General features: G+C 46.9%; 5 protein-coding genes, 1 long non-coding RNA gene and 1 pseudogene across 12 annotated transcripts in view; 3 read left to right on the top strand and 4 right to left on the bottom strand.

Annotated features, from left to right (window-relative positions):
* The window catches only part of setd3 (SET domain containing 3, actin histidine methyltransferase), a 6,582-nt gene extending 5,499 nt beyond the window's left edge, over positions 1-1,083 (bottom strand). Inside the window, exons 1-3 of one of the 2 annotated variants that reach the window (XM_011618591.2) lie at positions 946-1,083; positions 292-408; positions 22-114 (exon numbers count right to left, since the gene is read on the bottom strand). In XM_011618591.2, coding sequence (XP_011616893.1) covers positions 22-114; positions 292-394 — 196 coding nt within the window. In that variant the 5' untranslated portion in view covers positions 395-408; positions 946-1,083. The remainder of the gene's footprint in view (positions 1-21; positions 115-291; positions 409-945) is intronic. The other variant, XM_003977431.3, reaches the window with a different exon arrangement.
* A 7,795-nt stretch (positions 1,084-8,878) lies between these two features.
* On the bottom strand, positions 8,879-20,418 carry LOC115248829 (disheveled-associated activator of morphogenesis 1-like). Its single transcript, XM_029832700.1, is given in 26 exon segments — positions 8,879-9,441; positions 9,534-9,704; positions 9,960-10,094; positions 10,177-10,237; positions 10,335-10,442; positions 10,641-10,809; positions 10,950-11,038; positions 11,168-11,274; positions 11,965-12,049; positions 12,150-12,247; positions 12,446-12,553; positions 13,614-13,853; positions 13,923-14,104; positions 14,502-14,560; positions 14,944-15,082; positions 15,165-15,282; positions 15,378-15,444; positions 15,564-15,667; positions 16,830-16,940; positions 17,568-17,681; positions 17,816-17,866; positions 17,868-17,969; positions 17,971-18,040; positions 19,649-19,740; positions 19,861-19,932; positions 20,329-20,418. Coding segments are annotated over 26 exon segments (2,937 nt in total). The 3' UTR covers positions 8,879-9,246.
* An 8,901-nt stretch (positions 20,419-29,319) lies between these two features.
* On the bottom strand, positions 29,320-33,364 carry gpr135 (G protein-coupled receptor 135). 2 transcript variants are annotated; one of them, XM_011618589.2, is made up of 3 exons: positions 32,778-33,364; positions 31,849-32,047; positions 29,320-31,564 (listed from the first exon to the last, which is right to left on the bottom strand). In XM_011618589.2, exons 2-3 carry the CDS (start codon positions 31,974-31,976, stop codon positions 30,214-30,216), a joined length of 1,479 nt encoding a protein of 492 aa, XP_011616891.2. In that variant the 5' UTR covers positions 31,977-32,047; positions 32,778-33,364; the 3' UTR covers positions 29,320-30,213.
* An 8,683-nt stretch (positions 33,365-42,047) lies between these two features.
* Positions 42,048-44,688, top strand: LOC115247170 (JNK1/MAPK8-associated membrane protein-like; annotated as a pseudogene). Its single transcript, XR_003886221.1, has 7 exons — positions 42,048-42,153; positions 42,528-42,607; positions 43,047-43,201; positions 43,279-43,485; positions 43,623-43,804; positions 43,881-43,957; positions 44,167-44,688. The product of XR_003886221.1 is annotated as a JNK1/MAPK8-associated membrane protein-like (transcript).
* Positions 44,689-44,923: 235 nt separating this feature from the next.
* Positions 44,924-46,608, bottom strand: LOC115247172 (uncharacterized). 2 transcript variants are annotated; one of them, XR_003886223.1, is made up of 2 exons: positions 46,389-46,608; positions 44,924-45,171 (listed from the first exon to the last, which is right to left on the bottom strand). It is a non-coding gene; the product is annotated as an uncharacterized lncRNA (long non-coding RNA). The 2 variants fall into 2 exon arrangements; XR_003886222.1 differs by lacking the exon at positions 46,389-46,608 and adding an exon at positions 46,154-46,241.
* Positions 46,609-48,294: 1,686 nt separating this feature from the next.
* LOC115247169 (leucine-rich repeat, immunoglobulin-like domain and transmembrane domain-containing protein 3) lies at positions 48,295-51,724 on the top strand. Its single transcript, XM_029827848.1, has 6 exons — positions 48,295-48,392; positions 48,682-49,056; positions 49,359-49,438; positions 50,736-51,029; positions 51,114-51,173; positions 51,245-51,724. The coding sequence occupies exons 2-6, from the start codon at positions 48,707-48,709 to the stop codon at positions 51,559-51,561; spliced, it is 1,101 nt and encodes a 366-aa protein (XP_029683708.1). The 5' UTR covers positions 48,295-48,392; positions 48,682-48,706; the 3' UTR covers positions 51,562-51,724.
* Positions 51,725-52,294: 570 nt separating this feature from the next.
* Positions 52,295-56,041, top strand: LOC115247165 (ras-related GTP-binding protein D-like). 3 transcript variants are annotated; one of them, XM_029827831.1, is made up of 6 exons: positions 52,487-52,946; positions 53,421-53,716; positions 53,807-54,006; positions 54,087-54,201; positions 54,727-54,869; positions 55,082-56,041. In XM_029827831.1, the coding sequence occupies exons 1-6, from the start codon at positions 52,712-52,714 to the stop codon at positions 55,119-55,121; spliced, it is 1,029 nt and encodes a 342-aa protein (XP_029683691.1). In that variant the 5' UTR covers positions 52,487-52,711; the 3' UTR covers positions 55,122-56,041. The 3 variants fall into 3 exon arrangements, with proteins under 3 accessions (XP_029683701.1, XP_029683691.1, XP_029683695.1); XM_029827835.1 differs by having other exon boundaries at positions 52,511-52,832; positions 55,082-56,033; XM_029827841.1 differs by lacking the exon at positions 55,082-56,041 and having other exon boundaries at positions 52,295-52,946; positions 54,127-54,201; positions 54,727-54,787.
* Positions 56,042-69,090: the final 13,049 nt, after the last annotated feature.

Here is a 69,090-nt window from a genome sequence, read left to right as displayed (position 1 = left end):
TGCGAAAACAATGGCTCTTACCTCTCTGTTTCTTCCGGATCTTCTCCACCAAGCCTCTGATCTGAAGGTACTCCTCCCACTCTTTTCCAGCAGTCGGCCCGCCACTGCTGCACTCTAGAGTGATATATTTAGGACAGCCCCAGTCATTTTTAGACATAAATTAAATTGAGTCTGCTGATGTTTTCATTCTTGCTTTAACTTTTGCAGCTATTCCCCTCTATGTTCACCAGACAGCAGCACGGCAGGGTGTCAACAGACAGACAGACACACAAGGAAGGACCTATATCGTACTCTGCAGGAGTTCAGAGACCAGGATCATCATTTCCTTTGAGGACACTGAAGTGGTGGCTGCGGAACCCGACTTCTGAATCTTCACTCGACTTTTCTTTCCCATGGTGGACACCTTTCCTGACAAGAGACCCGGTTTCACTGTTAGCACATGCTGCCACCGACTCATCACATTTCCTCTAAGTCCAACAAAGACATATCTGGTCCCATGTGTCCCACTGCCTGGACGGACGGCTCGGTTTAGTCACGCGTTTGTTAAGGAGCCTTTCAGAACATTTGGTTCCTGACAGGACGAGGCCAACAACCGCATGTCAGGGGGCAACACCAAACTCCAGACGGACTCTTAAATACTCGGGGTTATTTGCAGCCTGTCCCACGAGGCCACTAGCTAGCTCACTACCGGAGAGGAATCCACACCCACGCTGCCATTTAAGCTTCTGGAGCAGGACAGGGTGCCATTCATTCATGTGCTAAGGCAAAAGTAATTAAAATTTAACCGACACGCTGTTTGCATCCATGTAGCCAACGAATAACAGCGTTTAACAAGAACGTTAACTGCTAACTCAACTTAATCTGTGTGGTTACCGAGCCATAAGGACAAGATATAGCAACATCTTAGTCCCAAGCACAGTCAGCACGAACACAGCTCCAATTTACCTTATCAACGATATCACAAGTGGTGACGATAACAGCTAGTTTTAAACGAGAGGGTGGAAACAGCGGTCGATGTTGTAGATCAGATAGTAGCAATCTTCTTCTTCTGCTCCTCCTCCTTCTTTGAATCAATGGCGCGTCGCAGCCGGGCTGTTAGAGTGCATATCGCCCCCTGTCGCACAGGAGGATGGACTTCATGACGTGCTCCGGGTTGTTATCCAAAAGAGCGCAGAGCCGCAGATCATTGTCTTATTTGGTTATTTTTTTCTCCCTGCCAGACTCCACAGTTCCTGCAGTTCATATACTTTACCTTTTAATTTGTATTCCTCTCTGTTTCATATTTACTACATTCCATAATTACATTTTCTACACTTTTAGTAAGCAACACTGATCACGTGCGTCCATCACTCTTGCTGAGTCCTCAACCGTCTTTCCAATCAATGACGTGGTATCACCTTTTCAAATTTTGTAATATATCGTGATTGTGTTATTGAGCTGTTGTTTTATCTCATGTGTTTTCTCATTTTCTACGGGCCCTTGTATGAGCTGGTATGCTACAAAACTCTACATCAGTTTCTAGTTGTTGTATCCTCATCTGGATCATTAATATATTTCAATCAGCAGTAGTTTTCCCTCCTAGAATCCATGTAATTCTATGCCTGGATTGATTTTCTGCTGCCCCTCTTAGATCCAAATGGAATTTGAGAGATTCCGCATTTTGTTACCTTTTGTCTCAACCTGGTTGTGGTGGTGCCACATCGCCATGTGATAATGCTACCTACCTGAATTTCATCCATTTTTCTTTAAAAAGTGACATTTTAAAGCCCCGCCTGTGCCCGACTCTCAATTTTGGACAGTCTCTTGCATCCCGAGTGATATTTTCTCCTCTTTTCCATAGAGCTATCTTGTGGAAGACCATGAACAACACCATTACCAATGTTACGGGTTTCTGACAACAGCATGTCAAACTGTAACACAAAAGTCCTGGGAAAATAAAATGGTGCTGTCCCAGGTGGCAGCCAGTAGTAGCCAAATTGTTTTTTTTTTAAATTTTCGTAGTGTTTGCTATACTTGTTTACATTCTTTGCTATTTGGTATTTACTTTCTTTCTTTCCTTTTACAAATGGAGTATTCAAACACCATGTTCTGGAGGCTGGAATACTTTTTTCTCTGTTTTGCGGTGCTTGGGTTATTCGCGGCCCCCATCAGCTGTGCCGAGAAGCGGACCGGTATTGTTTACACACGAGACCAGCCGATGAGACTCTCCTCCAGCTTCTTCCTATAGGCGTCCTTGCTCTCCTTCAGACTGTGTTTCAGTTCCTTCTGTACTCTTCTGTATGAACACGGCAATTCCCCCTCCTTTCTTCTTACCGGCCGCGGTGGTGTCTCGGTCCGCTCATACAGTGCTGAAACCAGCGATCGTCACATTAGGAGAGTACAGAAGGAACTGAAACGCAGTCTGGAGGAGAGCAAGGACGCCTATAGGAAGAAGCTGGAGGAGAGACTGGAGAGGAACCAGACCAGGGATGTTTGGAGTGGGATGAGGACAACCACTGGCTTCCAGAAGAAAGGAATACACTCAGCCGATGGGAACATGGACCAAGCTAATGGGTTGAACCAGTTTTTCAACAGGTTTGATTCTAGCTCCCCCTCCCCAAGCGGTCCCAATATTCCTCTGGAAAACAATGGGTCCCCTTCACACCTCCCAGAGCCCCTAACACCTCTGCCAACTTCTTTCCCCTCGCCCCTGCTGACACCCCACATCGATTCCAACATGTCACCCATACCCCCGACAGGACTATCCTTCATGTCTAGCCAGGTGAGGAGAGAGCTGGAGAGGCTCAACCAGAGAAAGGTTGCCGGACCGGACGGCATCAGCCCATGAGTGCTGAAGAACTTCTCCAGGCAGCTGTGTGGAATACTGCAGCACCTGTTCAACCAGAGCCTTCATCTTCAGAGGATCCCAGTGCTTTGGAAGACATCCTGCCTGGTCCCGGTGCCGAAGAAGACCCATCCTGTGGCACTGAGTGATTACAAGCCAATAGCACTGACCTCCCACATTATGAAGGTCATGGAGCGGCTGGTGCTAACACACCTCAGACCTCTGGTGAGCCCCTTTCAAGACCCTCTGCAGTTTGCCTATCAACCCAAGGTGGGGGTTGATGACGCAGTGATATACTTGCTACAGAGGGCTTACTCCTCCTTGGACAGACTAAACACCACAGTGCGGGTCATGTTCTTTGACTTCTCTTCTGCCTTAAACACCATCCAGCCAAGACTGCTGAGGACTAAGTTGGAGAACATGCAGATGAATGCTCCCCTTGTTTCTTGGATCGAGGACTACCTGACAGGTCGACCACAGTTTGTGAGACTGCGGAGCTGTGTGTCTGACCCCCCGATGAGCAACACAGGGGCTCCCCAAAGAAATGTGCTGTCCCCCTTTCTGTTCACTACCTACACAGCTGACTTCCAGTACCACTCTGAGACATGTCACCTCCAGAAGTACTCGGATGACACAGTCATAGTCGGATGTGTGGAGAATGGACAAGAGGGTGAATACAGGGACCTTGTGGAGAGTTTTGTTAGGTGGAGCAGGGAGAAACTTCTGCAGCTCAACATGACCAAGACGAAGGAGATGGTGGTGGATTTCAGTAAAAGCAAGCCCCCACCTTCCCCAGTCTGCATTAGTGGGAAAGATGTGGAAATAGTCCCATCTTACAGGTTCCTGGGTGTTCAGCTTGACAATAAACTGGAGTGGTCCACAAACACCGATGCTGTCTACAAGAAGGCCATGAGCAGACTCTATTTCCTCAGGAGAATCAGGTCCTTCAGTGTTTGCAGCAGGATGCTCCACATGTTCTAACAGTCTGTCATGGCTAGCACCACCTTCTTTGCTGTGGTGTGCTGGGGTGCAGGCATTAAAGCAAAGGATGCCAACAGACTTAACAAACTCATTAAAAAGGCAGGATCTGTTGTTGGCTCTAAACTTGCAAACTTGGACAAGGTGATGAAGGACAGGATGGTGTTGAAATTGCGGACAATCATGGACAATCCCTCCCACCCCCTCCCACCCCCTCCATAACACAGTGGACAAACTGAGAAGCAGTTTCAGAAACAGACTCCTGCAGCCTCGCTGCCTGGATGGATTCCATCCTTCATGGATTGGACTTGCCCATCAGAGGAGGTCAAATCCATTCCTCGAGGGTTGAATTCAAGCCGGGATTTACATCCTACCAGGCAGAAGATGCTTTCACCAAGGTAAATGAAACCCCAGGTGAAAGTGTTTACCTGTAGTACAGAAAGTCTGGCTTGGATACGGCCCTCGATGCCCACCCCTGCTCTAGATGGTATCTCATTAACATCTAGTCTCTCTGTAAGGAATCTAGGAGTAATTTTTGATCAAAATCTCTCCTTCATCTCACACATTAAAATAGTCTCTAGATGTGCCTTTTTTCACCTGAGAAACATCACAAAGATCAGGAAGCTACTAACGCAGCATGATGCTGAAAAGTTAGTCCATGCATTTGTTACTTCCTATTATAATTATTATAATTCTATTGTAATTCATTATGATCAGGGTGTCCAAACACCTCTTTAAGAAGCCACCAGGTGATCCAAAATGCTGCAGCCAAAGTTCTGACAGGTATTGTCAAAAGAGATCACATTACTCCTGTAATGGCGTCTCTTCATTGGCTGCCTGTCAAATTTAGAATCACTTTTAAAATCCTTCTTCTGACCTATAAGGTTCTCAGAGACCTACAGTAGCTCAGAGACCGAGCTAGTGACACCTTATCATCCAAATAGACCGCTTCGCTCTCAGAATGCTGGTCTACTTGTGGTCCCCAGAGTCTCTAGGAGTAGAATGGGGGGCCGAGCATTTAGCTACCAGGCCCCCCTGCTATGGAACCAGCTCCCTGTCCAGGTACGGGAGGCTGACTCCATCGCTACTTTTAAGATCAAACTTAAAACCTACCTCTTTGAAAAAGCTTATTGTTGTTAATTCTGTAGTTCCAGTTACTATCATAGATAGACAAATTATCATACTTAGGGGGTCATCTAATCGTTAAGTCACATTTTAGCTATGCTGTTATAGGCCAAGGCTGCCGGGGTCCAGAAACATGATCACCTGACAGGCCTCTGTCACCCCACTGGGAAATGGTCTCCTCTCCTCTCCTCTCCTCTCCTCTCCTCTCCTCTCCTCTCCTCTCCTCTCCTCTCCTCTCCTCTCCTCCTCCTCATGAAGTAGAGTAGTAGTTCTTGTGTAGTTTTTCTGCTTCCCCCTCTCCCCTTCTGTATTCATCTACACTTATCGCCACCTTCAGTATGCAACTCTGAAGGTGGCGATACCTGTAGATGAATACAGAAGGGGGGGCAGAAAAACTACACAAGTAGACTACTGATGCTATTTCTTGTGAAGTTTTTCTGCTTCTCCCCCCGCCCTTCTGTATTTACCTACAGGTATCGCCGCCTTCAGAGCTGCATACTGACCTCCGACCCCGCTGACCCACTCAACCTGACCCTACTGGCAGCCTACTTTACTAAATATAATGTATTTCTGTATGTACTCTGTGGACTATGTGTGCCTATTCTCTCCTCTACCTCTGCTCTCGTCTCGTCTCGTCTCGTCTCGTCTCGTCTCGTCTCGTCTCGTCTCGTCTCGTCTCGTCTCGTCTCGTCTCCTCTCCTCTACTCTACTCTACTCTACTCTCCTACCAATTCTCTCCTCTACCTGTCCTCCCCCCTTCTCCCCTCTCTCTGTCTAGCCAACCATCAGCAGGAGCATCCCCCTACATGAGCCTGGTCCTGCTCAAGGTTTCTTCCTGTTAAAGGGGAGTTTTTCCTTGCCACTGTTGCTTGTTTGGGGTTAGGCCCTGGTATTCTGTAAAGCTCCTAGAAACAATTGTGATTGTAAAAGACGCTATATAAATAAAGATTGATTGATTGATTGATTGATTGATTGAAGATGGACAGATCAAGAATGAGTCCATCATTGTGACAGTATGTGTAAAATGTGTCTGAGACTAAGATAGTTTAGACTTTCCAGAGGAAGGACAGTGGATTTATTGCTAGAAGGATGCAGTGGGTAGAGCTATCAAGCAGGAGGTCTAGACCAGGGTGCCCAACACGTTGATCGTAATCTACCAGTCGATCTCAGCCTATCATCCATTTAGTCACTTGACTGATCTACAGGGCAGCCAGTCAGATGACATGTGAATTTTCTTTAACACTTGGGTCACTGTGCATGTGCAAACAACGGCTCTAGGTGCAGCAAAGCTAACAAGCTATTCAGCTATTCAGCTTGTTAGCGTTAATTCGTTTTTTTCATCTCTTAAACTTAAAAAAGGGTATTAAAATGAGTGGGGAAGAATAAATCTTTGATACAGAATGGGAGCAGGACTTTTTTTTTCCCACAATGATGTTTTCAAAGTGCGTTTGCCTCATCTGCCAATCTCCTGTGGAAAACGAGCTGAGAAAGAGAAAAGGGAAGGAACTAAAGTCCCAGTTGTTGGGACATTCCAGACTACATGTTGTGATCCAGGATTCCCAGTTGTGTTTGCAGGGGGCGTGGTGGAGCCATGCTCCGGCCACCTGTTGGCGCACCTGCAGGACATCAGTGATCAGCCGCCTATTTAAGGCCTAAGACTCCGGCCTATCAGTGTCGGAGGATTTCGTGTGACTGGTTGGATCCGGTAACTTTGTTGGTGGTTTTGAGATTTTTGTGGCTGCCCTTTTGGTGTTTGTATAATAAAACCATTTTTGGATTATTCATCACTGCGTCTTGCCTGCGTTCGGGTCCTAAACCACCACGAACCCTAACAGAATCCTCCGACCAGGATGGACCTGGCAGATCAAGACGCAGTGCGGCGCACACTGGAGGCTCAAGGGAGGTTGCTGGGACAGCACGACCAGCTCCTCACAGATATTTGGGCTTCGCTCCAGTCGCTCAACACGAGCGTAACGGATCTGCTCTCTTCGGGACCGGCTGAGCAGGTACCGTCTTCACCAGCCCCGGAGGCGCTGGAAGTCGTTAGGCAGCGAGTGGCTGCTTCACCACGGGAGCCCCACGTACCAATCCCGGAGCGATATTCTGGTGAGGCTGGCGTGTGTGCCAGTTTTTTGCTTCAGTGCTCCCTGGTTTTCGACCTCCAGCCTCTCACCTATCCTGGCGACAGGGCGAAGATCGCCTTCGTCGTGAATCTTCTCTCCGGGAGAGCGGTGCAATGGGCCACGGCAGTCCTGGAGAACCAGACACCCGCTTCTTCCAGTTTCCCGGAGTTCACTGCGGAATTAAAGCGGGTATTTGATCATCCGGTCCAGAGTGGAGAAGCGGCATCTCAGATCCTGTCCCTGCGCCAAGGTTCCAGCTCCGTCGCAGATTATTCCATCCGGTTCCGCATTCTCGCAGCCAGAAGCGGCTGGAACAACGCGGCCCTCCGGGGGGTGTTCACCCAAGGACTTGCGGAGGCACTCAAGGATGAGTTGGCCGCCCGGGAGGAGTCCGGGGACCTGGAGACGCTCATCAGCCTGGCGATCCGGCTGGACAATCGTCTGCGGGAGAGACACCGGCAGAGTAACAGGGGCTGGCCAGAGAGGAGTTTGGAGAGCGTGTCCGGGCGAAGTGGAGCTCCGGTTGAATCGTCAACTCTAGCCCGGTGGTTTGGACTCCGCCAGGAGAGCTAAGAGGGTGGGACGTTGCCCTCCTGCGGTGTGTCCAGGGGGCGCAATCCAGACGTCCACGGTTGGTGGTCCGCTCTGCCGCGGGAGTAGAGCCGCTGCAGTTTTCCTGGGGGCCACATCCTGGCAAGTGAAGAAGACGGTCCCAGCGGCCCAGCAATCGGTTCTGGATCAAGGTGGGATTCCGTCGAACCGGCTGTTTGTCCCAGAGGGCAAGGTGGCGGTGCCCTCGGTGCCGGCAGACGTACGCCGGTGGAGGAAAGAGCAGAGACGTGGTCGTGCTGAGGCCAATCGGCACCGGACTCCGGCCCTGTCCCATCAGCATGACCAGAGGGTCTGCCTTCCTACGAAGCACCTCCCGTTCCAGGGGGGGCCGGTCGTTGAATCAGACCTGGTCCCTCCGTCCGAGCCCCCGCCTCCCCCCCAGGTCGGGGATAGGTGGGCTGCCTACAGAGTCCGGCGCATTCTGGACGTCCGTCGACGGGGACGAGAGTTCCAGTTCCTCGTCGAATGGGAGGGTTACGGCCCGACGAGGCGATCGTGGGCCCCTCGCCTTTTCATCCTGGACAGCGACCTCTCCCGTGACTTCTACCGCCCCCACCCGGAGAGACCTGGTAGGGCGCCAGGAGGCGCCCGTTGAGGGGGAGGTAATGTTGTGATCCAGGATTCCCAGTTGTGTTTGTCCTGCAGGGGGCGTGGTGGAGCCATGCTCCGGCCACCTGTTGGCGCACCTGCAGGACATCAGTGATCAGCCGCCTATTTAAGGCCTAAGACTCCGGCCTATCAGTGTCGGAGGATTTCGTGTGACTGGTTGGATCCGGTAACTTTGTTGGTGGTTTTGAGATTTTTGTGGCTGCCCTTTTGGTGTTTGTATAATAAAACCATTTTTGGATTATTCATCACTGCGTCTTGCCTGCGTTCGGGTCCTAAACCACCACGAACCCTAACACTACACATCCCTGGCTGACTCGATTCAGTGCAAGTCATCAGAGTGAACTCAGTAATGCTAAAAAAAATATGCATAGTTGCCAAAGGGGCAAGTTAGAGGATGGATTGATGAGGAGGCCAGAGGTGGAGCTCCTGGTGGGGTTGGTGCAGAGAAAACCACCTTCTTCACTGTGAAGGAGGCCAGCAATCATCCACATCAACATTTGATTTTTGCAGTCAGTATTTATAGCTACATTGTTTAGCATTGTGTCGTTGCCTATATATTTGGTGGTAGCGTAATTTGCCATGTCTTTTGGTTCCATCACAGTTGAGATGTTTGTGCATTCATGCTTTTATTTTGAAGTGAGGGATTATTTTATGCAGTTCCACTTTTCCTCCATGTTTATGCATGCATCACTCATACAGTAAAGTAGTAGATGTCGTCATGGCTACAGTTTGCCTCAGGTCACAATCCACCATTTCCTGCTTTGCTACGTGTCACAACAGTTTATTTTCTCCAATAGAACAGATGTTATTTTATCACAAATAGTTTAAAATGGTACAAGAGTGGCGGCGCAGTGAAATGCCAACGTTTGCATTGCAGTCGTGCACGTTTCCACACAACTAACATCAATCCAGCACGAACCCTTTTCTCGTGCAAATGCTAATAAATGCCGCGCTAGCGCCACGCCAGGATCCTTTTCACTGGTTCAGCTTCGACGCCGGTCTCTCCCGGCTGCTGTCAACCTCATGCCACCTCTGTTTTCGGCGGTTTATCTTGGACAGGTCCTTGTCAAACACTTCCCCAGAGCGGAGCGCCGACACCAAGTCATCAAAGTCGCCACCCTCCTCTTCTTCATTTGGCCTTCTCATCTTCTGTTCCCGCTCTCTCTTCATCTGCAGAGGAAGATGGAGACTATGGAAGAAGAGCTCCTCTGACACGGTCTGATCTTTAACATGCGAGGCATGTGGAAAACATTGCTCTAAACCTGTGCCTCCATCAGTGCTCGCTTCTCCTCTTCCTCCTTACGCCTCAGCATGTCATCATTGTCTTGTTTGGCATCTGCAAACGCTGTCAGGAAAGTGTCGAAGATCCCGAAGAACACGTCGGGCTGCAGGTTGGACTGGTCCTCTCCAAAGTGTCCCAGGGCTTTTCTGAACTTCAACACAACACACACCAGTTGCTTGAGTCCATCACATTCTTCCCAATGTAATTCTCATTCATCAGTAAAAGACTTCCAACCCTGCTGTTATAATGTCATGATACAAAAAGGTGGTTTAGGTGCACGAGTGAATGTTAAAGTAAGCATGATGCAAGTGTTTCTGTGTTTCTGTGGCACCCAGCAGAGAGCAGCAGCAGGACGACTGAGGAGTGCTGGGGTTGTGGGGAGCTGAGGGGCGGCTACGGTCATTACCACATCTTTGGCCTCGCTGAGGGATTCCTCGACATCTGAGAAGCTGAAGGAGGCCACCGTCAAGAACTGACTGGCCACTGAGACAAACTTGTCCTCGGGACCCTGAGGGGCCTGAGCCCTCTGGTAGAGCAGCTCCTGCCAAGACCAAGCACAGTCCACTCAATCACCTGAGGCTGTAGGTGCTTCAGAATCGTGGACAGGTGCTGAATTCGCTTACCGCCTCAACACACTTCAGGCCAGATTTCAGAGAGCCAATGTCTTTCTCCAACTCCGTCATGCTGGAAGCAACAAAAGGAAGGCAGAGTGTCAGCGGCGCCGTGCTCGCCACACCCAGGACCTGAACCCAGAAATGCACAAACACTTTCAGCCACTTACTTGACTTTTGCAGCTTCTGGGATGTTCTGCAGCTCCTGGCTGAAGGCCAGCACCGAGGGGAACTTCTCCTCCAGGACGGTGATGATGTAATGGAGCAGGGTGACGTTTCTGCAACCCAAAATAAGAGCATTTAAAACCCCAACACTGTTACGTGCGCATTACACAGGAAGTGAGACTGCCAGCAAAGCGTGCGTCCAGCCTAGCATTGTATCTAGCATGTGGAGGGTCTAAATGAGGCTAAAAGGGATTGCTGAGTCATTGCTTATGTGTGCTGGTGCTGTGCCAGAGGCTCTGGATGTTCTGTACTTGTCGATGCTGGACTTGGTGTCGGCGAGCTTGTTCAGACTGGACACTTTAAATCCAGAAGCATTTCCTCGTTGGCCTTTGTTCATGTAGTTGCCAAAGGCCAAGATGACCTCCAGGAGCTGCCTCAGGGCCCTGCTTTGGACCACCTCCTGGGATGCAAGACTCAGAGCTGAAAGCACATTTTTAAGCAGGACATGCACATTTGTTGCAACTCAAGATTTGAGGAGGGGAAATGAAGCAAGAAAGAAAATGGGATTCTTCTGCTCAACGTGAAAGTGAAACAGCCGTTTACGATGTCCAGAAATGTACCTTTAATTTTGGGCTTGGCCTCCGTCACTCTTTCAGCAAACTTCTTCTTGAAGTAGAGGGACTGTAATCTTTGTTGATAATGGTTGATGCTGCACACACACACGCACACGCACACGCGCACACACACACACACACACACACACACGTAGTTCAAAGCTAGGACGTGAAGATATTCCCTCTACATTAACGGATTCTTACACGGTTAGGGCTGCGTTTACCTGCTCATGTCATAAAGGAAGCGATCAGCTTTTGCCATACGATCCAGTTCATGTTTGTGTTCTTCTAATAGTTCAATATCACTTTTCTCTGGAACAAACTTTAGGAGCTACACAGACACACAGAGGACAACAAATTTGGAGTAATGCTTCTATGACTATATGTCCTCACATTAAATACTGGCCACCAGGACCTACAGCACAATCATTGGTATGAGGTCTGGTTCCTAAACCAGGTCAGCTGGCTCGCTCTGATATGACGGAGCAGCACCCAGACTCTGAGGTCCCTCAGGAGGTCAGCAATGACCCATGAAGGTCACGCTCACAACAGTGCTCTTAAGTCACCAAACTCACTTCCTGTCTATGGCTTTGAAAATGTGACAGGCCTTTTGAAAGAAGCTGAGCATCCTAGTTTTGTTCTGATGTTCTGCACTACTGTGGCAGGTGGACTGTGACAGCCTGCTGGAACCTCATGGACAGAGGAGAGAGTGCCACCTCCTGATATATCCTTGTGCTTATCGTCTTTTTGGAATAATGGTGTAAATGCTGCGGCTTCAAATGAAGGACGGAGAAGAGGCATCTAAAGAGAATCAACTGAAACAAAGTGTCAACCATGACTCGGCAAAAAAAAACAACTGATATTTTGCCATAAACTAAATCATAACGAGGGAAAAAAAAGCACAACAGTTGGCTTATATAGTACTGCTGCTTTTTTTTTTTTTACTGTGTGTGTGTGTGTGTGTGTGTGTGTGTGTGTGTGTGTGTGTGTGTGTGTGTGTGTGTGTGTGTGTGTGCGCTACCTGCTCTAGCATGTCTTTAGGGAGGTCTTCCTGTTCATCCATGGACAAGATGGCATGACGGATGTCCTCATTTGTCATTTTAAGTCTAAAAAATACAATAATATAATAATTACATTTCTAATAGAATTAATACAATTTCAATAATAAGATAAATAAGCCACACACACCCCTACACACACACTAACCGTGAGAGTAGAATATTACAGTTCTGTGCTCGCCGGCCATCAATTACTGAAAGTTCTTTGACCTTCTTGGAAAAAGTGAAGTCATCTTCAGCGCTCCTCTGTAAAACCGTGTAAAATTTGTCAGGATTGCATCACAATTTTGTTATATCACTGTTGCTCATATTGTATCATGAGGAAAATACAAGGTTGAAAACCAGATTTTAATCCAGTTTCTATTTGAAAACTAGAGGAGCTCTTCTGAAAACTCTAGTTCTGCTAGAAACTGGAGGATAACTGCTGTGATTGAGTGATGTTACCTGAGGTTTCTGGTAGGCTGAGAAGGTCTTCTGAAAATCTTCCAGATCCAAGACTTTGAATACCTTCAGATCATCCACCTCTCTCCATATTGTGGCTGCGATCTGGTTCTGACACCAACAGAAAGGTCCCCAATTAAAACCCGTGATGACAGAATCGATGGCCAGAAGAGGGACGGCAGGAGCTTTAGTGAGTTCCCTGTCCAGGTACGGGAGGCTGACTCCATCGCTACTTTTAAGATTAGGCTTATAACCTACCTCTTTGAAAAAGCTTATTGTTACTAATTCTGTAGTTCCAGTTACTATTATAAACAGACAAATTATCATAAGTAGGGGGTCGTCTAATCATTAGGTTAACATTTTAGCTATGCTGTTATAGGCCAAGGCTGTCGGAGTCCAGAAACATGATCACCTGACAGGCCTCTGTCACCCCCCCACTGGGTCATGGTTTCCTCTCCTCTCCTCTCCTCTCCTCTCCTCTCTTCTCCTCTCCTCTCCTCTCCTCTCCTCTCCTCTCCTCTCCTCTCCTCTCCTCCTCCTCATCAAGCAGACTAGTTATGCTGATTCTTGTGTAGTTTTTCTGCTTCCCCCGCCCTTCTGTATTCATTTACAGGTATCGTCACCTTCGGAGCTGCATGAAAGTTGACCTCCGGCCCCGCTGACCCGCTGTATAAATAGTGTATTTTTGTATGTGTTTCTGTGCTCTGTGCCCATCCTCTCCTCTCCTCTCCTCTCCTCTCCCTCTACCCAGCCGGCCATCAGCAGGAGGGTCCCCCTACATGAGCCTGGTCCTGCTTCTTGTTAAAGGGGAGTTTTTCCTTGCCACTGTTGCTTGTCTGGGGTCAGGCCCTGAGATTCTGGAAAGTGCCTTGAAACATATTTTGATTGTAAAAGACGCTATATAAATAAAGATTGATTTGATTTTGATTTGAGTTGGGGGGGGGGGCTAAATGAGAGGTTGCCATGACAGCAGTAGAGGGATGTGGGGAATGGACAATATAAAACAGCTCAACCCAACAGCCACACTTAAAATTGTGTAGGAAATGAGTAGAAGGAGTAAAAGTGCACTATAATCAACCTTCTAGTGTGTGGGACTGTCTGTGATTATGTAAATCACAGATTTAACTTCATTCAGAGATGAAAGGTCACAACATCAGTAATTAGACTTTACTTCTGGAAGTTTGCTCCAGTTGAAGGACTTCAATGGGTTTGATGGTCGGGGAATATTCTTCCTCTTTGCTACTCCTACTGGAGCTCCTGGAGGTGGTGGTGGTGGTGGAGCAAAGGGGCACCTGGCAACTGGCGGGCCCCCTGGAGGTGGAGGCGGTGCAGGAGGAGCAGGAGGAGGAGGAGGAACAGTTGGGACTAATGCAGCGGATGTCAGAGGAGGTCCTCCTGGAACAGAGGACGTCTAATAAAAAAAGCATAGTCATTCAGATGATGCGGACTGATAAGAGAAGACAGTTGAGGAAAAACTCACAATTTGCTGGAGTTGAGCCGCCAGTTGTGCCAGATGTATTTTCGCCTGTTTGTGGTCATTACACTCTCTCTCCAGTCGCTCTTTCATCTTGTTCAACATGACCATCATGTCCTCCTTTTCCGTGTTCTTGGCCTCACATTCCCGCTCTCTCTTTTCATAGCGTTGCTGCAAGTTCTGATGTTCTGGAAGGAACAGAAGATTTCCAGGGTTACCCTGCTCAACTAGCCTCGAATCACTCACATCCGACAATGTCGTTGGAAAGTTTTTATTGGCTTTCAGACACTAGCAGAACAAAATGGTTCTGTTCAGTGAGAAACTAGCAAAACAGTAAATTCTCAAGTCTTTTTTGGAGATAAATGTTTTTTTTTTCAAATATTTTCTAAAAAAGCGGTCTCTCCGCACATTAGAGGTGAAATTTTATTTTATATTTTTTGAAGGTAGTCGGTAGTGATCTGCTGGATGTAACCCACCCGGGTCAAAACACTAGGTCGCCACTAGGGGGCGTTCCAGCACTGAATTTTAACGTTCGGGTCAGTGGCCTTGCCGGGCCTATTTCCGGGGCTCGAAGAGAGAAATTACCTTTCCTCATTTTATCGGCGTGTTCTTTCCACTTCTTGACCTCCTCCTCCTTTATGAGCCTACAGGAAGATGAAAACAGCTCAAAGCTTTGTTTGCACACCCCATTTCCCCCATAATTCTGAGATTAAAAGAATCTTCCAGAGTTTCATCATGTCCGTTGAGCCAGAGCGTGTGAATAAAATTAATAGCCAGCTGTACAGGAACATTTGTGATTTGAACAAATAAGACAATCAACCAAATGAAATGTGTACAGAAAGAGGGTTTCTGGCTCCTGGGTCCTCTGCTGAAATGCTCTTTTTGTGGTCTAATGTCCAAAAGATGCTGCAACAAAAGAACTCTCTTCAAGTTATTGTTAATCCGGAGATATCCTCAAACCGCTCAAGCATGGCTGGTGTTTTTTGGTGAGTCAAATGTGTCAAAGCAAATGATTTTTCAAACTCACATGGAGATGATATTCTTAACATTAAAGTCTTCCAGCGGGGCCACATCAGGGTTTTCACCTCTGTCTGTCTGCAGAACCAGCTGCTGAATGATCCGGTCCAACAGCAGCCAGTAGTGCAGCACAGCACCGCTCTGTTTATCTGTACAGGTACACACATCTGCGTCAGCTACAGCATGAAGGCCAAGTACAGGCGGGTAGGGGACCAGTAAAGATGTGCTTACAGGGCATCAAGAGGCAGTGCTGCAGGGTCGACAGCAGGTGAGGGTATGCTTCAGTGTGGATCAGGTTCTTCTTGATCTGCTCAAACATTAGGCTGGCACTCTTGGTCTCGACATGGACCTGAAGGAACACAATTGAAGGGAGTCCACATCGGCTCTGAAACGTGTTACCCTGAATACCGGATGAAGGAGGATGAAGCCATTAATGAGACTCACAACATCAAAGCGTTTGGACATGAGAAGCTCATCTTCATTCCTCAACATCTCAAAGAAGTTCAGATGCCTGCAAACACATCCAACAAGCGCCGATTAGTCACTGCTGCAGACAGGTCTGACCCTCCTGCAGCACCAATGGGCGAAGCTCCATTTCTGCAGCACATTAATAGCAGTTTCTATATTTACCTGTCCAGGGTGGCGTTTTCATGTGCATGCAGTTTGTCAATAATCGGCTGGATGCCCAACATCAGAAACTCATAACGTAAATGGATCCGGAATTCCAGACTGGTCTGAAAACACATGGAATCCATCATCATGGGTTATTTACGGTGTCCCAATCAAAGACGTAAATCCCGTCACACATGTATTTTCCTGTGTAAAAACGCTGTTGCTGACCGGAAAAAGTCCAAAACAGGATTCTGGTCAACTCTAGAGCCACACCCACCACACCAATGGAGTCCTTTGTACCTTTGTTTGATTAAAATTACATTTATCCCAACAAAAAAAGTTATGAATGCGGGATTTTGAGCCCGAGTCATTGTGAGCAATTGGTTGCGATTACATAGGAAAACTAGCTGATCTGGTGACAAAGACCTGGACCAGAACTCTAAGGTCAGGTCGTTACTTTTTGGACGCTCTGGACAATAGTGGGAAAAGTGTTTGGACATGTCCCAAAAGCTAGAATATTAATAAACTGGTGTATCAACATAAAGGGAGAGAAATATCAACAGACTAGAACACAGCAAACATGCTTGACCCAACCAATCAACCAACCAACCAACCAAAACTCAGAGTAGTCACTCACATTAAGGACAATGAAAGGTGAACTCCACTTTGCAAACACAAGACGGGTTGAAACAATTAGCTGATTTTCTGCTGCGTCATCGTTTGATAAATGACGATGGGTGATGACAGCAGTTAACTCAAATTCCTGGTATCTCCGTTAGTTAACGAGCGTCTCTGTTTGCTTGTCATTTACCTGGATGCCACCTTGTTTCTCTGCTCTGGTCAAACATGGAGGAGGGGGCGGGGCTTGTAATTAAAGCCCAGTAGATCAAACTGGAGAGCCATTCCTTTACTCTGACTTGATTACTCAACTGTCATTGGTCACCGCTAACACCACACTTGGTAAACTTTCAGTGTGTATTTGTGTGTGTGGTTGTGTGAATAGAGCTCTTTTCCCAGAGAAGGTGTAAAAGCTAGCAACCTGGTTTACAGCCCAATCTGATTATATGACCAGAGGCAAAGCTCTTTTCACAGGTGAGACTATGGTCCAACCCTCACCTCAGAGGTGACTGGAATAAAAGTGAGGAGCTGAACTCACTAACAAATGAAAAGATCAAGTTCAATTCAAGCAAAACATTTTTGACATTCTGATGAGAATCTGACTGCCAGCAAAGACGGACGTGACATTTGTTCTCAAGCAGACTGGATGTGGAGCTAGGTCTTTACCTCCCCTGCTCCTTTACTGAGCACAGCATTGATGAAGGACATTATGGCTGTCTTTAAGCTGACTTCATTTCTGTAGTGTCCCGTCAATCGATCCAGGTCCGTCAGGAGGCTCTGAAACAGATGAGATGGTACTGCACGCTTTCAGACATTTGTTTTTCACTATCTTCTGTAGGTTCTATAAGAGCTTTAGGCAGAACCTTGAGGATGTCCTTCCACATCTTCTTCTTTCTTTCTTTCTTCTTCTTTCTTCTTCTTCTTTCTTTCTTTCTTTCTTTCTTTCTTTCTTTCTTTCTTTCTTTCTTTTTGGACTCCTGAAGCATGAGTTTTTTAATTTAATTTCAGAATCACGGTGTTTTTGTCTCTGTTGAGAGGGACTTTTATTTTGATAGTTTTGTAGATTTCCTCCCCTCGGTCAGGAGGAATCTTCCTTGAAGCATCTGCAGCCTGTTTATGTCCTCACTTTGTCCAGAGGTGAACACAGTTGGCTGCAGTCTGTCAAACACACCTCTGGGCTACGTTTGGTGGACAGGCTGTCATAGACACCCTCATCATGTCCCCAACACAAGAAAAGAACCAACATGTCAGTTCATCTCATCCTCAAACGTCAGCATTAGATTATGGGCGACGATAATACCCCCAATATAATTGTTCTTCTGAAATGCTCAGTACAATTTTAGGCGCTCCAGAAAGGGAACTGATCTGTGTATGTTCCAGGACTGTAAGTGTGTGTCCACATACCTGAAAACGGGTTCTCTCTGCAGCAAACCTCTGGTAGTGCAGCAGGGCCTCCAGCACCTTCCTGTGTCCTCCGGGCACCAAGCACACTGCCCCCAGGATCTCCAGCACAGCGATCTGGCAGGAGAAAGTCCTCATCTCTCATAAACCTCAACTAAACACGCAAAAGGAATGATCCAAACCAGAACCAGAAATGGTCATTTCCATTGTATTTTATTTTGAAAAGACCATTGTTTGCCCTCCGGGTGTACCTTGGTTTTAATGTTCTCTGTGCCAAGACTCTGAGCGATAATGTTGATTGCCCTCACAGTGACCCAGGACATGGGCCCGGCCCTGAGAGTTGTTCATCAGCGCTTTGATGCAAGCCGAGTCAACGAGGTGTGAAGCTGAGGACTCTGTGGCTGACGTAGTCCATTGAGTTCAGAAAATTCAGGATGCAAGAGAGACCATCCAAGTCGATGAATCGTGTCACAAACCTGGAAAATGAGTGAGGTAAACAAGTGAGCTTCCATTTTCAGAAAAATTTATCTTTTGCAGGTACGTGTGTCGATGTTTAAGGCAGAAGTGAACTGAGGAAATAGTTTTATCAATGGACAAAACCGCAACAGACAAGGAATTGACATCCAAGTCAACCTGCGCACACTTTTATGGGGACTGGGTTGGTCGATGATTAGAAGCTAAACTAACCGCAGAGCATTTGTGGCTTTGAGTTTACTCAAATCCTTCTGACTCTCCCTGTAATCCAGAACAAACAGAGCAGCAGATTTCTTCTTCTTTGTTTCTCACTATGGTGGAAACGGTCCTGAAGAGCGTTGGCTGCAGGTTTGGGGGGTCCTTGTTGTGTCTCCGGGGTGATGATGACTAGCGTTACTCCGGGCTCCCACCGCTTTCTGTTCCCAGGCTGATGGGGCTGTGGGCTGGTGTGCAGTTTCTAACTAAAATATGGCGGCTGATGGCGGATGCATGATAGTTCTGAATAGCATTTTAGTTTGTATATAGTTCTGGCAAGCGCGTGGAGGTCTGTGCCTCCCTCCAACCTCCCACCTGCCCCCTAGAAGATGCTTGTAGGCAGTAGAGATTTGCTGCTAGGTATTAATGGGGAACATGCCAGTTTGGGGTGTTCTCTGGTGAAGGCCCATCAGTGGTGCCAGGCTGAAATGTTCCTCTTACCACCCTCCTGGATTCTGTTTCTGAGATTCTGTTTCTGGCTCAATCGTGCACATGATTAGCCTGTTGGAAGTCGCTTGTTGTGCTCCTTTAGTTTTTCTCCTGTATCTTCATTCCTGTTTCTTCTGCACAAAAGAGCAAACTGGAGTCCTGTTGTTGAGTGGGTGCACCCCCTCTTGCACCAGGATGGTGCAACTGCATTACGTTAGAGAATGGCCTAGATCTGTCCCACAGGGTGGAGGAATTTAGAAGATGTTTTTGGGATTTAACACACCTGCTTTTTTCCTTGTTCCCTGCAGCAGAGAAAGCCTTCAGCAACCAGACCCTGATGCTCATTCCATTGGGGAGGTGGTTTCTCAAACATTGGTGTTGAGGCCACCAAGGTCTGCTTTTGCTCCTGTCATTCCCAGTGTAGTGTAGATTGACCATTATACTCTGGAGGACCTCTGGATAGTGAGGCTGGATCCCCATCAGGGAGGTGGTCGGGCCCTGGGAGACACTGGTTGAAGAGCACCAAATCCCAATGCCTTTCACAAGTGTCCTTCCTGAAAGCTGCATGATGAGTGGGGGCACAACAGTGACATTGAAGGCTGGCTTGCGTAGGGTCTAAGGACCGAGAGGTAAAGTACAGGGCATATGTGTGTCCTCGCACTGGGGAGTTTAGTAGACATTATGGTGGCCAGGAGTGCAACAACAGGTCCAGGAGTTTGTGCTTGTCCTGTCCTACTTGTGCTCAGAGTAAGGTGTCCCATCAGCAGGGGTACTGGACAGACTGCTCCCCCTTCATGTCCTTGGTCAGACAGTCCTTTGATTACTGGATTACCTCTCGCTGGTGTCCGTACGGTAATCCTCACCATCAGTGATAAGCCTGCCTGCTATAGATATGACAGAGATGGGACTTTCGTTCAGGGATTCACCTCATGGCTGTGTCCTCAGGGCTGTTTTTCAACTCATCGACGATCATATGTCTCCCAATGTCTTCCTCATCGGGGGGACAGCAGAGCTTTCTCTAGAAAAAGAAGCATTGCTATTACATATCAGTAGGATGCTGCTTGTACTAAAGTAATGGCATCTTCAAAGTGTTGGAATGTTTGTGCTTGAATAGGTAATTAAATTGATTGTGACTCACAGCAGACATACATCTGAGCTGGTCAATATAATAATCCGGCCAGCTGGTTGCTCCTTTAATCTCCTCAGCCTCCTGAAATATGAAACATGAGAGCAATAACAACCGTCTATGAGAGGCGCGTCGGCATTTGATTGCTTCTAGAGTCCATGTGCAAACGGACAAATCAAAACTGCTTTCCTGGTACGCATCATTTGCCCCGAATGATGTTAAATATGAAGAGCTTTTCTGAGGAGATCAGGAGGTCGTGAGGGGCTTTGACCTTTCTCAACGCTGACCACTGATCCTGTGGATGATCTTACCCATTTTTTTTTGGCTACAGTAGATTTGCCATTTTTCTCCGCTGGCAGAGAGAAACATGTTGGCTCGGTGCTCCTCGCTGAGGTCCAGCTCATCCTGGCACATGACACAGCCAGATTCAAGTAGACCAGGCAGAAGCCACCTGGGCGGTGGTTTGTGCCTCGTACTCACCACCAGCTCCGTGAACATGATGTCCAGCTCTTGGGGGGTGGGCAAGGGGGAGGGGGGGCTCCAGGGACACCACACTGTTAATGTTATCATGGCAGTGAGTGATCTCGGGTGTGTCGTTTCCTTGGAAGCAACAAGAGAAACAGACCCAACAGGCCCCGGCCCTCTGTGTTGCTATTTCCCGTGTAACCATGGCAACCGAATCTGCTGCCAAACACAGAGGAGGAATATTTTTACTTTATGTCTGCGTCGTGTATGTCTCTGTCCTGAAATACAGTTCAACTATTTGCCCTAAAAATCTAAAGTTCTTTAATCTTGTTGTACTGTCACACAGTACACACACACACATAACACAAGGACGCAGTGAGAGATGGGGGTGGGGACAATTTTCTAGCTACACACCTTTACCTGCTGTGATTGACAAGTTATAACTGAGTTTTTGTGTCTGCCAGGTGGAGTCCATGAGGTGTGCTTCCTGGCTCTCCTGTCATGCTGTGTGAGATGGAGAATTTGATGAAGAATCTGATTGAGAGCCGGCAGGAAGGGGGGGGGGGCGGGATGTCTGCTGCTCACAACCCCTGCTGAGGGGATATCACTGAAAATGCTTCCTGCCTAAAAGGCTTAATAACACAGCAGGTGGTAAAAGCAAAAGCAAGGGTTAGCTTAAAAACACCCCTGTGGAGGTGGGGTTGCCCTGCCCCCACAGAGCAGACACCTGCCTTTCTTTGACACACACACTTCTAACAGCCTATTGAAATACAATCCCTGTCTGGGACTGCAGATATCACGCTCAGGAAACAGAAGACAAGCAGTTGATGCGACTTTGTCTTCAAAATTACTCTGGTGTCCTTGAGTCTCTTTTCAATGTCAATGATTGCTGCAGGACTCCAGTATGATTCCCCTGGTTCTGCCAGGACTGAATCAATGGGCCAACCATCAATGGCACAAATTGCTTCCCCTCCTACCCTTAAAGGATCAAGGTCACCATCCATAGAGCGCACAGGGACAGTCAATGACCGGGTCATCACACCCCTGAACAACAACCTTAGTAGAAATGAACTATTTGATGTCATTTCAATGATATGTGGAGAGGAGAATGTGGGGCTGGCACAAATGAAGAAGCCCCATAAGATCTAAATTTACAATTGCCACATTTTATTTTACATTTTACGAATGAAGTTTCCTCTCCATTTCAACACACAGGTGTCGAGCGCCGGCGTGCATGTGTCACCGCCAGGAGAGGGACTAATTACCTGACTAACGAGTGACGCTGGTTTGGGTGAATGCTAAAATAAACCACACAGTGTTGAGGCTAAAATGGGGACACTTGTTTACTGGGACAGAGAATGAACCAGACTGGTTAGCTGCTAGTTATTAGAGTTTCTTATTAGAATGATTTTAAGATGGTATTTTTAAGTTCTTTACATGCTTTCATGTCGTGTTTCTACATCCATGCAGCAGGGATATAGGCCTACTTTCAGGTGGAGCAGGAGGATCGCTGCTGAAAACAGTTTTAAAGATTTTATTTTTTTTCGTTCTCAGTTTTGGGGAAAGGATGAGCGGAGAGGAAGAGTCAGGGAACGCATCGGGGGCAGCTTTCTTACCTGCGTGAGTGACTCCTATGTGATGCAGGGAGATGCCATCGGTCAGTGTCTGCTGCACAGGTCGTTGCTCTTCTACACCTCTGATCCCGCAAGCTTCACTTCTTTGGTTAATCCAGAGGAAAGAGGGCAGGAGTAAACAACTCCAAACAGTCACTTCTGAAGATGAGAACACACCAACTGATGAGGAATTCCCTCAGAAACTGTTTCAGTGTGTCAGCTTCATCCATTCACTCCTCGCGGCTTTGCTCTGTAGCTATTATCTGAGATCATGGGTCAGTCCCTGTCTCCAGGGGTGTGTGTGTGTGGTGTGTATGTGTGTGTGTGTGCGCGTCAGAGAAACTGACAGGGTGAGGAGTGTAGTTTTGGACTGTTCAAAACACACAAAACTGCATTCCTGATGGAGGCAGTCATGCCTCATACCTAATTCAGTGTGTGCGGGTGTGTGTGTGTGTGTTAGAGAGAGAGAGAGAGAGAGAGAGAATAAGTTAGACCAAATTGCCTCTCCCTCATTAGCATAGACTCTGCAGCTGCCTGTGGTCACATGACCATTATGAAAGGTGGAGAATCAGATGGATGGATGGAGGATGGATGGATGGGATGATGGATGGATGGATGGCCATTTCCCAGTGGACTCATTTCTCAGGCTCACATCTGCTCAATGAGGGTCTCTGAGCTGGCTGTCCTGTGGTTTGCCTTCAAACCAAAGTATGCCTTGTTGACTGCTTGTTTTCCCCCCTCTGGCTTTGACAGATTTCACCCTGTGTCCTTTTTGTTGTCCGGATAAACCGGTGAAGGATTTCTCAAGGTTGATTGACTCTTTTAAACTGTTAACAGCTAAAACTACAGGCCTCTAACCAAATCCTAAAGGACCGTTGCTGCTGAAATCTGCTGAGTTGTGGTAGACAGGCCCAGAAGAGGATACCAACATCACAGAATCTGGTCTTGAACCCCCCTCCGCCTGACCTTTCCCTCATTTTCCATGGATAAGTTGCTTCTGCAAGGGCTCTAACCGGAGCCTGGTCCTCGCTCGGCTGCGTTTGATCACTTTGAGCCTCTGGTGTCTCTGATGGCTTAGAGGTGAGTTGACCAGACTCCTTGTCATGTTTTCCTGCCTCGCCTTTTTAACACGGTGCCCTAGCTTAGGGAAGCTGGCTCTGGACATTATATCAGCAGTCCATCTGTGCGACTCCTGGCTGAAGAACCGGGCCTTGATCATGGTGTTTCTTGCCAATTTCATAACCCATTGATGCTTTCCTCTTCCCACAATTTTAGCCTAATCAGCCGGTCAGTGACTGATTTTTGCTGTCCTCCCTAAGATGGGGTGGGGTAGTTGTCAGCTCAGAGATCCTGGGTCATTAAGTGTGGATGCACAAAAACATCAGTCAGACAGTCAACAGTCTGCTTAAAAAAGAATTCTGGTCCCATGCCTTGAATGCCTTCCCACCACTCAGACAAGCACAGTCACAGCAGATTTAGACCCAAATGCACGACTCTCTGACACAATTCAAAAGACCACAGGTAGCTTTAATCAGAGAGAGGTTGAAACAACTACAGTTGGAACAACGATAAAGGGACACTGAAAGCAGGGAGCAGAAGGACTAAATACACTAGGAGGAGGGAAGACAACGAGACACAGGTGCAGCAGGTTAGGTTGGGGAATACAATCACAGAACTTGACAGGAAGTAATCTGAAATGAGAGGAGAATTTAAAAAAAACAGGAACCACTGGACTGAAATGAGCAGACCTGGAGCCTTTTTATTGTTTTCAACACACACAGTGTAAAATGAAGCATATTCATAAAGGAGCAACTGTTGTGGTTCGGTTTCTGGTCGGCACTCGGACTTCTCAACCTCCTCCCCTACCTATAGGAATGACATCCAGGGGCAGGCTGATCTCCGAGGAGCCGCTGAGCCGCCCAGCTCGTTACTCCTAAATCAGAGCCAACTTAAGCCCTCCCCTCTTTGCCTCCGGTGCCAGATTGTTGCTCGTGTCTTTGAACCTAGCTCCAGCTCCCCGTGATATAGCCCTTTCGCCTCGTTATTCTTTAGTTTAGTAAGTTTTTTCAGTGCTTAGTAACTTCTTTCTGTTGTTTCCTTTCCTGATGTTTTTTTCCCCTATTTCGATGGTGATTTTTCGTTCGCCCTTTCCGTTGTTACTTTCTCAGAGTTTTTTTGTTGTTACTTTGTTCGATCGTTTTAGATACTTGGATGAACGACTTCCCCGCACCCCAAACACCGCCGAGTCGCGTCCAGCCGACGGTCCGCCGATCAACCCAGCTCCACAGCCACAAGAGCCCTATATCGGATATAGGGCTCTCGTGGCTCCTGAGTACCTGCTTGGAGGTACCTGCTTGGTATGGGGTTATACCAAGCAGGTACTCAGGAGATTTAGGGACATGCTCCCAGTTTCTGCACCAGTGCCAGTTAGTGTTCACTCAGCAACCTCTCACTTATTCCACCCCACAAGCTAAAATAGCCTTCGTTATGAGTTTATTTACCGGACTGGCTGCCGCCTGGTCCGTAGCTATCGCCACACAACATCAAGAGCTAATGAACGATTACACCAGGTTCAGAGAGGAGATGAAACGGATTTTTGATCACCCGGTAAAGGGAAGGCAGGCTGTAAACCAGCTGCTAGACCACATGTGTCAAACTCAAGGCCCGCAGGCCAGATGTGGCCCGCCATGTAATTTTATGTGGCCTGCGAGAGCTTAAAAGTTTTGAGCGTCTAAAAATAAATACCAAAATAAATTAAGAGCATGCTTTGACCAAAAACTACATTTCCCACAATGCCTTTCGACTACGGTTAGCCGCGCCCAGTGTTTCCACATCCATGCCAACGAGTGGAATTGAGATATAAACAATGATCCCAAATGTCCAGAAAGAGAAAGTTGATGCAGATGGAAGACTGTTGGAAGGTGAATACTTGTTTGTGCTTCAAGGAGAAAGACCGGTATGTCTTTTGTGTTACGAGGCGGTGTCGGTTGTCAAAGAGTACAATCTGCGTCGACATTCTGACACCAACATGGAGCTAAGTACGCTAAGCTAGCCTTCAAGAAGAAGCAACAAATTGCCCAAGAATTAAAAGGAGAACTGTGGTTGCTGCAGAGTTTGTTCACGAAATCCACAGCCAAAAATGAGGCCGCAGTGAAAGCTAGCTTCATTGTGGCTGAAGAAATCGCCCATGCTTCCAAGTCTTTTTCAGAGGGAGCGTTTTTGAAGCAGTGCATGCTGAAGGTCTGTGAGCAGGTGTGTCCCGACCAGTTACAGACTCTTAAAAATGTCGGTTTATCAAGAAACACCATCGCGGACCGAGGGAAGGAAACTAGCAGAAAATCTTACAACACAGCTGGCTGAGGAGACACGCAGCGACACAGATTTTTCATTAGCTGTTGATGAAAGCACAGATAACATGGACACAGCGCAGTTATATATTTTATTAGAGGCGTTAAGTCGGACCTCTCTATCACTAAGGAGCTGCTGGATGTAGTTGCAATGCATGCGACCACAACGGTCGAGCTCAGGAAAGACATTGCTCTTTTTATGTAGTAAAGGAAAACTCATGTCTGAACTATCAGATCCAAAGTGGTTGTGTGACATAACTGACCATCTCGCCCAGCTGACTCAGAAGCTGCAGGGACGCAAACAAGTCATCACGCAGATGTCTGACATGATCACGGATTTCCAGCGTAAATTGGACTTATGGATGTGGCAAGTGAAACAGGACAATCTTGTCCACTTTCCTGTTTGTTCAGAGCGTGTCAGCCTCATTTCCCGAGACTTTTTCATGTGCTCAGTTGACTACCAAACTGAGCTGGTAAAGACCGAGTTTGATCGGCCCTTCTCTGACTTCAGAGCACAACAGTCTGGCTTTGACATCTTTGCCAATCCTTTCACCACCGATGTCCTGCACTGCACCGCAACACCTTCAGATGGAGCTAATTGAGCTTCGAAGCGACAGTGGCCTGAGAGCAAAGTTCCAGGATGCTGCAATCCAGGACTTTTACCATCTGCTGCCCCCTGGTTTGATGCCACAGCTTCGACTTCATGCTGCCCGTGTTCTGTGTTCCATGTTTGGGAGCACCTATCTGTGCAAACAGTTTTTTTCTATAATGAATCTGAACAAAAACAAGCACAGATCACGCCTCACGGATGACAACCTCCATGCTGTTCTACGCATTGCCTCAGCACAGGACCTAAAACCAACATTGACACACTGGCAACGGGAAAACTGTGTCAGACATCTGGTCAGAAACACACAGGTAAGCAATTTTTTAAAAACTTAATTAAAATATAATAAAATGTAATTCAACCAAGAAGAACAGTTATAAACTGTGCAATTCAATGATTGTGCTTGCATTTTTGTTGTGTTAATCATCTTCAGAACATGATCTCTCGATAGAGAGAGATCACACCACTTGGTGTGTTTAAGGACAGGCAGTATCTCCTCATCAAAGACTAACCAAAAAACTATAGTTGAGAACTGAGTCAACCTTTATTTTGGTATTTTTTAGTTGATTACATATTATTTATGTGTAGCTGCTGTTGTAATTATTTAATGTTTGCAGGTCTTATGGTGTATGCAGACAAATTGTTGTCATCAAACCTGTTATGGAACAGTCAAGGAGGCTGGGACCAGATGCAGAGTAAAAGTAAAAGGTTCTTATTGATAACAAGGCAAGGGGAAGCAGTTTCACGGAACGAAGGATAAATTGAAGTAGCAACAAAAACTCTAGAAAAGTAGTGTGGCGGACGCCTAACAGGGCTCAGTATATCTCCTCTCTAAATCGACACGCCACCCAGGAATTCCACCTGGAGAATTATTATCAAGGCCGCACAAGTGTTTTCTAGTGAGGAGAAGAGACTGGTCCAATCTGCAAAATTAAACTTTTATTTCCGGATATCCTCTAACAATTGCTAAATACTCACGCATGAATTTTCACACACACTCACGTGCAGATATTAAATTCATATTCAAGATTTACAGTTATCTTGAAAACACCTGCACCCCACAGGGTAGGATCGGCACCACTTAGAAAATAACAGGTACGTACACAATAATAGGAAACCCAAATAACATGCAAAAATAACCCACACGAGCAAAAAGCACACTTAGTCAAACCAAATAAACATGCAAAGTAACCCACACAAACAATGAACATCACAAATCAGCCCCAAATCCCTCCCCCCCGCAACCAAACGTTAAACCAACATAAAGGCAATCCTAGTCCTCCTAGAGGCGCAGTTCACTCACACACTCGCACTTTAGATTGGACCCCACACGATGATACCTACCAAATCCTTGCAATCGACTATACAGGACTGAACGACATCACCGTAAAAACAAGTACCCTCTCCCTCTGATTGACTCAGCCTTCAGCCCCTTACACACAGCTACGGTGTGTTTACAAAATTAGACCTGAGGAATGCCTACCACCTCATCAGAATCAGGGAGGGGGATGAGTGGAAAACAGCATTCAACACCCCATTAGGCCATTTTGAATATTAGTGATGATTAACTATGCTCCTGCCGTGTTTCAGTGTTTGGTCAACGGCGTACTGCGGGACTTGCTTAATAAGTCAGTTTTCGTCTACTTGGACGATATACTGATTTTTTCCAGGTCGATGGAGGAACATGTTCGGACACTTGCGAGAAGTGTTGAAGAGATTACTGAAAACAAGTTGTGCGAGAAAGCAGAGAATGTGAATTCCATGTATCGTCTGTTAGTTTTCTGGGTTTCGTGGTCGAAAAGACACGCTTCGCGCAGATCCCTCCAAGGTGGCTGCAGTAAGGACTGGCCCCTTCCCACTACTCGTAAGCATCTTCAGCGGTTTCTAGGCTTTGCAACTTCTATCGAAGATTCATACAAAAACTACAGCCACCTGCGGCACCACTCCACTCCACTGGCCAGTTGAGGCGGAAGTTCAGGGCTCCAAGGACAGACGTCCCAGATGGATGGCTCGCCGAGCCGGCATGTTTGCCCGCAGTCCGCCGGGTCGTCATTGCTCTCATGGGGGCACACCTCCCGGATAGCCTGCCATCCAGGAGTTCACCGCACACTGGCCCTCATCCAGCAGCGCTTCTGGTGGCCATCCATGGCTGCGGACGTCTGGACCTTTGTCGCTGCGTGCACAGTGTGGCACGCGCAGCAAGTCCTCACACAGGCCCCCTGCAGGACTCCTGGCAGCCCATTCCCCTCGTCCCTGGTCCCACATCGCTTTGGACTTCGTTACCGGTCTGCCCCCATCTGAAGGTAATGATACCGTACTGACAGTGGTCGATCGCTTCTCCAAGGCGATACATTTTGTTACCCTCCCTAAACTTCCCACCGCCTTGGAGACGGCAAACCTCCTGGTACAGCATGTTTTCCGACTACATGGAATCCCTCAGGTATCGTGTCAGACCACTGACCCCGGTTCACCTTGCAGGTCATGGAAGGCGTTCTACCGGGCCCTGGGAACCACCTCCAGCCTCACTTCAGGTTACCATCCTCAGTCCAACGGCCAGACTGAACGAGCGAACCAGAGTTTGAAGTCCTCTCTGCGCTGTGTGGCCTCCCCGCCTCCTGGGCCTCGCACCTACCCTGGTAGAATACGCCCACAACTCCCTCATCAGCTCAGCTACCGGCCTGTCACACGTTTATGGTTAACCATGGTTACCAACCTCCTTGTTCCCTAGCCAGGAATCCGACGCGGTGGTACCCTCTGTCCGGAGTGTGGCGGGAGACCCGGCTTGCACTGGGAAGAACGGTGGAGCGCAACCGACTCTGGCGGACCGCTGCCGAGCACCTGCACCCAACTACCAGGTAGGCCACAAGTGTGGGCTCTCATCCCGTGACCTTCCCCTCCAGACGGAGTCCAGAAAACTCACCCCCAGGTATTTGGCCCCTATCCCCTGGGACAAAATCATCAATCCCAGTGCGGTTCGACTCCGTCTCCCAGCCTCCCTGAACGTCCATCCAGTGGTCCATGTCTCCCTCCTCAAACCAGTTACTAAAAGCCCCACCAGCCTCCTGCGCCACCCTCTCCCCCCCCTTCCGTCTCATTGAAGGCCATCCGGCCCTACAACGGTCAGGAGTCTGGACATACACAGGGCGGGGGAGGGGGTTGCAGGGGGTTCTGACCGGAGGAGCGCTCCCTCATCCTTGACCCGCAACTGCTGCAGGACTTTTATCTAAGCTTCCCAGAAATATATTGACTTTTAAAACTTTATTTGTTTTTTTGTGTGCTACCACTGTACAATGTCTACACAGCCGATTGGTTACGTTCATTCTGTCTTCGTTATAGACAACTTTCCAAGATCCAAAATGGACCTTTAATGAAGGAGAGAAGAAAAAAAAGGAAATGAAACAAAACCCCAAAGAAAGGGAAAAGGAAACAAAGACATGAAGCACTGCCACATATCCGGGGATAACTGAACCCATAAAATCACCAAAACACACCACCACAACTGGTTCAACCAAAAGACCCAATGACACTGGGCAAAAGACGCAACATCATAGCAAAAAAGGTACATTGGAGAAACTGGAAGACTGTTCAGCACCAGAAAACAGGAACATCAACCTGAAGGCAGCAAGAAAACAGCCCTAACAGATCATAAGGGCTGGGCCGGGCAAATTTACTTTGAAAAGGTTTCCCGGCCCAGTTAGCTGTTCTCAGACGCGTCACGCTGAGCCGATGACAGATCTGAAGAAGGCTGAGGCCACTTCTGAACCCTGGCTCAGGTGTATGACACTCATCTTCATCTTTATTGTTAACATCAACCCTTTTGCCTAGTGCAAGTCAGAGCAGCAAAAAAATTACGACTCTTTTATTCTTATTCTTCACCCTATTAAACCATAGAATTATCTTTCTGGTACTTTCAAAAGCAAATCTATGACCTAAAATCCTAAACAGCTAACAATGACACATGAAAGGGTATCAGAAGGGATTCAAAAAGATCCACACGGAACCGAGCACAAATGAGGATGCGGTGCAAACACGGATAGAGCACGTTGCCTTTATTGTGCAGCATCACAGGGAATGACTGCATCAGGCACCAGAGGGGGGGCCTGATGAATCACCTGGCCCCTACTCCTCACCTGACCCCACTCATTGCCAACTGAACCTCAGCGTTTGTCTAAAGAGGGTTAGTTCTTTTCACGATGTTGCATTCTCAGGAAATATCCTCACGGGCACCATTGTGAACATGCACATCTGCATCTACAAATCATTTACACATTTACAGAAAATCATTGCACATAAAAAAAACTCCCAAGCAAATAACAGAGGGTCCTCCAGAGGTTCACAGGCTGGTGTCAGCCGTCTTTATCTTTGGTCCGCTGACTAAATTGGGTAACACCGCGGTGTCGGGCTGTGCGTCTTTACAAAAGAAAACCACAGGGTTTTTGCAGGCCCACATGGCAACCTCAGTTCCTCCGCCTCCCTTGCCAGGACTTGAACTGGACAGGTGGCTATTGTTTACCCCAACACGACTCATGTAGCGGTCCCGTATCCTCTCCGATCGGTTGAATTGAATGTCCTGGTTCTGAGTGTGGCCAGACAGGTAGGTGGCGATGTTGCGTGTCCGGTAGCCCTCCTCTCTGCTACGCCCTAGTAACATGGATATATTTGGGTTCCTCATAGCGTAGATCAGTGGGTTGATGGCTCCGTTAGCCCAGGCTAGCCAAATGGCTACTGTGTCCATTGCTGGGTTGAAGGTGTAACTCCCCAACGCGGTGACCAACCCCAATAAGCAGTAAGGCCCCCAGCAAAAAATGATGAAAACAATCATGATCAACACAGTGGTGGCTGTTCGCATTTCACTATAAAATCGTAGCAAGTACGCGTATGTGGTCACAGGCCTGACTCGGATTTCGGAGAGACGAACCGTCTTACAAATATTGTAATGACAAAAACACATCAGGGAGAAAGGCAGTAAGTAACACACAATGATAAGGCAAATGCTGTAGGCCGTCCCCAAACGTGATGTCCCAGAGTGGAAGACGTACATGCAGTGATAGAAACCTCGCTTATGGATTTGAGAAGGAGCTGAAGCTAGGAGATACCACGGCAACGCAAAAATAACAGCAGTCAACCACACAGCTAGCAACAACTGAGTTGCCTTCTGGCGGTCCATTTTGGCCTGCGGCTGTCTGACAATGGCGTAATATCTGTCAAAGGAGATCAGCGTCATGGTCAAGGTAGAGATGATCCCAAAACAAGTGTTGAAAAAGCCATTCGCCACACAGAAGTGGTCCCCAAACATCCATACGCCATCCTTACTGAACAGCATGACAAAAGAGAAGGGGAGGCACAAAATGGCTGTGAGGAAGTCCGACAGCGACAGTGACATGATGAAAGCATTGGTCACTGTCCGAAGCTGCCGGTGCTTAATAATGACAACGATGACTGCCGAGTTGCCCAGGCTGGATAAGAGGAAGATGGAGAGAAGAACCAGGGCCTCAGCTGCCACCATGACACCGTGAAGGATGGAGCTGCTCTCTGAGGCACTGAGCACCGACAGTGGTGAAGCCTCCAGGATCTCACCAAACTGGCTCCCTCGCTTGTCTCGGAGAGTTGACAGATTTTTGGTGCTTCCCACTGTTGCTTCTGTGCTGCTGGTCGTTACGAGACTGGTCACTATAGAAACAACCCTGAAGAACAAAGACATATGTGACATGACTCTTTAAACCCCGTAAAAGAAGCCCTGCAATACACTTCTCGGGTTTAAAATTGTTGTACACATCATCATTCATACAGCATCTTATGTATGCAGTTACATTTTAGTGAATCCAAGTGTCCCCGTGTGCCAGTCTGATCTACACAAACAGGTTTCATTGCTAATGGCAGAGGCACCAGTGCCACATTACTGGTTTAGCAACAATTCCCTGGCTGTGTTTGAAGCTCTACATGAGAGGGGCTCCATGTGCTGACTTACACGTGCACAACAGAGGAGGTGGTGGCCAGCTGGTCAGTGAAGGCCACACCAGAGGAGACACCTGTGAAATTGTCACCATGCAGGGTCATGCTAATGGCTGAGTCCAGCGAGGACAAATCCTCCTTCATCTCTTCTGGTTCCTGTGGCTCTGGGTTGGCTTCAACTCTGTCTTCTCCAGCTTCCCTGCTGCGTCCAGCGTCTGTGGGTTCAGATAAACAGTCAGTGATCATGGTAGCCAGTGTAGCTGTTGCAGGGCTCTAGAGCTGAGGCAGGCTGCAATGTTCTAGACCAGCTGCAGTTTACAGAGAGGGCTGAAGGGGAGAGGGTCGGAAGTGACCAGGAAGTGGAGGTGGAGGGCGGTTGAGGTGGGTGTGAGGGAGGGGTGCAAGCAGTCAATGCGATGAAGGTGGCACTAGGTGGTCCTGGTGGCATGATTGATGTGGGGCTGCAGTGAAGGGGTGGAGGAGGCCAGCCAGACTCCTCATCTGGAGGAAGGCTGAAAGGATGGAGTTGTTTATAGTAAGTGAGAATTGTGGGTTTTGGACCTGGGGGATTGGTGCTCTCTTTTATTGCTGCTAAGGTTGAGAAAGTTAGGTGCAAACCAAAGTTAATATTACGATGCCAGTTTTTTTTTTTTTTAAACAAAACAGGGCATAAAGGCCTTTATACACCTCTTAAAGTGAACGTCTATTAGTAATCTTTACAACAATATTCTCATACTTTCTAAAGGTGTTAACCACTGACGTTTCCTGTATTGCGTTTTGGACAGTATCAAGAATTATATATGAATCTTTGCGTGTGAGCGCGTGTCGGTGCGTGTGCTTCACTGAGCGGATAGAAGTGGGTTTAAAACGTTCCGAATTGCCAGCTTCCTCCGCTTAGTTGCTCTTCCCTATTTTAAGGAACGAAATGAGGTTAGATTTCTTTACCTGGTGGTTGTGGGCAGGCAGAGAGCTCTCAGCACCCCCCTTCGCTTCTGTGGACAAAACTAAAGCAGCAGTTGTCCGCGCACGGCCATCACTGGGGGTCGTTCTCCTCATCGCTGCTCTGCGGCTGGAGGAGAAAGCTACCCGGGCAAGGAGATGCAATCCCGGCCTGGTTCCTTAGACTCTCCCCCGCTGACGCCAATTTCACCCTCCTACTGCTGCAACCACGCTGCTCGTCATTTTGCACATCCAGATGTGTTCAACCAAGTCTACCACGTAACGTGTGACGTGTTTGTGTAGTTGCCATGGAAACTGCGGATCGTCGTTTAAATTAAAACTGCTGTCCAAAATGACATTTAGAAGTCATGTGTCAGTGAAATGTCTTTAAGCTTGCTGTTGTAGGGTTATGCGAATATTTAGCAGCAGCTGAGGGGATTTAGGGTTGTGTTGCGTTCCCTCGGGAGCACTAATCTGCCATACTGGTTTTTCTCCTATCTCTATAGATTCCGTTTCCCCTGCGTTGAACGGGTTGAGGCGGGGCCCACATTGAGCTCCGCCCACTCGATATGTTTAACCAATGACTGCGGTCGAGCCAGCCAACACTTCGGCAGAAGCAGCTAAGCCAGCAGACACTCGAATTCCACTTGCGCTGTGTACCGAGGCATTATACGACGATGACGAGAAATTTCCTCAAAATATAGGATATGAATGTTACCAACATGTTTTCATCGTTCCCAAATTTGCTAGTTACGAAAGTCTTTCTTTCACTTTGATAAACATATCCATTGATCCGATTGATATACCAGGAAGAGTTTCACAATTACTGAACGAAGTAAATTCAAGAAAAAGCCGCTCCTATCACTCCCTGTTGTACTCAGCATTTAGGGTAATGTCTCGTATACACAGAGGGAATTGAATTTGAGTGTCTGCTGGCTTTGCTGCTTCTTCCGAAGTGTTGGCTGGCTCGACCGCAGTATAGCGACAGATGGCGATTAACTGACTCTTTTGTGGTCGAAAACCCACTTTTGGATTTCATATAAAGCAAAATTACATTCGATGTCAGCGAGAATGCTGTGTGTGAAAAGGCGCCTGTCATTTTGTTGTTTTACCTTACATGATGACATTTGTAGTAAATCTTTTAGATGAATCAATAAAAGCCCGCTAATTATATGTAATTATATTAGAGTTATGTTACTTATTAACCAAATACAACTAAAATATTGTTATCATTTACATGAAGGACCAGGTCTGGTATGAAAATTCCTTTCTATTGGAAAACATATTTTAGTATTTTTAATATCTAGTGAATAAAACGTGTTTAACAATCTCAGGCCTGTGGTGAGCAACATGGAACTGCTACATAATACTGGCCATCTAACGTTATTCACACAGACTTACCGGTATTCGCTTCTAAAGGGGCTCTCAGAGACTGAACTGATGCCTGGTCCAGTTTTGGTCTAAACCTGAAGAGAACAATTTTTTGTTAACATTGATGCAACTTGAACATGAAGACTTGAAAATGGTATTTATTCACGGGGCTCAAAAGAAACCAAAATCTCTTGAACATCAATGATTTCTACACAAAATGTCTCGCGGTCACTTTGTAAAGTAAACGAGAGGAGGAGTGTCTCCCTCAGATCCATGGTGCCATGGCACCATCGGATGCCAGCAGCTCTTGCAAAGTTCTGAAGCATTATGATTGGGGAAGGGTTAGAGAAGAGCATCTCCGTATTTAGAAATAAAGAAAGTTATTATTAAAGGACGAGGGAAGACGTGAGACGAGAGCACAGAGAAGGTTTCAGCATTCCCAGCAAGCTACAGCAACAGCTATTACCAACCAGGAAAAAAATATTTTGAAAATGGAGAATTGATTGCTAAAAAGATCTGTGACATCCCCTCTTAAACCTTGTTGAATGTGTATTTATGGATTCTGCCTTCAACGGCACCTGGTGCTTCAGAGATTAAGTCATACTGTAACAATTGGTTCCAAAATAAAAAAGCCATACCCGAGAATGCTGACAGGTGAGGCAACAAGAGGTTAAAAAAAAAAAAGTGTGCGTGCCGTTTATGCGGTGGTGAGCGGTGTGCGAGGCGGACAAAAGGTGAGGTGCTCGTTGATGAGGAGACGTGGTGTTCTCAGGAAGGGATACTAAAATGCAAGGCAAAAAAGTTAGCAAATCTACCGAGTTTGGAATGTTTGAGTTAGCACTGGCAAGGATGAAATAATCTTGAGCTGTTTCGTTGGTGTCGGCTGCTTTAAAGGGCTCCTAATCAGACCGATTAGCACAAGCCAGCACGAGTCAGAGAAATAGGTCTACCACACCCCCTACAGGAAAAAAATAGAGCAACACAAACACAGAGACCCAAACCAGGACCATGACCCGTTAACGGGCGTTTCCTGGCGACCTACCCAGTTTATCAGACTGACCATGGTAGAAGACCCTTGTCCAGGATGTGCCTCTGGGGTTGACAGGAGTAGCGAAGGAGGGCAGCATGCTGGAAAATGCTTCTCCAGCTTTGCAAACTGGCCTGCATGGATGGTACCGCCACCTCCTCATCAAATCAAATCAAATCAAATCAAATCAAATCAAATCAAATCAAATCAAATCAAATCAAATCAATCAAATCAAATCAAATCAAATCAAATCAAATCAAATCAAATCAAATCAATATTTAATTATATAGCGACTTTTCCAATCAAAATTGTTTCAAGGCGCTTTCCAGAATCCCAGGGCCTAACCCCAGACAAGCAACAGTGGCAAGGAAAAACTCCCCTTTAACAGGAAGAAACCCTGAGCAGGACCAGGCAGGAGGGGGACCCTCCTGCTGATGGCCGGGTAGAGAGAGAGGAGAAGGGGGGGGGACAGGTAGAGGACAGAATAGTTAGAGAGGAGGAGAGGAGAGGAGAGGAGAGGAGAGGAGAGGAGAGGAGAGGAGAGGAGAGGAGAGGAGAGGAGAGGAAACCATGACCCAGTGTAGTGACAGAGGCCTGTCAGGTGATCATGTTTCTAGACCCCGGCAGCCTTGGCCTATCGCAGCATGACTAAGATGTTAACCTAATGATTAGACGACCCCCTAAGTATGAAATTTGTCTGTCCTCCTAATCCTCCTCCTGGAGTTGAAACAATGCTGGTTGGTACCCAAGGGAGTCCATAAATTGTGACATCCCAGTGGAGGCCGACACACGGGAATTGTTATTCTACACATGCTAGGAATAAGTTCCCAGTGGTGGGATGACAAGCCAAGATGCATCGCAACAACTTTTTAGGGAATGGTTGACCCTCTCAGTATTGTTGTTTGACTAGGGGTGGTATCCGGAGGAGAGGCCCCAACACATTGCCGAAAGCTTTCCAGACCTGAAATGTGAACTTGAGGCCTTGGTCTGACTTGCGAGCATACTTCCCTTGGGCACACATGGGGCAAGCAGTAATGAAGGACTTAGTGTCGTGGGACATAGACGGCCACCAGAACTGTTACTGAAGGAATCGAACGGTCCGGGGGCAGCCTGGGTGACATTTGAGCTGGGAAGAATGGCCCTACTACAGCACATTGGAACGGATGGACTCCAGGATGAAAAGCCAGTTCTGCAGGGTGCCTGCTGGACCAGGATGGAGTGGATGCGCCTCCCGCATCCTCTCCTCCACCAACCAGGTAGCTGTGCCCACAATGCAGGAGGGAGACAAGATGGAAATGGGCTCTGGTCTGGAGGGATTGAGTGAGAACAGGTGGGACAAGGCGTATGGCTTAATGTATGTATGTAATGTAATGAGATCCAGGCTGGTAGGTAAGGGTCAATCAGAAATGCCCCAGAAAAGAGCCCATTGTGCTTGCTGCAAATTCAACCGCTTGGCACTCTGGAGGTAGTTGAGGTTTTTGTGGTCAGTCCACAACACCACACCATCGGCTGAGCAGATCTCTCCAGCCAGTGTCTCCACTGCTGCTGGGCCAGTACCAAATCAAATCAAATCAAATCAAACCAATCTTTATTCATACATTAATTGTTTCAAGGCGCTTTCCAGAATCCCACGGCCTAACCCCAGACAAGCAACAGTGGCAAGGAAAAACTCCCCTTTAACAGGAAGAAACCTTGAGCAGGACCAGGCTCATGTAGGGGGACCCTCCTGCTGATGGCTGGCTGGGTAGAGAGAGAGAAGAGGGGGAAGGACAGGTAAGGATAGAAAAGGGAGGGGAGGGGAGGGAAAAAGAGGAGAGGAAAGGCATAGAGCAAAAAAATACATACAAAAATACATTATATTGAATAAACTGCCGGTTGAGTGGGTCAGCGGGGCCGGAGGTCATTATGCAGCTCTGAAAGGGGTGATACCTGTAAATGAATACAGAAGGGGGAAGCAGAAAAACTACACAAGAAATAGCATCACAAGTCTACTTGATGAGGAGGAGAGGAGAGGAGAGGAGAGGAGAGGAGAGGAGAGGAGAGGGAGGAGAGGAGAGGAGAGGAGAGGAGAGGAGAGGAGAGGAAACCATGACCCAGTGGGGTGACAGAGGCCTGTCAGGTGATCATGTTTCTGGACCCCGGCAGCCTTGGCAGCTACTACTACAGCCACTACTAACCATGTGATCTAATCTATCCCTGAGAGGTTCAGGACCAAACACTATGACCTCAGTTTTTCAGAGTTAAGGAGAAGGAAATTTGAAGACATCCAGGACTTTATGTCTTTAAGACTGGTCTGAAGCTTCGCTAACTGCTCTGTCTCCTCTGGTTTCATGGATAAATATAACTGAGTGTCATCAGCATAACAATGAAAATTTATCCCATGCTGCCGAACAGTGTTCCCTAAGGGAAGCATGTACAAGGTGAAAACAATTGGTCCAAGTACGGAACCTTGAGGAACTCCATGGCTAACCCTACTGTATGAAGAGGGAACGCCATGGACATGAGCAAACTGGTATCTATCAGATAAATACGATCTAAACCAGTCTAGTGCTGTCCCTTTAATCCCAATCACATGTTCCAGTCTATGTAACAGGATGCTGTGATCAACTGTATCAAAAGCAGCACTGAGGTCCAGCAGAACCAGCATTGAAACCAGTCCATGATCTGAATCTCTAAGAAGATCATTAGTAACTTTAAGAAGTGCTGTTTCTGTACTGTGATGAGCTCTAAAGCTGAAACATCTCAAACAGGCTGTTTCTCTGCAGGTGCTCCAGTAACTGAGTCACCACCACCTTCTCAAGAACTTTAGAGATAAAAGGAAGGTTGGATATTGGCCTATAATTTGCTAATACGTCAGGATCCAGTGATGGTGTTTTAAGCAATGGCTTAATCACTGCCACCTTGTAGGACCGGGGTACATAACCTGTCACTAAAGAACAATTGATCTAGTCCAGGATAGAACTGCATATCAATGGTAAAACATTCTTCAACAGGTGTGTTGGGATGGGATCTAAAAGACACGCGATGGACTTGGATTTCTGACGCCTCAGCAAAATATATATGGGTGAAGGAGTTTAAGGGCTCGTTGGAGACCCTGTATGTTCTCACAGTCAGCACATCTGGTGATGGTCCACACCACCACATAGTTCACACCGCATAGTTCCTCTCAGCTGAGATGGGTGGAGAAGAAGAAGACCTGTGAGTCAGTTACGTACCTTTTCATCGCCTCATTGTCCCAGTCTGGAAATGTTGTACAACCGGCTGCATGGAAGTGGTGCACTGGGAAGGAGGGCTATGCAGCAGGCGCAGGGAAGGTAAGGAGCGAGGGAGAGGGCTCGCTCCTTACTGAATGCCTCTCCTAGGTCGTGGTACTCCACAGGAACTACCAAGGTCAGATCGCTCAGAAGAGCACCCCAGAGAGGCCAGAGCGATGAGAGAGCTGAATGGAGAGAGTTTGAGTGACAGAAGGTGCTCCGGCCAGTTAGCGTGTTTGATGCCCAACCTTCCTCTTGATCAATCAATCAATCAATCAATCAATCAATCAATCAATCAATCTTTATTTATATAGCGTCTTATACAATCAAAATTGTTTCAAGGCGCTTTCCAGAATCCCAGGGCCTGACCCCAGACAAGCAACAGTGGCAAGAAACCTTAACAGGAAGAAACCTTGAGCAGGACCAGGCTCATGTAGGGGGACCCTCCTGCTGATGGCCAGCTGGGTAAAGAGAGAGGAGAAGGGGGAGGACAGGTAGAGGATAGGATAGGTAGGAGAGGAGAGGAGAGGAGAGGGTAAAGGAGAGGAGAAGTAGAGTGAAGGGGAGGAGGGGAGAGAGAAGGAGGAGGAGGGGAAGAGGAGAGGAAGAGAGGAAGAGGAGAGGGAGAGGAGAGGAGGAAAGAGGAGGAGGAGGAGGGGAGAGGAGGAGAGGAGAGGAGGAGAGAGAGGAGAGGAGAGGAGAGGAGGAGAGGAGGGAGAGAGAGAGAGAGGCACAGAGCACAGAAACACACAAAAAAATATGATGCACAATCACTTCAGCGGGGCCAGAGGTCATTATGCAGCTCCGAGGCGGCGATACCTGTAAATAAATAGAGGGGGGGGGGGGGAGAAGCAGAAAAACTACACAAGAATCAGCATAACTAGTCTGCTTGATGAGGAGGGGAAAGGAGAGAAAGGAGGAGAGGAGAGAGGAAACCATGACCCAGTGGAGTGACAGAGGCCTGTCAGGTGATCATGTTTCCGGACCCCGGCAGCCTTGGCCTATAACAGCATAACTAAGATGTGACCTAACGATTAGACGACCCCCTAAGTATGATAATTTGTCTGTCTATGATAGTGACTGGAACTACTGAATTAGTAACAATAAGCTTTTTCAAAGAGGTAGGTTTTGAGTCTGACCTTAAAAGTAGCGATGGAGTCAGCCTCCCGTACCTGGACAGGGAGCTGGTTCCATAGCAGGGGGGCCTGGTAGCTAAATGCTCGGCCCCCCATTCTACTCCTGGAAACTCTGGGAACCACAAGTAGACCAGCATTCTGAGAGCGGAGCGGTCTATTGGGCTGATAAGGTATCACTAGCTCCTCCAGGTAGGATGGAGCTAGGCCTCTGAGGACCTTGTAGGTCAAAAGAAGGGTTTTAAAAATTATTCTAAATTTAACGGGCAGCCAATGAAGCGACGCCAGTACAGGAGTACAGGAGATCTCTTTTGTCAATACCTGTCAGAACTCTGGCTGCAGCATTTTGGATCAACTGGAGGCTTCTTAAAGAGTTGTTTGGACACCCTGATAATAAAGAGTTACAGTAGTCCAGCCTGGAAGTAACAAATGCATGGACTAACTTTTCAGCATCATGCCGCGTCAGCAGTTTCCTGATCTTAGTGATGTTCCTCAAGTGAAAAAAGGCACTTCTAGAGACTAATTTAATGTGTGAGTTGAAGGAGAGATTTTGATCAAAAGTTACTCCTAGATTCCTCACAGAGAGACTAGATGTTAATGAGATACCATCTAGAGTGATCATGTGATCTAAACTATCCCTAAGAGGTTCAGGACCAAACACCATGACCTCAGTTTTTCCTGGGTTAAGGAGGAGGAAATTTGAAGACATCCAGGACTTTATGTCTTTAAGACAGGTCTGGAGCTTCACTAACTTCTCTGTCTCCTCGGGTTTCATGGATAAATAGAGCTGAGTGTCATCAGCATAACAATGAAAATTTATCCCATGCTGCCGAATAATGTTCCCTAAGGGAAGCATGTACAATGTGAAGAGGATTGGTCCAAGTACAGAACCTTGAGGAACTCCATGGCTAACCCTACTGTATGAGGAGGGAACACCATGGACATGAGCAAACTGGTATCTATCAGATAAGTATGATCTAAACCAGTCTAGTGCTGTCCCTTTAATCCCAATCACATGATCCAGTCTCTGTAACAGGATGCTGTGATCAACTGTATCAAAAGCAGCACTGAGGTCCAGCAGAACCAGCATAGAGACCAGTCCATGATCGGAAGCTATGAGAAGATCATTAGTGACTTTAAGAAGTGCTGTTTCTGTGCTGTGGTGAGCTCTAAAGCCTGACTGAAACATCTCAAACAGGCTGTTCCTCTGGAGGTGCTCCAGTAACTGAGTCACCACCACCTTCTCTAGAACTTTAGAGATAAAAGGAAGGTTGGATATTGGCCTATAATTTGCTAAGACATCAGGATCCAGTGATGGTTTTTTAAGCAACGGCTTAATCACTGCCACCTTGTAGGACCGGGGTACATAACCTGACACTAAAGAACCATTGATCTGGTCCAGGATAGAACTGCCTATCAATGGTAAAACATCCTTCAACAGGTGTGTTGGGATGGGATCTAAAAGACACGTGGTGGTCTTGGATTTCTGAATTAGCTATGACGCCTCAGAAAAATATATAGGGCTGAAGGAGCTTAAGGGCTCGTTGGAGACCCTGTATGTTCCCACAGTCGGCACATCTGGTGATGGTCCAGTTGTTGGGATGGCCTGGTTAGCTTTTCTCTGATGGCTAGAACTTTATCAGTGAAGAAGCTCATGAAGTCTTCACCACTAAGGGAAGAAGGGATACGTGGATCTAAAACACTGTGACTCTTAGTTAATTTGGCCACAGTGCTGAAAAGAAACCTGGGGTTGTTCTCATTTTCCTCAATTAAAGAAGAAAAATAAGCTGTTCTAGCCTTGCGAAGGGCCTTTTTGTAAACCAATAGACAGTCTTTCCAGGCTACATGGTAGCTGTCTATTTTACAAGAATGCCACTTCCTTTCCAGTCTTCGCACTTTCTGCTTGAGGGTCCTGATATGTGAATTATACCAGGGGGCACACCTCCTCTGATTTACTATTTTCTTTTTCAGGGGGGCAACAGAATCAAGCGTGATTCTCAGTGAGGTTGCTGCACCTTCAGCAATAGAGTCAACCTCAGCAGGGCTAAGATGATGGCCTGCTGCAAACAGAATCACTGCAACTAAAGCCCTCAAGACTGGGGATAGTTGTGGAGGGTAGCATTGCGATGGAGGCAATCACCAACAGGCAATGTGTCTCCTGTTTGAATTTACTTACGCACTCCACCTGCACTCCCCAAGTGTTTAATAAACACCTTAATCTTCATTCAGCAGGGAATGCCAAAAGTTCAAGATAAATTCAAATATTGTACATTTGAATTTATTATACTTTAAAAAATATATTTCAGTAACTTAAACTATTTGAGGCAATCACTTGACGCAAATGCTTTAAGTTATCCGGGTTTAAACGGGACCTCGTTCAGAGGTCTATCCATCCCGGGTGGACCTCCTGATCAGGCCATAGCGGTAATGCACCCGAACATTGCCAACCGCCGCAAAAATAGGGTGGGGGAAAAAAAAGAAGAAGATAAATTTCCTGTCGGCGTTACACTTTATTCCGTCCGTATCCGGTGTCGTCAGTTGTTGAAAAAGGAGCTACATTGTGGACCTTTATTTTAATCAGTGTTTGGACAGCATGTGTAAGTAAACTCGGTATACTTCATACATTTATAATATTTATTTATTATTTGGTAACATTCACCTTTATGTGCTGCGCAGACATCTGTGTGACTGTTGGATGGTTTACGCGTTAGCTCGCGTATTTGTACGTATTTGAGATTTAGACATTTCGCTTGTTAAAGAAACCAAAACCTGTTTTTTTGTTTGTTTTTTAATCAAATTGGACTCTTTGTTGTTCGTTTCAACACCTGGTGTACGGGGTTTTGGTTTTTGTGTTATTTTCGGTCTCGAGCAGTGCTGCCGCATCACTTCAGTTCTCTTGTAACATTTACTATATCAGCCACTCGAAACGTCCCACATAACAATAACTCGCAGCCCTGTGTTTTTATATCAGCTGTGGCCATGAGCTCCACTTGTCCAGGGCTCTACTGTGGCAGGATGATGGTCAATGGTTCAGCGGAGGGAGAGTGTGGGGTGAGTATTCAGGGATGGGGTTCTGGGACCTGCAGCCTCTGCACAGTCACAGTTGTGAGGTGAACAGGGTCGTTCCGGAGCAGACGTCATCCGCACTCGTGGGGAGCCAAGGATCCAGTCTTGATGAAGCGCCCCAGCATGGGGGTGCCCCTGGCCTACCGCACCTTACATCCATGTGTGTCAGGACACTCAGGATTTCTGTACCCCTCCTCAGCCTTCTTGACTTCTGGAAGATCCTGGTGATTTAAAGCTAAAGGACCTTGAAAAATACCTTCTAAAAAGTCCTTTCTGGAGGCATCCCTTCTTATTTTTAAGATCTCACCATGGATGTTCCTTTGTAATCTTTTCAGGTTTCCTGAGCCGTCTTTTACCAGGATTTGTAGATAATAGTTTCAACTTTGGCACCATTTTCAGTTACCTTTTGTGTGTCTCCTTTGAGGTCTGTCCTCGGGGAGAGAGGACCAACCTGCAGAAGATCTGTGAACGCTGCACAGAGTCCCCTGAGCTGTACGACTGGCTCTACCTGGGCTTCATGGCCATGTTACCACTGGTGCTGCACTGGTTTTTCATCGAGTGGTACTCTGGAAAGAAAAGGTGAGTGCTGTGCCCACATTTTAGCAACCCTTTCCTGATGCGATGTGTGTGACGAGAGGCCTGTCCATCTTGTCCAGTTCCAGTGCCCTGCTGCAGCACGTCACAGCCATGCTGGAGTGCAGTGTATCAGCAGTGATCACGCTGCTGGTCACTGAGCCGGTGGGAACGCTCGGCATCCGTTCCTGCCGGGTCCAGATGCTGTCAGACTGGTACACCATGCTGTACAATCCCAGTCCCGACTACGTCAACACCTTGCACTGCACCCAAGAGGCAGTCTATCCGCTGTAAGCACGAGCTGACCTTAAAATCAAGCAGCAGAGAGGTCTGGTGCTCTTTTATGTGGATGTTTCTGGAAGCATCTGGAAGCATAAGCAGTAGCGTGTGTCTTGCATCTCACTGCGTTCCGCTCTTTTTGCTTTAGCTACACCATCATCTTAATCTATTACGCCTTCTGCCTGGTGATGATGATGCTGCTGCGCCCCCTGCTGGTCAAGAAGATCGCCTGCGGTCTGGGCAAGTCTGATCGCTTCAAGAGCATCTACGCGGCGTTGTACTTCTTCCCCATCCTTACTGTGCTGCAGGCTGTGGGTGGAGGGCTGCTCTGTGAGTCCCGCCTGTTGACCGCCTGTTCACAATGTGCCTGCACAGGAACTGATGCATGCCCATCTTTGTCTTTTAGATTATGCATTTCCCTACATCATCTTGGTCTTGTCATTGGTCACGCTGGCTGTTTACATGTCTGCCTCTGAAATACAGGTAAAGACACCTGCTGCATTCGGTTGTGTTTGAAGTGTCCCGGAAATCATCCAGATGGCAGCTGCGCCCTCTGGCCAAACATTTGCCCGACAGTAGGGTGTTTAGACAGAGCAGAGGCTGCCCCCTTTCCCGGGAGGGGCCTGATAAAAGAGTGATCTTACAGATAGCAGTGGGTATCTGTGCTAGTGACACGTTCTGCTTTCATTCAGTCTTTTAAGAGTCTGGTCACCAAGAAGAAGCGTCTAGTCGTCCTCTTCAGTCACTGGCTGCTGCACGCCTACGGCATTGTCTCCATCTCCCGCCTGGACAGGCTGGAGCAGGACCTCTGCTGGCTCTGGTTCCAGGACCCACCCTCTTCTACATCGCCACGGCCAAGTTTACAGAGCCCAGCCGCATCCTGTCGGAGGGAGGCAGCGGACACTGAGCCTGCCAGGCAGCATTGGCTCTCAGGGCCACACCGAGTACAGAGGAAGCCAAGACCCAGCAGACCCAGAGGTGCCGTGGAAACGACGTAAGCCACCTGTTCATGTGTGGAAACCAGCCCTTTGGACAGACTCAAATCAACCGAGGCTTCATTTTCTATACATATATGTACATGTGTGTAAATAGATGGAATGAAAACGTATTTAAAACACATTAATATATGCCAACACACGTGCAACCCGAGTGCTGAGTTCACTGTAAATATGCAGCTGTTGCTCCTACTGAAAATATGAGAGATGTGTTTCCTACGCTGCCAGTCAGTCCAGAGTCATTCTGCTTCCTCACCTCACGTTTTGCCTTTATTCAGCTCATTTTCCGGACTTCTTTTAAAACCCACATACAGTATTGCTCGCACTCACGTCTCCTCCTCTGCTACAACCATTAAACACTGACAGGACTTTCTCGCCCTTGCTGCCGGAGTGGATCGACACTCTTTAGTTGTGAAAGAAGGAAGACATTGAGATCCAAATCAGCAACCCAAAACACATTTAGAAGCACTTTAATCATCTGCGGGACTCCTGATGTCAGCCCGGATGCCTCATTGTGGACCTACAGATTCCCTACAGTCTGTAGCTGCACTCACAGTCCCCTGAGAATTACCAGAGATCACGTCAAGGCACCACAATGATGTAAAAAAAAAATGTAGGCGTTTGGGACCTTCTTCCAGCTGCTGCAGCATACATGTACGACGGAGCAGAGGTGGAAAGCCTTCAGGGGCAAGGGACAACATTCTGCAGTGAGTACAAGGTGCAGATGTCATTCAGGTGAGACCGTTAATGGACACCTAAGCTGCTGACGCACAAACAGGACAGGACACATTTCCACCCAAATACTGTTTAAAAACAGGTGCTGACGGCAGGAGAGCAAACCAAGCTGACAGTTTAATTGTTGGGTTAGAACCTATTTCTGGTATGACAGTACATGGAAAATCAGCCTCTGAGGCTTCAGCAACACGTTCTCCAGAGGACCAAACATCTGCCTTTGCAGCTTTCACAGAAAAGAAGAAACTTACTGAATATTAAAAATCAACATCTGTGAAATGAATAACATCACATTTTCCTCCGTGTCATTCTAAATTGCATTCAATTAGATATAAATAAAAATAAGTTTGATATAAATGCACCCTGATCATATCAAAGGCACAACAGATATTTACTAGAACTAAGAAACTCAACAAAGGCCACGTTCCAACCCAGTCCACGGTCCACAGCTGGGTTTTCTGTCCCACCGGGTTGAAAATGCATTGGGTGGGACAGAAAACCCGGCTGGATTATCACCCTCGAGGCCTGGGTTTAGACGTGGCTGTGTTAAATGTTGGCGTGGAACCAAAGGTTTGCATATTTTGCATGCTGTGCTGTGCCCAAAAAGCGTCACATAACAGAGCGTGAAGTTGGATTCCTGTTCTTCACGACTGCACAATGTAGTCCAGTCATTTCCCTCCGGAAGGTCCTGGGGGAAACCTGCGGACATGAGGAGAGGATGCGAAGCACCCAGGAGCATTAGCCTGAGACTGCTGCTACTTCTGGATGTAGATGATGATGATGCACAGCGTTGCCACCAGGCCCAGAGCCTGGACGCCCAGGAACCAAAGCAGCAGCCAGAAGAAGAGCATGACTACAGGTTCCACTATTCTGTCCCCAAACAACATGTGGCTGAATCCCAGCCCCCGCAGACACTTATTGAGCATCCCAAACAGAGTTCCCATTCTCTCACAGTCATCCAGGCGTGGCTGTCTGGCGGCCTCTTCCACTGTGCACCCCCAGGAACTGGGATTACTGGTGCTGGGGGGTCGCTGTCTGAGGGGGGGGGGACAAACCAGACGTGGACACTTGAACCTCTCAAATATATACCAATAACGTCAATACTCTGTCCCCACTTATCTAACTTTTTAATAGTCCACCTTTCGGAGGGAACGAACGCTACAGCAGGCCGTGCTCGGCTCTCTCACCCTGGCTTGCTGCTGTGGGAGTGCCAACTGCCGGACACCGGGCCTCCGGTGGGTCTTTGACAGCAGCTCTTCGCGCTGGCGACAGATAAACTGGTTTGGAATAGAAGGAGCAGCTCCGGACATTTTCTCCGATGAAAGCCTGAACTTAATAACAACACGGGTGTGACACTTCCGCCTTCCGACTTCTTCTCTGCATGTTTACAAACGAGGTCGTCCTTCTGCCCCCTGGCGGACCATTTCAGATTGCACCCGGAAACACATTGCGTGTAAACAATAGCAAAGATGGAAACCATTCATTCACTCATTCATTCATGGCACTGAACACTTAAGCACCCACCTCGCCTCCATTTGAGTTTTGTTCGTTGTGGTGAGGTTGTCCAAAGATGGGATGGGAGCTTGATTGTAAATGCCATTGCCCAATAAGAATGCCATGATAATGAAGAAGACAAGATGAATAAAGTAGTGTTTATGAGTTCTTCTTAATAAATGAATTTCTTCTGTCCTAGTGTTATTAGGAATTTTCAGCAATTCCTCCATCATACACTGTCATCTGTCATCCACTCTCAGAATGCTGGTCTACTTGTGGTTCCCAGAGTTTATAAGAGTAGAATGGGGGGCCGAGCATTTAGCTACCAGGCCCCTCTGCTATGGAACCAGCTCCCTGTCCAGGTACGGGAGGCTGACTCCATCGCTACTTTTAAGATTAGGCTTAAAACCTACCTCTTTGAAAAAGCTTATTGTTACTAATTCTGTAGTTCCAGTTACTATTATAGACAGACAAATTATCATAAGTAGGGGGTCGTCTAATCATTAGGTTAACATTTTAGCTATGCTGTTATAGGCCAAGGCTGCCTGGGGTCCGGAAACATGATCACCTGACAGGCCTCTGTCACCCCACTGGGTCATGGTTTCCTCTCTCTCCTTCCTTTCCTCTCCTTTCCTCCTCTCATCAAGCAGACTAGTTATGCTGATTCTTGTGTAGTTTTTCTGCCCCCCCCCCCGCCATGATCTCCGGCCCCGCTGACCCACTCAGCCGACGGCTTGCATAAATAGTGTATTTTTGTATGTGTTTCTATGCTTTGTGCCTCCTCCTCTCCTCTCCTCTCCTCTCCTCTCCTCTCCTCTCCTCTCCTCTCCTCTCCTCTCCTCTCCTCTCCTCTCCTCTCCTCTCTCTCTTCTATCCCCTGCCTGTCCTCCCCCCTCTCTCTTCTCTACCCAGCCGGCCATCAGCAGGAGGGTCCCCCTACATGAGCCTGGTCCTGCTCAAGGTTTCTTCCTGTTAAAGGGGAGTTTTTCCTTGCCACTGTTACTTGTTGGGGGTTAGGCCCTGGGATTCTGGAAAGCACCTTGAAACAATTTTGATTGTAAAAGACGCTGTATAAATAAAGATTGATTTGATTTGATTTGATTTGATTTGATTTGATTTGATTTGATTTGATTTGATTTGATTTGATTTGATTTGATTGCTGGGGAGATGAATTACAATGACCATTTTTCCCATCTGGGAGGAAGACATTGCTTCCTATTTTACTTACATTGTTCTGTAAAAACAGTAACTATTCTAACGTAAACCTCTGAACAGACGCTGTGAAGGCTCTGCTCACAGTGCTCTAATAAATTCTGTCTGTTTGTTTATGGTTAAAAATGAAAATAATAACAGTACTTTCCTCCTCCTCCCTTTGTTAGCATGATATACCGTAATGCAGAAATGGGCTGCGGCCTGATGTTGTGATTTGTGACACGTGAGCTGTGGGATTATGTGGTGCCTGAAAGGAGCGTAATCCCAGCTAATCTGGGCAACAGATTCTCTGTGTGGACACAACGTCTGACTGAGAAGACTGGGACTATGGAGACATTTAGCGCCCTGGAGAGTGCTGATTTTGTCCTTTGAAAGATGTATCTGCTGCTGCTCTTTCAGATCCTGCAGTCTGTTCTACGGGAACTTTATGCCTGTCCCATTTCCTGCTCCTGCACATATGATGGCACCGGATTATCGGAGCTCAGGTTCATTCACATCTCTCTTTGTTTAGGATTTGATGACGCAACTTATTCTCATTCCTGAACAAATCAATGTTTGTATGTTGGCCAAAATGGTGGGTTTTTTTTATCTTTATTGTTACAGAAAGGTCAGAACCATTGTTGTAACTGCTGACACACATCTGTTAATGCAGTAGCACAGAACAGCACACATACACACAGACACACACACACACACACACACACGTACAGACAAGCAGCTGGTGGAATCTGACTTTAGACCTGACGGTCTTGTGTTTATCATTCACTCCATCAGGTTGGTCCAGTGCAGTGACTCCAAAATGTCTTCTGTTCCAATTAATGTCCCTTCGGACACAGTAAGGCTTCGACTAGAGAAGACTCAGATCTCCAGAGTACCCCGCGCAGCCTTCTACAACCTATCAGAACTGCGGTTCCTGTGGTTGACATACAATTCCATCACAACTGTCCATCCCAGCAGCTTTGTCAACCTGAAGGCCTTGCGAGAGCTGCGTCTTGATGGGAACTTCCTTGCATCCTTCCCCTGGGAGGGGCTCAGGGACATGCCTCGCCTCCAAACTCTGGGTCTTCACAACAACCGCCTGTCCAGCCTCCCAGCCCATGCTTCTGTCTTCCTCCCCAACATCACCTATCTGGACCTGTCCAGCAACAGGTGAATCAGTTTCTTCATCAGGTGGAATACATTAATATCTGCACTTACGGGCCACTTCATTAGCTACACCTTCTTAATACTTGGATGGGTCCTTTTGCCTTCAGAACTTAATTTTTCATGCAAGGTTTCAGGGTTTCCTCTCTTGTCCATTCTGAATCAAATGGTAGCCTGGTTTCCTGCAGGCAGCAGAAAGAGAACAAGGCAACAACAGCAACTCTGGTCTCTCTGAAAGTTTGCTTTAAAAAACTGCTAAGCCTGTTTATGTAGCTCACCAGTAATTGCTCTTTCCCTTCACCTGTCAGGCTGACTACATTACCCCTTGAGATGTTGGACCTTTGGTTTCCTCTCCTGGATAAAGGACAAGCTCAAAGAAGAATTCTGGGTAAACAGATGATACAAACCTTTTTATTTTTATTAGAGTTGGCTGAGAAATAAAGAAATGCTGCATTTGGCTTTTTAATTGGTACAAAAATGACTGTCGCATAAGTCATCAGTTTTACGACCACCTCGTATTGATTGAGCTCCTGAGGTGTAAGTTGGGTTGAGGCAAAGATCTGAGGGGTTTCCAGGTTGGATCTGTGGTGCAGTATGTGGGACAGAAGGGTTAAATGCATCATTGGAGTCATCAAGTGGACTCCTTCGTTCCTTCTCTGATGACCTTCTGCACCCCACATGCTATGTTGTGGCCCATGTGCGGTCTCCCCTTTTTACCCAGAGTCACTGGCTTCCCTGTTCAGCTGTGCTTGTGAGAGCTTTGGCTTGGTGTTGGACTTGGCCTCACATTCCCAAATCCTTGAGCAGCCTGGTAGCAGCCAACTTACGATGGAATTTTTCTCAGTGTACCTGAGGCTCTTTCGTTCAGCTCCATCATACAAACCTGTGGAAGTGAGAGCAAGAGAGAAGGAGGTCCGGTCTGAGGTTTGCAGTGGCGATTTCTGATGGAAAGCACAGCCTTTGACTCAGCTTGACCAGCCACCAGTTCAGCATTCCTCCCAGCGGACAAGGATCAGATGTTCTGGCCTGGAATTGATGGCCGATCATTTGGTCTCCATAACAGCTGTAAGGCACTGCATCGCTTGGTTTTACCCCCAGTTGTAGCAACCTTTGTCTTCCATAACCCAGACTGTGCTTGAGGCTTGTTAGAGGTGGCAGAACATCATATGCTGTAAAATGAAGATGGGGTGGGATGCTTCCATAGTTCATATTTTCCTTTCGAGAGGACTTTCTTCTCTCAGCTCTCTCTTCAAATTGAGGGATGTCCCACATGTACCTTGCTGCCTGCTCTTGCTGGCACACCTCCTGAAAGACTAGGCCTCTGGACCGAGGTGGAGCTGCCTCGTGCCGTTATGGTTTGCTCTTTTCAAGGCCAAATCCTCCTCTCTCGCACAAGGCCAGTGTTGCTTTGGTGATGTTTGAGATGTTTTTTCACAGGATTCTGACGGCGTCATTTCCAGCCTCTCTCTGGAGCACTTGAATTCCTCCAAAAGACTAGGCAGGGGAGGCTCCAGAAAGCCTCCTCCATACCACCTTTTTTTGCCGAAACACCTGGAAAGACCTAGCCACTTTGATAACCTGCACAAACGAGAATTAGCTCTAGATACCAATGCAATATGTCACAAGTATAAATTGAGTATCTCTAGTAGATAATGTATATGAGACATTCTCTGTTTGGCACACAGGTCTCCAGGACAATCCCTGGATATGTGACTGCCAGATCTCTATGCTGATGTCATTGTCCATGTCTTTGGGGAGCCCTGTGGTTCTCATGGACCAGCTCTTGATCTGCAGTAGAGCTGTGGGGCAATCCACGATACTGCTGACCCCAGTACAATTCTCTCACTGTATGCGGCCTTCCATCCAGCCTGCAGCCACCAGGGTCATCTCTCCACTGGGCAGCAATGTTATTCTCCGTTGTGATGCCACCGGCTATCCAACACCTGCCCTAGCCTGGATCAAAACCTCAGCCTACACAGGTAGATGAGCAGGGTTGCTGTTGGCTGGTGAGCTTTACAAACCCACGCAAATCAAACAATTCACAATCTGATATCTTTGTGCAGACTGTTGCCAAGAAGCCATTGCTGACAGCTCCCTCCAGCTGCCCAGGTTTTTGGAGAGTTGTAAGTGGTGGTCCTTTTCTTTCAGCATCTGCACCTCAGGCAGTGGAAATTTTCATTGTTTTATTTTGCAGTTATGCAGGATTCTCCTCGCGTGGGGGTTCGGTGGTCCATCATCATCCTGAATGGATTATCATACGAGGATGCAGGTGAATATCGCTGTCAGGCACGTAACATGGCTGGAATATCTGAAGCGCTGATTAAACTGAAAGTGGTGGGAGTCACCAGCTCATCCCACCTTCCAAAGAGAAAGTCGGTAAAGACTGGAGCAAAAGCATCATCCAAATACAGAAGGCCGTCGAAAGCTGGCTCCCTCTCTGTGAAGGACCAACAGGTACGAACAAATGTCACATCAAGCTACCTTAACAGGGAACAGCTGCTAACCTTCTGAGAAATGTGGCCTCAAAAACAGGCAAAAATGATGCTGAGAACAAAAAAGCTCTGTTTAAAAAGATCTAAATTTCTAACTGGTCTGCTGGCAAGTTTATTCTTTTTTAAAAATAATGTTGAAGTTCAAAATGGGTGTGATTGTCACAAATCTTATAAATGGTGTGAAATAATTAGGTTTGGAGTTGTTTTGTAAAAATAAAAATGTTCATCCGCCGATCAAGGTGTCAGTTATTGTCCTTCTCTATGTCCAACCCTGCTAGAGGAGAGGAGAGGAGAGGAGAGGAGAGGAGAGGAGAGGAGAGGAGAGGAGAGGAGAGGAGAGGAGAGGAGAGGAGAGGCAGCCATGACACAGCAGGGTTTCAGCATCCTGGTGATCAGGAGCCTCGGCCTCTCACAGCATAACTAAGATGTTAACCTGGTAATCAGACGGGCCTCTAAACATGATAATGATGGTTGGGGGACAGCCCAGTCACCTCTGTGTAGTTCATACAACACTGGGGTGGGCCCAGGAGGCAGGGACATGTGTCAAACTCAGTCCACGAGGGCCACGATCCTGCCAGGTTTTCTGTCCTACCAGGCTGAAAATGCATTCAGTGGGATAGGAAACCCGGCAGGATCGTGGCCCTCAAGGACTGAGTTTGACATTCCTGGAAGACTTGTCTCAAGCCTGTGGGACCTTGTGCCCAGTGGGGACGGGGTGGATGTGTTGCACTGGATTGATGTGGTAGGGCAGACAATCACAGACAAACACGCATATGCACATCGTGAGTCACGTGCACACCCATCCTAGAAAACAATTGAATATGATTTTCATAAGGTGCGGATGAGTTAGACAGACAGGACACAATAAATGTGTCTGACAGACAGACACGCAGGGCCGACGCGGTCCAGGACTGGACAGGACCGCCTAGGGCTGCTGGACAGGACTGTCCAGAGCTGTTGGACCGATCCTCCAGGGCTGCTGGACAGGACCGGTGAACAGCTTAAAATCCTCTTCAAAGTCATACTTGAATAATGAGCACATTAGATATATTTGGGCTGTAATATTTTGCCCGTGTACGTGTGTGTGTGCGCGCACCACCCTCGCGGCTGGCACGGATCAGATTTCGGTGCATGAAACATGAGCTCGTATCGACTTGAACCCAGCAGCAATGAGCAGGAAGACCGACAGGCTGGCGGCGGAGGACGAAGACAGCCCGGCCCTGGCTTATTGGGATGAAGAGGACGATCTGGAGGCGTTTTCAGACGCGGAGCTCGGCTGTGAGGACGGAGGTGAGCGCAGAGGAGCGCGGAGGCTCTGGAGCGCCATCCCCCAGATCCCGCGAGTTCGACTTCGAGTCCGCGACAACTGCGCCAACTTCCATCCTGCTTTTACTCGCTGCTGTGGTCGGGAGCAGCAACACACACACACACACACACACACACACACACACACACACACACACACACACACACACAGTGTACAGTTTATATTCTTCTCAATGTCGAATTGCAGTATGTCATTTAACTGCTGTAATTATAATATTTTCTCCGTTTATTTTGGTTTATTATTTAGATTATAACGTCTTAACGTGTTTCTCTCTGGATTTTTCAAAGGGCACACTGATAAAAATGATTGCGCTCACATTCTGCGCCGCTGTTCTCTGAACTGATCCCTGCTTTGATCCCAGACTCTACGTGCCAAAGTGTCCTTGAGCAAGACGCTGAGGCCCAAAATAGAACGAGCAGGGCTGTAATGGAAAGTGCTCTGAGTGGTCAAAGATTACTGGAAAACTGCCCCTTTAGTCCCCGTTGTGTCCCAGCTTGTGTGGGGAGGTTGTTTTCTCTGCGTGAACGCCGGCGTTGTTATTTCATGTGCAGGGTTGGGCTTCAGCGACTCCTTGAACCCAGAGGTCAAACCTCGTATTCTGTTGATGGGGCTCCGTCGGAGCGGGAAATCCTCCATCCAGAAGGTGGTATTCCATAAAATGTCCCCCAGCGAGACCCTGTTCTTGGAGAGCACCAATAAGATCTGCAGAGAAGACGTGTCCAGCAGCTCGTTTGTCAGTTTCCAGATCTGGGACTTTCCCGGCCAAATTGATTTTTTCGACCCCACTTTCGATTATGAAATGATCTTCCGGGGCACCGGAGCACTGATCTTTGTCATTGACTCCCAGGTCAGTTCACAAGTCCACACATCTGTTGCTCACTGTTACGCTTAGCATCCTGCCATGTCACTTGGTGTCTCTGTCTCTTGGTGCTGGCAGGATGACTACGTGGAGGCTGTAAGCAGACTGCATCTGACTGTGACCCGAGCCTACAAAGTAAACACAAACATCAACTTCGAGGTATTCATTCATAAAGTAGACGGCCTCTCTGACGACCACAAGATCCAGAAACAGAGAGACATTCACAGACGGGCCAATGATGACCTGGTGGACGCCGGCTTGCAGTCAATAAACCTGAGGTGAGGATCGCCCGGTACAGATCACCGGCACAAGCTGTAGGGTCACCTTCAGCTGAAGCATCTTCTGGTCATTTTCACAGCTTCTATTTGACCAGCATATATGACCACTCTATATTCGAGGCTTTCAGCAAAGTGGTCCAGAAGCTGATCCCACAACTGCCAACGCTGGAAAACCTGCTCAACATTTTCATCTCAGTAAGTGAAAAACGAGACCCTGGGCTTTCTTTGTCTTCTCCTGCCAATGGCAAGAGAGCAAATTGGTGCACTGAAGTCATGTGACGTTTTCCCTGAGAACTTGATGTGTTAGCTTCTGCCTGTGCTTCACCGTCCTGCCGCTAGGTAGCAGTGCACCACCGGACGGAAGAGGTTCGTTGGGCTCAAGAAAACGAGCAGAAAATCTCCTTTTAATTCATATTTCACAATTTCCTTTCCTAAAGTGTCACCTGATCCACCTGATTCATTTGGATTCAGAAAAAAAAAACATTGATTTTTTAAAATTATTTTATTGAAAGTTTTCTTGAACAAATGACATTTCTTTCTTGACGTCTGCGTTCTGTTGATGCCGTACATAAAGCTGCAGAATAATAGTTGCGGATCGGTGCAGTTTTGTCTTCTGGACACAAAAAGGATGGACATAATCGCTTCTCAAAATGACACCATGAGCTTGTGTAGCTGACGTTTAACGAAGGCTGCAATGATCAGTCACGTCTGCTCCCTCAGAATTCCTGCATCGAGAAGGCCTTCCTGTTTGACGTGCTCAGCAAGATTTACATCGCCACAGACAGTAGTCCAGTGGACATGTCCACCTATGAGCTGTGCTGTGACATGATTGATGTGGTCATCGACATCTCCTGCATCTACGGGTAAGCTGATCCCTAAAACCTCCTAAAATCCTCCTGCTGCTCCTCCACACACAGGGAGAACGTTGGTAAAAGGTTGAAGAGAACAGGTCTTCCTTTGTGTGGACCATTCAATAAAATGGAGAAAAGCCAAATTATTTAAACCGGACCCTTAAATTGCACCATTTGACTGGAATGTGAAAAGATGAAATGTTTGTTGCTCCCTAAATCCACAGCACTAACCGAAATCCTAACCACCAAGTCCTGCTCTGTTGAAACGCAACCATTCATCTCAACTCAACATCCCAGCAGAGCAGAGAGGAACCAAACTGTTAAATACAGCTTTGACCTGAGTCTTCAGGCTCTTTCGGTGATGCTTGAGGTTCCAACCTGGCGTCCTTCCCTTTCTTCTAAAGCTCATTCTACGTTCTAACTGGAGTCCACCTGTGGTTGATTCACCTGGCTGCACACAATTAACGGGAAAACACACGGCCGTCTGTACGGACACAAAGGCAGTAAAGAACAAACGAGGAGGACAGAAGAACTGTTCACAGAGATCAGTTGAGTCAGGGAACGGATCTGGGGACAATTTAATGGACTGAGGGTTTCAAAGGTGACCACCATCCTTCTGACATGGCTGACGTTTGGACCAACCAGGACTCTTCCCACAAGTAGGAGATCAAACAGAAGCAAGCTGGGGTCTTGTTAGGGGACAGGGTCAGCACCAGTCCAACCTTGGTCAGAGCACTGGGATCTAGCACGGGTTCCAACTGTTGCATCTGAAGGAAAGCGTGCGCCATCCGCCACCTGCTCTCCCATCACCACAGTGCAGGACCATCATGGCAGAAACCATGGAACAGGCTGAACGAGGACCTTTGACTTGGCCAGAGTTTCACCGTCTCACAGGACAATGGTTGGTCCAGCTGCATCCACTCAAGTGCCAGAGCTGCACTTGAGGGAAAATGTGAATTTCGCTGTGCACGTGTGATCCCAGTGGACGAGGTCGGATCTGCACCACATCCCCGCTTCAATTATCGCTGTGGCTGAGAGTGTAAATGAGAACCAAATCCAGACTTTCTGTGGGCCAGAGATAAACTAGATTATCTGGGCTCACCTCTGAAACCGTGACCTACACTCACCTATGCATCCTTTTCTATAAAGGTTAATAAATGCGGTAAAATCACCTTTTCAAACAGACTTGTGACTGCCAGGAACTTTACATTTGCATTTCCATTCAGAGGCACTGACTGGTTCTGGCTTCATGTTCTCTCTCGTAGAGAATGCTGTCCCTCAAACCATCCTAGTGGTGGTTCATTACTGTTTGAGGACCTTGTGTCTGTGCTGAGTCTGCTTTGTGTGTGTGTGTGTGTGTGTGTGTGTGGTGTTCAGTCTCTGGTGAATTTTGCTCATTTCTTAATGAGTTCTGAAATGAGCATGAAAGGAGTGTTTCATGAGTTATATTTGTCAGTCTCAAATTGCTCGTCCGTCCATCTGTCTCTCCATCTGTCCCTGTCTTTAGGGGACCATGGTCTTCCTTGGGCAGTTAGAAACATCTGATTTTTTTTAGAGTTATTATTGTAGCAGATGCAGGGGTGTCCATGGAGGGAATTCTGGCACCTCTTACGTCTAGGATAATTCCAGAGATGTACCAAAGTGAAAAACTGTAATCCAGCTATAATTTATAATTTACATACTCAAGATTTGACTCATCAGAATTCTTTCCTTGTCCCAGTTTACTTGCAAGGGAGAAAATTCCATAATGGACAGGAATGTGTCTATCTCTAGGTAGACTAGATAGCGATAAGCATCTATTTGGGGGCAAGTAGGGCCCCATTTCTGGTTGACCTATAACAAACACCTGGAGAGAGGAGGAAGAACGGCCCAACAACAGCAAGAAGGATCGTGAGACCGCTTTGTTCATCTCCTACATAACGTATGTGATACTTATTGTGCAGACAAGATGCAGGCTATTCTAGGTTGTGCACATGCTCCGATGAAGGCCTATACACGTTGGAGAAGTTCAAATTCTAATCACATTATCAGCTAAAACGGTCACATAAGGAGAACTCCGATAGTAGACCGACACGTTTACATGAGCATCAGTTGTCCAGTTACAGTCTGATTAGTGCACTCATTGGTTTTGTGTAAACTTTATGTCTGTTCTCCTATTTGCAACCTGTCAGGCTGGGTAGAGAGAGGTGAAGCAGAGAAGGGTATGATAACTCTACTTTTCTTGTTCTACTTTGTTATAAAGCTTTTTTCTCTTGTTTAGTTGGGGAAGTGACAGCCCCAGCCTGGCCAGCCCTGCAACCCCCCTTACCATTCATCGCTACGTGGGTTAACCCTTTCCCTTGGTTTTTTCACCCTCGCAAAATCTTACTCGGACATTTTGGAACTATTGTGCTTCGCATCTTGTGGTCTCTGTTACAATACGTGGTTGTCCAGGACCCGAACGCAGGCAAGACGCAGTGATGAAAGGTCCAAAATAGGTTTTATTAAACAAACACAAAAGGACAGTCCTCCTGGACTGCCGGGAAGCAACAGATCTTACTCCGGGTGTGCACAAAAAGCTCCAGCATGGAGCCACAAAAATCACCAAAATCTTCAAAAACCAACAAAGTCACCAGAAACATCAAAATCACACAACAATCCTCCGACACCGGTAGGCCGACGTCTTAGTCCTTAAATAGGCGGCTGATCGCGGATGGCCTGCAGGTGCGCCAACCGGTGGCCGGAGCATGGCTCCACCACGCCCCCTGCAGGAAAAACGCAACCGGGAAGCCTGGACCCCAACAGTCTCTGAGCCAAATGGTGTGTCTGTGCGATTTATTTGGACTGAGGCATATTTAAGGGCTCGCCCACTTCTCATGCGCTCTGTATTGCGGTTTGTTCGTTGCTGGTGGGCTTCGTGTGTTGGGCCGTGGTTTAGTGTTATTGTCAGGGAGCAGGCAAATAGGCTGAGGGATGCAGACTGTGGCAGCATTTACATTGTGTGCTCCACACCTTGTTTTTAGTTTGTTTTGCTGCCTTTTGTGCCTTTGAGCGTGTTTAGGCTCCTGAGTTGCAAACTTTATCATAATGCATCCTTTTTTTTTACCAGGAAACGTGTTGGATAGTGGCTGATGTTTTTTGTCGGCTGAATTTTTTCGTTGGTGTGATCGGATTGTGACTTTGTGAAGATAGACTTTAATCTGGGGACTTGGTTGAAATTGCCAGTTTAGAACTGTTGTTTCCAAACAATGGCGTAAAGCCTGTGCTGAATTTGGGTGCAGGTATTACAAACTAGCCACAGGCACTCAGAAAAGAGTATTTTACCCATCCCCAGGCTTACCAAGCTGACAAGGCATTATAAAGAGTCAGTCTGAACAGCTGGCCTATCTCACAGGGGATCTAGGATATGGCTTTGAACCTGAGATTGATTACCAAGAGTTAAATGGACTTTTTACATTTTACATCCCAGCGGTGCATGTGCAAACATACATAAATGTATTTTTGAAGAAATGAAATGAAAAATGTTTGAAAAAATAGTACAGTGTTCATCCAAACCCATTCTAACTCTAGAGGAGTCAACCAGTTTAGGGCAAAGAGTTCCAGCCTATTCTGCACTGGGAGAGCTACATGCGCTAACTGATGGACCACTTGTATGCACTGTCTGCCACCAGTAGTCTGAGGAACTCTGCAGACAGGTCAGAATTTTGACACCAGACATCGCATTTTCGAACCATTGAAGCAGTGTGGAAGAACTATCCAGCACTTTACAAGCATTTAAGATCTGCACCCGAAGATCCCTCCCATGGTTGCGCTACGAAACAAACACACAGTAGACTTACCATGTGCACATCTTCACATGTGGTTGTGAACAACCTGGGCATCATGTGCGACGGTTGCAAGAATTATCCGCGCTCTCAATCGAGACTCAAAAACAAGGAGTTACCATCATACCGGGTACATTTCAGGGTACTCAAGGCCATTTTGGGTAGACCGGTTTGCCACAATGAACTGAACAAACGGGGAATTGAGGAAGATTCCCTGCATGGCACCACACTGGAGTCCACCTGAAGCAGATTTTCCCAACTGTGGACAAAAACTCGATGCACTGTAAGACCAGCTGTCAGATCAAACTGGAGCTAACAGGTTCATTGAGGAGCTGAAGAAGCTTTATTCAGTACTCGCCCTCGGATGCAGGTGCCCTGTATGGAGAGACTGCGGTCGAGTTGCTGAGTCAGCGCTTTTGCATTGGGAACCCATGCGGACCTCATATGGGCCTCAAGAAAGTCCAGACTGTGATGGAGAATCACCTGATGGACTGAGTTGTAGCTGTCAATGGCATTCCTATTGCAATTGCTGAATGTGAGCGTAGATTTCCTCCCCAAACCGTGTCTGTCTGCTCACATCCACTCCAGTCTCGTATGTGAGCTCGGAGGTGGCCCAAGGACAGGGAACTGCTACAGACAGAACCCAAAACAGACAGGAGGAGAACCAGTATTTAGGGTTAGGAAGATTTGTGCGATTTATTGTAATCTGTGAACTGTTGTTTTTTTTAACTTTTTTTTATATGCTGCTCAAAAAAATTAGAGGAACACTTCGAAAACACATCAGATCTAAATTGGGGGAAATCTGAATATCTTTCCTGATAAAAAATAGGTGATGTATTAGTAACAAAATTATGCCACATAATTTGATAGAAATGAAAATTATCACCCTGTAGAGGGGGAAATCAAAGACACCCCAAAAATGAAAGTGAGAAAATGATGCAGCAGACTGGTTCATTTTGCCAAAATGTCATTGTAGCAACTCAAAATGATTCTCAGTAGTTTGTGTGGCCCCCACATGCTTGTATGCATGCCTGACAACGTCGGGGCATGCTCCTAATGAGACAACGTATGGTGTCCTGGGGGATCTCCTCCCGGATCTGGACCAGGGCATCACTGAGCTCCTGGACAGTCTGAGAATCAACCTGGAAGCGGGATGGACCTAAACATAACGTCCCAGAGGTGTTCTATTGGGTTTAGGTCAGGTGAACGTGGGGGGCAGTCAATGGTATCAGTTCCTTCATCCTCCAGGAACTGCCTGCATAATCTAGCCACATGAGGTCAGGCATTGTCGCAGACCAGGAGGAACCCAGGTTCCACTGCACCAGCGTAGGTTCTGACAACGGGTCCAAGGATTTCATCCCAATACCTAATAGCAGCCAGGGTGCCATTATCTCCAGACCCTTTCAAGTCTGTCACATGTTTTAGGTTGAACCTGCTCTCATCGGCCAGTGGCGTAGTTGCCAATTCTGTTGGTCTATGGCAAATGCTAATTGAGCTCTACTGTGCCAGGCAGTGAGCCCAGGGCCCACAACAGGACGTCAGGCCCTCAGGCCACCCACATTGAGCCTGTTTCTGATTGTTTGGTCAGAAACATTCACACCAGTGGCCTGCTGGAGGTCATTTTGTCCAGATCTCCTGGAGTAACTACCTGTCTCCTGGAATCTCCTCTATGCTCTTGAGACTGTGCTGGGAGACACAGACACAACCTTCTTTCAACAGCACATATTGATGTGCCATCCTGGAGGAGTTGGACTACTTGTGCAACCTCTGTAGCGTCCAGGTACCACACCATGCTATCAACAGAGATGTTGATCCAAGCCGAATGAATAACTACAGCAGTAGAAAGCCAGTCAGTAAAAAAAATCAGCCAAAAGAGATGAGGAGGGGAAAGAAAGTCTCATCACTCCCTGGCAACCACTTTCTCAAGGATCTTAGACCAAAGGTGGGGTCGGAGGTCAGCCTGTAGTTAGTTAACTCTTCTTCAGCTAGAGTCGTTTTTTATACTCAAGGTTTAGTTACAACTACCTTAAAACCCTGAGGTACCGAAGCTCATCCTAGAGACAGACTGATTATGTCTAGCAGGGAGGTGCTAATAAATGAAAAGATCCACCTCAGCTGTGGCGTTGGGATGGGGTCTCAGAGAAAGGTTGATGGTTTGGATGAAGACATGAGTGAGGAGAGTTCTGAAAGGCTAATGGGACTAAGACAGTCCAGGCAACTGTTGGTTGGATTGTATCTGAGATGAGTTCGAGTTTGGAATCAGAGTTGACAGAGGTCAGATCCTGGCAGATCTTTTCCTGAATGTTGAAAATGCTGTCATTGAAAAAGCTCAAGAAATGGATACTAGTTAAGGGGATGGTGGATCCAGTGATGCTTTGGCTCTCTGTTAGATTGGCTGCAATGCTGACAAGAAAACCCGAGCAGTTCTTTTTATTTTCCTCTATTCATTTGGAGTTGTGAGTTGTTCTAGCATTGCACAGTGCTTTTCTCTATGTGTTCAGGCTCTCTTTCCAGGCTGAGTGAGAATCCTCTACCTTGGTGGAGCACCATTTCCTTTCTTCTTACTGTCATGTTTGTTTTAATTTGTGAGTTTCAGAATTAAACCAGTGAGCAAATTTATTTGTTTTATAAGTTTTCTTTTAAGGGGTGCAGCAGAGGCCAGAGCCTTGGCTGGAACTGCTGCCTGAAACTTACTCTTGGCACAATGAGGTAACTACTGAGAGACAACATTTTTCATGCGGCTTGTAATCTTGTGTGACTGGGTCGAGTTGATTAATTTAGAATAGGGGTGCTCAACACATCGATCGTGATCTACCAGTCGATTACCAAGGTATTATTGGTAGATTGTGTGACAATAAAAAACTAGACGTCGGCCTATCATCCATCCCGTCACTTGACTGATCTAATGGGCAGCCAGTCAGATGACATCTGAATTTTTTGACACTTGGGTCACTGTGCATGCGCAAACAACGGCTCTAAGTGCAGCAAAGCTAACAAGCTAGTCAGATTGTTACCGCTAATTCATTTTTTCCTCTTAAACTTAAGAAAGGGTATTAAAATGAGTGGGTGAGCTTGACCAAGTTAGAAGAATAAAACTTTCAGACAGAATGGGAGGAGGACTTTTTTTTCCATGATGACATTTTCAAAGTGCATTTGTCTCATCTGCCAGTCTACCATGGCAATACCAAAGAAGGGACACATGGAGCAGCATTTTCGGACTGTTCATGGAAAATATGACACCGAATTCCTGCGGAAAGCGAGCTGGGAAAGAGAAAGGGGAAGGAACTAAAGTCCCAGTTGTTGGGACAGTCTGGGCTATGCATCCCTGATGTGCATCTCCTTACATTACTTTACGATACGATACGGTTGATGATACAGTGTGATTTAATCATGATTTGAAAACAACACGGCTTCATTACAAAAATATTTGGTTCGATATTTGTGATACAAGAGTTTATTAGCCCACATCAGGTTTCTTACCTCAATATGATAATAAAGGCAATGAGAGGGATATTTAATATTTGGCTGCTTTTAATGGAGCAAAGCCCTAATTCAGTATGTCCAGACAGCTGCTGCCTGCCAGGCATTTAGCTGACTAAATAGTAAATGAGTGTAACTTGCAGATTTTCAGTTCGAGCTGCTGGAAATGATCTTCTCACAAGACCGCTTAAGTGGAGTGACTGAGTGTAATATCGACAGGACTGCCTTCTATGAGGCAGGAAAATAATTTGTGTGTTAGAAACAGAGGTTTCCATGCCATGCGTTGACAGGTTCACAATGCTACTGACGTGCACAACAACCACAAAGTTTGTGTGCGTCTTGACAAGTTTACCTCCTTGCTTGAAAAACCCCAAATATTGCCCCACGTGTGATTTGTGTATTTTTTGCAGAATAAATATCTCCGTGCTGCTAACGTTGCTCTCGGCCTCTGGTTTTCTCCATGCTTAAGAAGCGATGGTGCATTCAGTTTGACTTGGAAACACCATAAGGCAGCGCACACCATTGCACATGCCGTTTGCTTGACATTACCTCATTAACCATTAATTGCTAATTAGGGAGGATCCCCCTCAAAACTCAGCTTATCTTGGAGTTGCCAGGGTTTCCACAAGTAGAAGAGGGGCTAGAGCCTCCAGTTCTCTGCGACAGCTCCCAGTCTGGATCTGGGAGGTGGACGCGCAGCTTCAATGTTTCAGACTAGACTTAAAACCTTAAAACCTTTTTGATCCGCCTCACAATTGGGGCCAACACAGAAATGCTGTGTTCTGCTGTATAGGCTCACATTGCTGGGTGCTCCTATAACGACACCCCCGCCCTAATATATATTCATCTCATGCGGAGGTCCATATTCCTGTCATGGACCAGCTCTCTGCATGAGGACACCTGAAAATTACCCTGGGACCAGGGTCTTCTTTTCTTATGCTGTACATTAGGGATGTCCATGTTTCTGCACATGTGGCATCTACTGCACGTTTGTCCATCCCAGGGGGAGAAAGATCCCTCATCCGTGGCTGTCCTTCAGGCTTCTTCTCTTTCATTAAAAAGGGTATTTCCTGCCCTGGTTTGAGGGCCTGGTTTCAGTTACCCAGCTCCCCTGCTACTAGTGATTTGCTAACTATGTGCTAGCATCTGTGCTAACACTTGTTCCATGCCACTTTTCTAACTCAGTCAGCCCCACCTCTAATGTTACGTTTAAACTACACTTCTTACAAGCACCATTACCACTAAAAGGAACAAATGAGTAACTAAGCATTTGACACATTGAGTGGAGGAGTGGAATGCGTGGGGAGAAACCATGCTAATGAGAGCTAGCAGGACGGCTAAACGCTAAACAAGCAGTGGAATCAATTAAAATGCCTGTTGCAGAAGGTGGGGAGCTTTTGTGCTGGTTAGTTACAGACTTCAGATAGAATTAGGTGCAAGATTTGACAAGTTTTTGAGAAGTTTTCTGGAAATTACGCTCTAAATTCTAAGAACTATCAACAGCAATTGCATTAAAGTAAAACAGGAAAGTTTAAAAAGTTGAAGGATCAGCTTATTTTTGAGCAAAACTAACCAGTCACTCTCTCCTCTTTTGAGCTTGCTGTTTCAGAAGGTCAGACTTAGAGAATGTCTTCTGAATACTTTGTAAAATCACTAATGTGCTTGTGCATAAAAAACACCACCTCATGTGTCTGAGCAAGACAAAGACGCGTTGTAATCCAAATTGTAGTCCCATAGTCATTTCAGCACAAATCTTTTGATACGCCCATGACATTCCTCTTGCTCGTCGACTAGAGATAATACATTCGCACTGACAATTGTACTGTTTTTCTGGCCAGGCTTGTCAACATTTTGTGGCAAATCAAACCAGGGTATTTCACCACGGCCCACCAAAAGGCCGATACCCTGTCCTGTAGTTTCATGGATGCATGAATAATTCCTTTGTGTTGTTCACCATCTTAGGGTGGGGGTGTGGTGTGTGGCCAGGCATGAATTGGTCCTGATTATTGCACTTGTGTGTGCTGTTGGTTTTTTCCTCTTCGCCCTCTCTGTTTCTCTCTCCACAGGTGGGCAATCAATTGCCTCTCAGGTCGGGTATAAAGAGGGGAGGAAGCCCACTTTCTTCTTCTGGAGCAGCAGCAGGGGACTTACCCCCTTTGAACAGCAGTGAGCATATTTCCTGCTGACCATAAACACCCCTCCCCCCCCACCACCAATTTAAATTCATTTTTTGTGGTTCTTTTGGACCAAAAATCTTGTATGCACATTTTGGAATTTTTTTTGGGCATCCGTCCTATCTTTTGGGGTCATTGCCCAATTTTTTCAGCAGGCGTACTTGCATCAGTAATTGTTAAACTCAGAAATTGACTTGTTGATAGGACTATTTTCTGTCCATGTTTTCACATATTTAAGGTTGACCTCTGGTAGCACTTTCCTGCGACCGGTTACGTCTTTATGGCGCTTTCAGAGAAAATAGAAACAACTATATGCAAATGTGCGAGTACAACATCAGAAATAATAGAAGCATTAGAGAACATGTCCAGTTACCCATTGTTTGTTGCTCTGATACACACTGAATAGTTACAATACTTACCACAGTTTAAAATATTGCATGGGTATGGATGAAGGCCCCTGGATGTGAGCGTTTGTGGATGCAGTACCTGGCTCAAGGTAACCTCGGCAGTGCTCTGAGGATGTTCTGGCTAGTTTTGTTCACATTGGGCCTCGAGCCGAGAACCCTCTCCACCCTCCCTGTGACACTGAAAGGAATAAAGCGGTTAAGATAAAAGATATTGCTCAATTTTCCATCATGATGGCAAAAGTAGTGCCTTTGTTTGATCCACTTCTGTGCTGGACTGAGGATGTCTGAGCTGACTCCTTGTCTCTTGTCTTGTTTACTTGATATCAATTTGGGTTCTTGTTTGACCTTTTGACCTGATTCCCAGTATGCTGGGTCAGATCTGTTTGACTGGTACTTTTTTGCTGGGGGAACGATAGGTGATCCAGAGCGTGATGGAACAGGATGTGCTCATCAGACACTGGCACATCGCAGAAGAGTGCAAAGGACTTCAGTGGCAGCAGTTTCTGGCTTTATTGAGGAGACATTAAATTATATGGCCTTCATCTTTCATGTTGTCAGATCTCACTCTACTGAGAGTTGAGACAAAAATGAGAGAAATCCATGAAATATTTCACTCATATTGGTTCATCTCATAAAAATAACTGGCATGCATGGGCCCGGACGCTTATCAAAAGCAGCTGAATAAACTGCTCAAGTCAATGCTTGCAACGAAAAGGAGAGAGCCCCCTCACACTTCTAAGCACTCAAACAATGGTTTATTCCACCGAGGATCAGAATCCAAATCAAAATGAATGTGACAAATCTGGAGGCCAAACAAACACCTTGTGGCGTGTGTCCAAGGGGGAAAAGAGAGCAGAGATCCAGGTCAGCAACCGTTGTCACTCTTTAACCACACCACCTCCCGGGTGCAGCCATCTGCCTTCCGACAGCATTCACAACACCTGGCCTGGCAACACTCGGAGACCATTCCTGGCGATCTACTGAAGAATGGCCCCAGAAACTATCCCGGTCTTGTTTTTTATATGATAAAGTGGTTTTGGGGAGGTGAGACATCCACATCATGGTGAGGGGTGCTCTTGTTCAGTGTGTATGACAAAAGCTGCATATGACCCCTGACCTTTGTCCCATCTCTGCCAACATTATCAAGTGCTGGAAAGGACATTAGCCATGTCGGCAAACCCAGATTTTCTGTTTGATTTTTTCACATGAGGGATTGGAAAACCCGAATCCACCGCTTATACGGCCGCAAACTCAAGCAGTCCAATCGTGACATGCGTTTACAGGCACCGAGCTTTTTTCAGAGCTTCAGCATTTTGACATATGCGGTTGTTAAATTTCTCCCAAACAACTGAAAAAGAAAAGTTGTATTCCTGCCTGTGCTGTCAACCATCCAACAAAGGTGGAAGTGGCTCAATATTTATTTTGGATACTTCCCTGTGCTCAGAAGGGACCGTCTCTGTCTCTGGGAGTTGTCTTGTGGGCTCAGCAACACACACTGTTCCTGCATTTCAGGAGAGAGTGGTAAGAAAGAAACATACCTCAAAGATGAGTGCTGCTGCCCCCCTTCCTCAGCAGATCAAAGACTGGTGGGAGCAGTTGGTGCTCAGAGTTCACAGATCAGGAATGGAAGAAAAACTTTCACCATATTATGGGCTGTGATGGACAGGTATTTAGGCTTTGGGATGAGAAGTTCAATCATGTGAATCGTTGTTGCTCTGTACAAATTGGGCAGCTGTGCCAAATATAGTGGTGTTGCAAATTAATTTTGAATAAGTAAGAGTGTCGCCAGAAACATGGTGAGAGGAGCCATTTTTGGTTTTGTGTCATACCAGAAGTCCACAGTAGGTGGCGAGCTGTACTGTGTGTGTGTGTGTGTGAGGGGGTGGGGGGGGAGGACACCGTGTGTTGTTTAAAGTGTGAGAGAATTTTTCTTTGATTTTTCACCTCAAATTACAGATAACAACTAGTTTGAAGAAGGTTGTGTATTTGTCACAAGCACAAGTCCATAAATAAATGGTGATCAGATACGATGGTCATATTTTTAATTCAGTTATTGGACTTGGAAGATGAAGTGTCAACTACCACAATTGCCCGCACAGCAGCACCACAGGGACTCAGGTTCCTTTTGTTTTATTTCGATAAGAGCTGATTTAACAAGTTGCTACAAGGCTGATTAAACAGCCGATCGGCGCACCAGATGACACGGAGGCCAATTTTGACCTTGTATCCTTGACATCACCCTGGTGCATTGCCAAAAACAATAATAAGAAAGAAAACAATGATGAGGAAGAAGGTAAGCTTGAATAAATGGGATTTTTTTTACAACTGTAGTTTCTACATGTGTAGTTGTGGAGTTTGTCACACAGGACTTTTTGTTCTGCTCTGTTGCTGCGAGCTGTATCTGTGTACACATCAGTGTGTTAATGAATATTAAACAGTTCATGTTGTGTTGTGATGCTTATAAAATACAAAAGAAGGCAGGCAGCAGCCAAGTTTCTGGTTTGTGTACCGGTATTTGCATACATGGACAGGATGAATGAAGAGAGGAGACACAGTCTTTGCTAGCATGCTGCATCTGGAACACAGCGCAGTGCTCACCAGCACTCATTTTGCTAAGCTTGTCCAGACCGTCTAGAAGATATTCCTCAGGTCAGATAACACAACGGTACCAGAATGAATAAGATCAACATAACACATGGTCTGAGTCTTGTGGACCTTTGTAGCCCCACATTGGTGGACGAGTGGTCTGATTTCTTCCGACAGCCCCCAGACCAGTGATCAACTATGCCTGCACTTGCGTAGTAACCTTGAAGGCTGAGCAACCAGGCATCCTAGAGCCGGCCTAATTCCACACATAGAAGGATCTAGTACAGGCTACTGTCACCTTAACTCACTGGACAACCACCTCAGATGCGTGTCAGACTTTGGCTGCCTACATCGCAAAGGACATGGACCCAGAGAGACACTTTCATGAGCAAACTAAAGGCAATACGAAGGCACCAGCATGGCTGCCATGGCTGCAAGCTCTGGTGTGCCAAGACTCTGATAGACATGGTTGACATTCATGGGATGGCTGATAATTCCATCACACACAGCTGGTACATGTCGGTCGAGATGGATTGGCCAGCTCTTAATGAAATGAGCCCCTGTCTGGGAAGCCCTGCGTGGTCAGCACCTGTATGGGCACAGGTAGGAGCTGGCTCCTGGCTGAGTCATGCTCCAAGTATGGCCCCAGCTCCACAGTTCTGTGAGGACTGTTCTTGGGTCCCTAAAGCAGCTGATGAAACAGTCATGGTCCTGAGCCAAACCTCATCTCAGTCTCTTTAAACTCTTTCTCTGCTCACTGTTCCGTTAGCAACATCTTCTACAGCGTTCTATCTTCAACGCTGCCATTGCTGTTGACACACCATTTCACCCACATTTTATATCCCATCATGTAATTGGCTGAGTTAATTGTTCATGTGTTTATCACTAATGTGAATCACCCTCAGGTATACCCTTTTTAACATTAATAACAGTTTCCCAGCATCACCACCACTGGGGGTACCAACAGTTCCAAAGCACTAGAAACACACGTAGGCCAACCACCAAGTGGGTGTGGCAGCATTTCTAACAACAGGAAGATGGAAAATTGTACAGTTTTGTTCATCTACTTAATTTCTGTGCTGCTTAATGTGCAGATCAGACGCACAGCCTCCCTCGTGGTCATGGGGAGTTTTTCCTTGCCACTGTTGCTTGTCTGGGGTTAGGCCCTGGGATTCTGGAAAGCGCCTTGAAACAATTTTGATTGTATAAGACGCTATATAAATAAAGATTGATTTGATTTGATTTGATTTGATTTGATTTGATTTGATTTGATTTGATTTGATTTGATTTGATTTGATTTGATTTGATGGTGATTTTGAGAGACAGACGAGAATACAGTATGCTTATGCTGGCTATCTTGATGGTTTTGTTCCGGGTCATATCTCAGAACAGAGGCTGTGGAGCATGTGCACGTGTCATCTTGTTTAACTCCTGTTAAGGTCCATACGTGGAGAAGCAAATCGATCTGTGCGTCTTAGTTAGAGTACACTGATATGTGTCGGACTTGCGCCTTTACATGCACTTCAGTCGTCCAGTGACCTTGGATTGATAATTCCTTTTCTAGAGTGTCATGTGAAGTCCACGGTGATGGAAGGCAATCAACGGTACACTGTATTCTGTAAAAAATAAACATCAGATGTTAGGACACCAATCAGTGTACATAGCTGCCACTAGCAAATGTGAATCCTGAAGATGCCAAAAAGACAACAGCCACAGGGAGAAAGATGTGTTTGACGAGTCACGATGAGAAGCATCAACACCTGCAGCCTGGGGATGAGCTGAC

This window comes from Takifugu rubripes, chromosome 2, assembly GCF_901000725.2.
Source record: "Takifugu rubripes chromosome 2, fTakRub1.2, whole genome shotgun sequence".
Taxonomy (NCBI): domain Eukaryota; kingdom Metazoa; phylum Chordata; class Actinopteri; order Tetraodontiformes; family Tetraodontidae; genus Takifugu; species Takifugu rubripes.
This window is presented reverse-complemented; position numbering and strand designations above follow the sequence as displayed.

Excerpts from the sequence above, each read along its gene's own strand:
- gpr135 (XM_011618589.2), bottom strand. The coding sequence starts at position 31,976 with ATGAAGGAGGATTTGTCCTCGCTGGACTCAGCCATTAGCATGACCCTG. Across the intron at positions 31,565-31,848 it reads ACCTCCTCTGTTGTGCACGT|GGTTGTTTCTATAGTGACCA; the intron begins GTAAGTCAGCAC and ends TTTGTTCTTCAG.
- LOC115247169 (XM_029827848.1), top strand. The coding sequence starts at position 48,707 with ATGTCTTCTGTTCCAATTAATGTCCCTTCGGACACAGTAAGGCTTCGA. Across the intron at positions 49,439-50,735 it reads AGCTCAAAGAAGAATTCTGG|GTCTCCAGGACAATCCCTGG; the intron begins GTAAACAGATGA and ends TTTGGCACACAG. Across the intron at positions 51,030-51,113 it reads CAAAACCTCAGCCTACACAG|ACTGTTGCCAAGAAGCCATT; the intron begins GTAGATGAGCAG and ends ATCTTTGTGCAG.
- LOC115247165 (XM_029827831.1), top strand. The coding sequence starts at position 52,712 with ATGAGCAGGAAGACCGACAGGCTGGCGGCGGAGGACGAAGACAGCCCG. Across the intron at positions 53,717-53,806 it reads TCTTTGTCATTGACTCCCAG|GATGACTACGTGGAGGCTGT; the intron begins GTCAGTTCACAA and ends TGGTGCTGGCAG. Across the intron at positions 54,007-54,086 it reads TTGCAGTCAATAAACCTGAG|CTTCTATTTGACCAGCATAT; the intron begins GTGAGGATCGCC and ends TCATTTTCACAG.